The sequence below is a fragment of the Taudactylus pleione genome, unplaced genomic scaffold (genome assembly GCF_031769625.1).
Source record: "Taudactylus pleione unplaced genomic scaffold, aTauple2 ptg000266l, whole genome shotgun sequence".
NCBI lineage: Eukaryota > Metazoa > Chordata > Amphibia > Anura > Myobatrachidae > Taudactylus > Taudactylus pleione.
This window is the reverse complement of record NW_028284668.1, coordinates 2,061,184-2,133,272: the sequence shown is the minus strand read 5'-3', so window position 1 is coordinate 2,133,272 and position 72,089 is coordinate 2,061,184. Positions and strand designations below refer to the sequence as shown.

General features: G+C 45.9%; 1 protein-coding gene across 1 annotated transcript; it reads right to left on the bottom strand.

The window, feature by feature from the left end:
• Positions 1–19,569: 19,569 nt before the first annotated feature.
• Positions 19,570–66,111, bottom strand: TXN2 (thioredoxin 2). The gene is made up of 4 exons (XM_088481215.1): positions 66,008–66,111; positions 60,626–60,903; positions 48,140–48,263; positions 19,570–20,552 (listed from the first exon to the last, which is right to left on the bottom strand). Exons 2-4 carry the CDS (start codon positions 60,901–60,903, stop codon positions 20,436–20,438), a joined length of 519 nt encoding a protein of 172 aa, XP_088337341.1. The 5' UTR covers positions 66,008–66,111; the 3' UTR covers positions 19,570–20,435.
• Between the last annotated feature and the right edge of the window lie 5,978 nt (positions 66,112–72,089).

The window sequence follows — 72,089 nt, the reverse complement described above, 5'->3', positions numbered from 1 at the left end:
AATAGCTGGCCTAGTGACCCCCGCCCCACCCCCCGAGATGGAATAAATTGACTTTAGGCACACCTCCACTTTTCTGTCCGTAACATCCTTTGATGATGACATGGACGGCATAGGAAGTGTCGCACTTTTGACAAGGCACGTAATATGAGAATCCACCTGAGGAGTTTCCCATTTAGAGAAATACTTCTCCTCGAATGGATAAGTGACTTCCAACCGTTTCTGCGGTTGAAACCTCCTACCTGGAGTTTTCCAGTCTTCTTCCAGATATTCAACTAGCTGATCCGACAGGGGAAAAGCCGTCGCTGAACTATTCACTTCCTTAAAGAAAGCATGCTTGTATTTGGCTGCTGGGGTATCCTCATCCCCAATGTCCATAGGCACACGGACTGCACGAAAGAGGCAGTGTAAATACATTTTGGACTTAGGCTCCGCCTCCTTTTGAGGGAGCTCTTTATCAGATAAGTCATGAATTTCCCCATCATCAGTCGACACATCATCTTGATAATACGTGGACTGGGAAGACAGTACCTCCTTCCTAACAGAATGCTGGAAAGACTTCCCCTGTAAACCCTCCGTCAGGTTTTGCACCGTATTGGAGAGAGTATTAACCCAAAAAGGTTCAGTCTGGTAGGGAGTAGGTTGTAAGGGCATGTTATGAGCCACAACCAACTGTCGGGGAATCCCCTGTGACGTAGATGGCATAGCAACCTGCGGAGCGTACCACAATTGTGGGGCCACTAAAGGTGCAGCAAGCTGACCCATGTATTCCTGCATTTCTGGTACGCAGGGTACACAATCTTCCCACAATAATCTCTCCCTCCTTTTGTCCAGCAAAACACCTGTTGCAGGACTGTGTAAGGGGGATATCAACCTGAGCAGAATCATGGCCAGACATAATGAATGTATGTGTCAAACTCCTCTGCTCAACTTAGGCTCCGCCTTCACCACTGAACTGTGAAGTAATTTGATCCCTCAGCAGCACTGTCACCGCAAGGGCTAGTGAAAGAGAAAGTATAGGGATAGCTAAAATGGCTGACAGAGAAAAAGAGTTTTACAGTCAGACAGCGCTAGCAACAGACACATACAATGCCAGGAAAATCTGCACTGTACTGCACTATTATCAACTAACTAGACCTTGTTTCTAGTAGGAATAGTGCTACATACACTGACCTGCTTGGAGGAGGGGTATGTAGGGGGACCCAGGCTCCGCAGCTCCCTGTGAGACTAGCTTTTTATTTTCTGGGCTGTCAACGCAGCCCCTCTTGAAGTGACCCGACTCCGTGCCGAGCACCTACGAAACTGAGGTGCCTTGGCCTGGGGGTGGGGTATAGGAGAGAAGCCCGGTGCATCCTCGGAGCACAAATTTAACTATTGAGGTGCTCGACGACTGACATCATCAACCTATACCCAAAGTCACCTGTGGAGCCCTATGGACCCTGCAGTAGAAATAGGTTCTTAGAGAAAGATTACAGTCCCACCACAATTGATCAAGCCCTAAACGAGGTAGGAATGCTAAATAGAGACCAACTTCTTAATTACAAAGCTGAAACCAATAAAGACACACATACTCTTTTCATCACAGATTTCTCCAGACAATATAAGGACCTTCAAACAATCCTAAAAACACAATGGCCAGTTCTATTAGAAGATGAGGTACTAGCAGACTATGGCCCTCATTCAGAGGCACTCACAAAATGCGAGCGCTCGTTCTGAATGTGGGCGGCCGCTTGTATTGTGAAGTGCGGCCTCCTGGTCGCTAGCTAAGCTGTGGGTTACCACCCACAGCTTTAGCAACCGACCAGGTTGATGGTCGCGATGGTCAAGACCATCGCGACCATCGGGGCTTGCGACGAGACCCTAAGGTTGGGTCTCGGCAACCGCAAGCCCCAGGGAGCTTCCTGCTCTGAACGAGCAGGAAGATCCCCAGTGACATCACTGCTGATGTCAGTGTGGCCGCCCACAAAACGGCAGGCGTTCCTTAAGGAACGCCTCTGTTTGTGAAACCACCCCCCCGGCACGCCTGCAGAACGGGGTAAGCTGTCGATCAAAATCGACAGCTGCCTCTTTTGTAGTGAGCTCCGGAGCAAGAGAATTTCTCTCTCGCTCCGGGGCTTGTGCACGTGCAGTGCAGCCACTGCGCGTGCGCAGGGCCTAAACATCGACCCGCTTGCAAGCAGGTCTGAATGAGGTCCTATATACCTTTACAACCTACTGTGGTATACAGCAAAGCCTCCAATCTCAGAAAGAATCTAGTTCAAAACCATATTCCACCAAAACAATTTAAACAAATGACTATCAATGGAAAAGATCCCACCAATGTTTTTTGCCGCACTGGAAGGAAACATAGCACTAAACCAATCAAGACTTTTACGTCCAATCAACCGACAAATACATATACAATCAAAAATAGAATAAGTTGTAACAGCAAAGGATTAATATACCTCCTAGAATGTGGATGCAAAAAAAACAGTAGGTGGGTCGCACACTCAGATCCTGAAAGTGCGCATATACGAACAAATACGCAATATAAGAAGGGACAAGAGGAACACAATTTATCTAGACACTTTAAAGAACAGCACAATAGTGAACCCTCCTCACTACAATTCATAGGTATACAAGAGGTCCCTCCCAACTGGAGAGAGGGCGACTACCTCAATAAAATCAACAAACTAGAATTAAAATGGATGTATGAATTAAAAACATTTGCTCCACATAGTCTCACTAAAGACAATGAAGTCAAATCAATTATTTGTAAATAAGTGTGACTATCCTGGCCAATAATAACCAAATATATAATCACAATACAGATAAACACAGCTTTTAGAATACATAGAAGACAGTACTAATACAGATGAGCTCACAGGATGACTTGAATCCACACACCATTCATGCACGATTTCGCTATATATATCTAGAGGATAATATTCTTTAGAAACTCGAGAACGGAAAATATTATAGTAGGACATGAAGGATCCTATAAGAGACAGACCCATCACCACCACAGATCATATATACAAAAAGAATATTTGAAACCATATTATCATTATACCACACCAGTGCCCACACACATAGCGATGTGTTCCCGATCAGCCGATGTACACAATAATGTACACGATATCCCCCTGAACTCTTCCCGGGAGCTCCTCGGGAGTCCGGCACACGATTTGGTATGAAAAAGCTGTCAATGTGACACACGATCTATCGTGCCTCCTAACTACTCCAGTGCATCCTGACTTGAGATTGTCAGATCTGCCCTACAGCAAGGCAGATCTGAAGATGCGATGTGCGACCTGCGGGGATGCGCATCGCATCATGAGTGGGGACTAAGGAAGAGGTCGCCAGACGGATTATATTCTATGCCCGATATATATGCGACCTCTTCCTTATTTGGTCAGGAACGAGGGAAGAGTTTATACAACTAATAGAAGCATATAATGGTTCATCGAGTCCTGTCAAATTTACTTATTCTATTGACATGTCTAGTGTGAACTTTTTGGATGTAAAGATTTGTCAGAAGAATGGTATAATTTCTACATCGTTATACACTAAGAGGGGTATTCAATATGGAGCGAAAAGTCTTTTTTTGCGATAATTTCGCAAAAAATGACGTCATTTTCGCTGGTTTGGTTTTACACTGTATTCAATTTCAAAGACTTTTCGCAGGTTCAAAAAGTCTTTGAAAAAAAACGGGGATAACTTTTCACCACTGAATAGGTGGCGAACAAAAGTGCAGAATTGGGGTTTAGGGGTGCAGGCTTAAAAAAAATAGCCTGCACCCCTGGGAATGACATTTTAAAAATAACTGTGTCAAAAAAAAGGTAAAAAAAAAAAAATAGGGACACCCCAAAAAATTTATAAAAAAATTGGGGTGAAAAAAAAAAATGGAAAAAAGTGTTTAAAAATAGGGAAATAGGCTCAGGGCTATTCTTCAAGTATGCAGCAGGTAGAATAGGCTATTAGTGGCAGGTGCATAGTTGCAGAATTTTTTAAAACTTACTTTAGGGACATAAAAATATGCTAGTACCCATTTTCATGTACCCCAAATTTGATGGGACCACTTAAAAAAACGAAAAAAATAACCTAAGTGCTCTTCTGCATCACTTCTTCAATGTCGGGAAAAAACACCTGCTGCGGCTATTTAAATCCCCGACTTATATTTGCAGGCTAAAACAGGGGTACCCATAGTGATCCCCCATGTTTTTACAACTTTAGGGGGGTCCTACAATTTATTCAAGGAAAATTTCATTTTTTTACGCAGATCCCACTTCGCACCATCCCGTTTTCGTAGGTTTCATATTGAATACGGGGATAAAGCGGGCGCGCGCCCAATACTTTATCCCTGGAAAATCTCCGATGTGGAGCGAAAAGTCCAGCACGGACTTTTCGCTCCCATATTGAATACCCCTCTAAGAGTACTAATAGGAACTCGTTGCTCCATTCTAGCAGCTTTCACCCTAAGCCCTTAAAATATGGACTACCATATTCCCAATTTATTAGGGCAAGAAGAATATATAGTGACCATAGGGTTGCAGTATCTCAAATTGAGGCATTAATATCCAAATTTCGTCACAGGGGCTATGAGATGAAGGCCTTGTTATCTCCCAAGGTACGTGCTTTGTCTATCCCTCGTGAACAGTTGTTAAAATCTAGGGTGAAGGGTACCCAGAAGAACAGAGGCACTGATTCAGAGCCGAACGCTCTGACAGAGCGCTCGCTCTGAATCAGGGCCATCCCTCCTTCTTTTTGGAGCGGCCTGGTCACCCACAGCTATAGCGAGCGGCCAAAATGATGGTCGCGATGGTCAAGACGGAGCCGCCTCCGTCGTGCGCATGCGCACATGGGCACCATCGACCTCAGGCCCAGAGTACCTTGGGTCAATCATTTTAATGATAAAAGCAGTAATATTAGGATGATCACTAAGAGGTTATGGTCTATAGTGCAGGGTGATGATGAGCTGAATTTGGGTGATACGACGATTATGCCGTGCTATAGTCGCGGTAAAAACATCCGTGACTGGGTGGTAAAGACCGATATTTCAACCCTAAATAAAAAAGAATCTGAGCATTTTCTTCGGCAGCGCAATGGCTGCTACAAATGCCTCAATTGTTTGACCTGTAGGTATATGACCACGGGTGAGTCTTTTTGTCACCCCTGTAGTGGGAAGAGATATGATATGGCACCGATGAAGCTGTATGAGCAAATTTATCATTTATCTTATAATGTCTCCTTGTGGCAGTAGTTATGTGGGTAAGACCGATCAGACTCTTCGTGAGCGGATGGCTTTGCAACGCTTTGCGATCAGGGCAGCCATAACCACAGGCTCCAGTGACCAGCCTGTTGCGAGACATTTCACGCAGGCTGGTCACAATCTTGCAGCCTTAAGATACATTATAATCGATCATGTACCAGCTACACTGAGAGGAGGCAACAGGTCCCTTAAATTATTACAATGTGAGTCCCGTTGGATTTATCGTTTAGGTTAATCTCGGACTTCACTGTTTTCTTTAGATTTGCGTTTTTTGATTTGTTTAGTTTATGTTCTTTTTGTAAGGTTTTGATAATATGTTGGTAACAATTTATGTATCATAATTTGCATAGTATGATATCTCCTTGAGTAGGGGATTGCAATAACTGGAATAGTTGTTAGTATTCTTTGGAGAAAGCATGTGTTTATCTCTGGAGTTTGTAAGTTTTCTAAAAATATGAGGGCTTGTCACTAGGAACTTGTCAGTTTGCTATGTTTTTGTTATATGTATATTATGATGTACATTTCACTTTTATATGAATTTATTGATGTTTTTTGGTTGTCATGTTAACGGACCGAGGGGTGGGCGGGCACTTGTGGTGTGGCAGCCATGTGACCAAGCATCTTCGTTTGGTTGCGGCTGTGACGTCATCGGGTTGTGCGCCCTCCCCTGGTCCCAGCGCCCGTGCGTGCACTTGTTGGTGGGGATATAAGGTGAGTTGTTTTATTGTCATTATGTTATTGTACCCTGAAGACGATACATTAAAGGTATCGAAACGTTGGCTTTGCAAAACCTGCGCCAGTGAATTCATTCACTACCGAGTGCCGCCGTCATTGTTTCATACATTGATATATATATATATATATCAGTGTACCAGTCAGTTCGACAATGTTCATAGAGGATTGTTAGGTCACAGGATCCTTTGTTATAATTCCTGAGATGTTCTCACTTTACGACCTTCTTGATATGTGACTCAAAAAAGAGAAAAGAAAAAAACAGTGTAGCTAGTAATAGATATATGTAAGCTGTGCTCAATCACACTGGAAATGTGACTCGGAGAAGAACGGAGAAAGCAGACACGTCCTGTACGGAGGTGTTATACTTATGGATATGAAGGAAGTCCAGGATAATCAAAGAATTTGATATATGCTAAGTTACAAAGACAGAAAGTCGGTATGAGTCTTTGATATCATTAGTGCGGGAAACTGGCCTGTTTTGAGCACGTTTGAAGTGCTTTTTCACTGAGTGTATTTTCACCATTTCCAGTGTGATTGAGCACTGCTTACATATATCTATTACTAGCTACACTATGTTTTTTTTTTTTTCTTTTCTCTTTTTTGAGTCACATATCAAGAAGGTCGTAATGTGAGAACATCTCAGGAATTATCCCAAAGGATCCTGTGACCTAGCAATCGTCTATGAACATTGTCGAACTGACTGGTACACTGAAAGCGCCTGTCTTCCACAAACTTTCTCATATTTACAGTTTGATGGTTTTCTGATTTAACTATCCTAGGGAAGTTATCGGCTGCCACCTTAATTTGGGAGTGTCTAAACGCTTGGATTTTTATTGCACTGTATATATATTTTTTTGTGTTGTTTTTGAGCTTTGTGCGCCACTTATACTATTGATTTTATATATATATATATATATATATATATATATATAGTCACAGAAGGGGTCCGGCTCTCCCAATACTAGCTGTACATAGCCGAGTGCCCGCACATATAATTACCAATATACCATACGAATGGTGCAACACTCCTGGCTTACAATAAGATGCAGAAAGCATCTTATTGTAAGCCAGAAGTGCTGCATCATTCCTATGGTATATATATATACATACATACATACACACACACACACACACACACAGTATATATATATATATATGTATACATACAGTATATATATATATATATATATATATTGCTGACATCTGCACTGCCCTGAGTCAGATATAGCCATACCAGCATACACACAAAAGACAGCTACTAAGGACTAACGTGATGTACAGAATGAATGACCAGAGAGCAAAGTTTGACCTATCAGATGCAAACACTACTGATTTGCATAGACCGGAACCACCACCTAGCTATAAATACCAACTATTATACCAACCACATACACCAGCTCCCAGAGGAAGGCCTCAGTAGGCTGAAACGCGTTGGGGTACTTATCACTATTGCTCAATTACAAAGCAAAATTGGGAAGCTCAGTGCCAGCACCTGTAACCAGCTGAGCACTCGTCATCTGACGCGCTCACCCCGAAGGACAGAGGACCACGGAAAGCAGGAGCCTGAAGGAAGACATCCAGTAGCGAGGAGAGACCATCAGCAGGACACCCGGGAGGATTGAGTAAAAGGGTAGGCCTCTGTAGGTGTTGGGTCGCCCGGCGACTAGTTCCGGTGGAGCTTGAGCCGTGACTGAGCCCCCGCAGACCACATCCGGTCAGCTGCGGAGTCAAGGTCCCAGTGCTGGGTCTGTCACCAGGCTTAGCGCAGCAACCGGACCTGCAGCCAAACCAGACTTGGCCCGGAGCACCTACCACCATCCACACTCCGGGGTCCAACCACGAAGGAGTCCGGCTCCCGTCACCGAGGACAACATCAGCTGCAACAGGTATGTGCACGGACTTATACAACTACAAAACAGACTAGCGGGACGCCGCAGTCTGCTTTACTATTATACAGTAAAAACGAATATCTGAGCTTCTCCATAAAGATTAATCACCAAAAAACCTGAACTTTACATCATTGTTACATCCAATCAGTCTGTTACATGACAGATTGGGTTTAATTTTATGAGTTATTACTATTATTTGTGTTTGAAAACTATTATTTTATTTTTTTTCTTCACAAATTTTTTGGTCAATAGTAGGATATCTATTTTCCTACAACTTGTATAATACAATTGATTTATCTACTAAACCCCATACTGTCTAAAAGAAAATTGCGAACACACAACTACAACCTACAAGGTGAGCTGGCAAAGGTGGAACCAAATACAACAGATGCAACATAGTTTTCCCCTTGCCTGCTCATATTAACCCCTGCCTACCACCACACACACAGTACACACTACACACACAGTACACACCACACTTTCTAAAAGCACTGCCTAAAGATGGAAAAACTTTCAAATATCTTTGCACAAATTCTCTAACCTATCCGATGCTAAACTGAAGGAAGGAAGGCATTTTTACAGGCCCTGACATTAGAAAGTTAATAAAAGATGAACATTTTGGGCGTGTAATGAATATTGTGGAACTTTCGGCATGGACTTCTTTCAAACAAGTGATTTAAAAATTTTTAGGCAATGTCAAGGATCCAAACTACAAAGAAATTGTCAGGAAAATGCTTAAAAGTTACAGAAACCTTGGCTGCAATAGGAGTTTAAAGGTACATTTTTTTTAATTCCCATATTGAGCATTTCCCGAATAATCTCGAAGACTACAGCGAAGAACAGTGTGAACGGTTCCACCAAGACGTTAAAGATGTAGAAAGAATATAGCAGGGTCGTTGGGACGTCAGCATGATGGCTGACTACTGCTGGATGATACACAGAGACGACACAGAAAAAGCTTAAGCGACTTTCTATTGTTTGATTTTATTATTATTTTATTACGTATATAAAACAAAAACACAGTGATATCATCTACACTTCTTCGTATATCACAATATATGTCAAAAACAATTAAACTTGTGATGTTGTAATTTTTTGAAATATACTATTTCTTGATGTACACAGAAGTATAATTAAGAATATAAAAGTATTAATAAAAAACTTTCAATACCTTAAATTTCACAGACCTGTGTAATTGGTAGTTACTTATTGATGGTTTGGCTTTAAGAACAAATAATAGTTCAGATATATGTATATGCCAACCTGATTGAGCCAATATTATATGTATGTTTGCTGTATTTGTAATTTTTAAGGATATATCCTAATATATTATCTATTTTGGATAATTGATGGCCATTTTCTTTTTATATACATTTTTCAATAAAATATCTTAAGAATTATTTGCATAAATGTGTGAGTACTTTGCTTCCTGATACATTTTGAGCCCCAGTATACGCCTGCTTAATCATGGACAAAATCCATCTAGCTATCATGTGCTTAGATCCTGGCCAACCTCTTTTCTTACCATGATAAATAATGAATAGACTTTCTATCTTTCTAATACTTGCAGTCCTGTCTAAGTAAATTCTCAATACTTTGACCACATGTAACAATGCCAATTTTTTCTTGCTAATTGTCTTGTCTGCTTTAGAAAAGGAGGGAATCACTATTTTCTGGTTTAAATGGGAATCAGACACTACTTTAGGTTGAAAAGAGGGACAATTATGAAATACTGCCCTATCCTTACCTATGACTAAATATTGAGATTTACAGGATAAAGCTCCCAATTCTGACTCCCTTCTGGCTGATGAAAATGGGCAGGAGAAAAAACAATTTCTAAGTTACTCATTGGAGATCTACTGTACCTATTCTATAGGCTCAAAACTAGGAGCCTGAATAGCTGCCTATACAAGATTTAAATCCCAAGGCTCTATAGGAAGCCTATATGGTGGTTGTATGTGTAAAACACCCTGCAGAACATCTTAACTTCAGGCATGCCAACTTTCTTTGACAGTAAACATAAAAATATGAGATATGGTAAGAACTTACCCTTGTTATCTCTATTTCTACGAAGTCCATAGGGTTCCACAGGATACCTTGGGGTATAGGTGTGACGTCAGTCGCAGGGCACCAAAGAGTTAAGCTTTCAGCCTCCCAGGATGCACTAGGTCCCCCTCCTATACCCCGCCCCCGGGCCAAGGCACCTCAGTTAGTTACCAAGCCATAGGCCGGAGGAGGAGAAGGAAGAGAGAGAACAAAGATCTGGACACATACAAGAATCACATTCTCACCAGAGGGAGACGGAAAACCGGTGACCAGAGCAAAGCCCATCTGCAGCACAGGTGCGACAGGGCGGGAGTCCTGTGGAACCCTATGGACTTCGTAGAAATAGAGATAACAAGGGTAAGTTCTTACCATATCTCATATTTTCTACTTCAGGGTCCATAGGGTATCCACAGGATACCTTGGGGATGTCCCAAAGCAGTATCCTTTAAGGGTGGGGACGCTCCTGTGCAGAAAGGAGAATCCGCCGCCCGAAGGAAGCATCCTGAGAGGCGAAGGTGTCAAACCTGTAATACCTCACGAAGGTATGGACAGAAGACCACGTAGCAGCCTTGCAGATCTGAACTGCCGAGGCACCACGTCGAGCTGCCCACGAAGGACCCACAGACCTAGTGGAATGAGCCTTCAGAGAAGGAGGGACCGGTAGGCCTTCATGAAGATAAGCTTCAGAAATAGCCATACGGATCCAGGCTGCCAAAGTTTGCTTTGAAGCAGGCCAACCCTTTTTACGGAAGCCAAAGAGGACAAACAAAGCGTCCGACTTCCTAAACGAAGAAGTGCGGTCAACATAAGTCCTTAAGGCCCGCACAACATCCAAAGAGGCCTCACCCACGGAAAGACCCGGTGAGTTAAAGGCCGGAACAACTATTTCCTCGTTAATATGAAACTGGGAAATAACTTTGGGAAGAAACTCGGGCCGAGTGCGGAGCACTGCCCTGTTCCCATAAAAAACCAAGAAAGGGGGTCTACAAGAAAGAGCCCCTAACTCAGAAACACGTCTGGCCGAAGCAATGGCCAGAAGGAAAACAGTCTTAGCTGTTAGCCATTTAAGATCCACTGAGCCCAGTGGTTCAAACGGCGGTCCTTGGAGAGCCCTCAGGACCACAGCCAAATCCCAAGGCGCCACAGGTGGAACAAAGGGCGGCTGAATGCGGAGAACACCCTGCATAAAGGTGCGCACATCCGGGATTGTAGCAATCCTACGGTGAAACCAGACAGATAGGGCCGAAACCTGTACCTTCAAAGAAGCAAGGCGAAGCCCATGATCTAGTCCCGCTTGCAGGAAGGCGAGAATCCGAGACAGACGAAACTCCCGCGGTGCATAACCTCTCGGTCGACACCACTGGAAGAACGTATGCCACACGCGATGGTATATCCTCGCGGAAGACGGTTTCCGAGCTCGTAACATGGTACGCACCACAGAGCTGGAAAACCCCCGGGACCTCAGCATGGCCGTCTCAACAGCCACGCCGTCAAAGACAGCCGAGTCAGGTCCGGGTGAAGGCAAGGACCCTGAGACAGAAGGTCCGGTCGTAGCGGCAACCGCAGAGGAATGTCCACGGACAGACCCTGAAGGTCTGAGAACCAGTGCCGTCTGGGCCACGCGGGAGCTATCAACAGGAGCGTCCCTCCTTCCTGTTTGAATTTCCGGATTACCCGTGGAAGAAGGGAGACCGGAGGGAACAGGTATGCGAACCGGAACGTCCACCGGACGGACAGAGCATCCACCAGAGACGCCCCTTCGTCTCTTGTGCGAGACCCGTACACCGGCAACTTGTTGTTGTGCCGGGACGCCATGAAGTCGATTTCTGGAAGACCCCACCTGTCCACCAGTAGTTGAAAAACGTCCGGGTGCAGGGACCATTCCCCCGGATGAACGTCCTGGCGACTTAGAAAGTCCGCCTCCCAATTGAGCACTCCCGGGATGAAGACCGCTGATATGGCCGGAAGATTGCGCTCCGCCCAAACCAGGATCCGAGAGACCTCTACGAGAGCCGCCCGACTGCGAGTTCCTCCTTGCCTGTTTATGTAGGCCACGGTGGTAGCGTTGTCCGACTGGACCTGCACCGGGCGACCCTGGAGAAACCGCTGTGCCTGCTGGAGAGCATTGAAGACCGCACGGAGTTCCAAGATATTTATTGGAAGCTCCGCTTCTGTCGGCGTCCACCTGCCCTGGAACAAGTGTGGACCCGAAACTGCTCCCCAGCCCCGAAGACTGGCGTCCGTTGTCAACAGGACCCAATTTGGAACCCAGAACGGACGTCCCTTGTTGAGGTGGGTCGTCTGTAACCACCACGTAAGGGACAGGCGAACCTCCTGGGTGAGCACAATCGTCTGGGACTTCAGAGACTGAGTCAGCCCGTTCCACTTGGACAGGATCAGGTGCTGCAGAGGTCTGGAGTGAAACTGGGCGTATTCCACCATGTCGAACACCGACACCATGGAGCCCAGTAACCTCATCGCCGAGTGTAAGGACACCCGGCGGCTGTGCAGACAACTGCGCACCCTTGACTGTAAAGCAGAGATCTTGTCCTCCGTCACGAAGATCCTTTGCTGTCCCGAGTCCAATAAGGCTCCAAGATGCAGAATCCTCCGAGACGGGATTAGAGTGGACTTCTGCCAGTTGATTAGCCAGCCGTGCCGTTGCAGCAGTGCAATGGTCAGGTCCAAGTGGCGTAACAGGAGCTCTGGAGATCCTGCCACCAATAACAGGTCGTCCAAATACGGCAACATGCGGACTCCCTGCAGCCGCAGAGAAGCCGCCATGACCGCCATCACCTTGGTGAAAACACGTGGTGCTGTTGCCAGGCCAAAAGGTAACGCCCGAAACTGGAAGTGGTCGCTGCTGATTGCAAACCTGAGGAACTGTTGATGGCGCCAAAGAATAGGGACATGCAGGTAAGCGTCCTGTATGTCCAATGACACCAAGTAGTCCCCAGGTTCCAGCGCCAGAATGATGGACCGTAGGGTCTCCATCCGAAACTTCGGGACCCGCAAAGACTTGTTGAGTGCTTTGAGGTTGAGAATCGGACGATATGACCCATTGGGTTTCTGTACCAAAAATAGATTTGAATAGAAACCCTGGCCCCTCTGGGAGAATGGAACCGCCACTATAACTCCAGCCTGGAGCATAGTGTGCAATACCTTCCGCAGCTCCGTAGCCTTGTTCCGGTCTGATGGGAGACCCGTGGTGAAGAAGCGAGCCGGGGGTCTGTGCCGGAAGGAGAGGGCGTATCCGTGGGAAACCACCTCCAGAACCCAAGTGTCTGTCGTAGTGGTCGACCAACACTGGGCGAACTGTAGCAGGCGGCCTCCCACCCTGGGATCCCCCAAAGGGAGGCCCGGACCGTCAGGCCGCAGGCTTGCCATCTGGCTTGGGGGCCGGACGTCTGGTACTCCATGCCTGCTTCCGGGGCTTGACCGATTTCTTAGGGCCAGCCTGTCGAGGAAACGACTGTGGTTTGGGCCTGCCCTGGGCCCTAGATGACCGAAAGGACGATGGTCCCGAACCAGAAGGAGCAGCGGCCGACGGGAGACAGGCAGATTTGGCTGCCGCCAGCGTGGCCACAATCTTATCCAGATCCGGACCGAAGAGAACTTCTCCGGTAAACGGCAACGCTTCCAGACCTTTCTTGGAATCTGCGTCCGCCTTCCAGGATCGCAGCCACAAGGTGCGACGAGCAGCTACCGCTGCTGAAGAAATTCTAGACACCAGAGTACTAATGTCTAGAGCCGCCTCGTTGATGTAGGTGGCCGAATCACGGAGATTGCCAATCAACTCCGCCTGATCGGCCGGACAGTCGGATTCAAAAGAAGCCTCTAATGAATCCGCCCAGCGCTCCATCGCTCTGGCAACCCAGCAAATGGCCATAGCCGGCCGTGCTGCCCCCCCAGCAAGGGAATAAGCGGACTTCAGGCAGATTTCTACCTTGCGGTCCGTAGCATCCTTAAGGGAGGACATGGATGGCATCGGCAATGTGGCACTACGGACAAGACGGGTCACGTGAGAATCCACCTGTGGAGGGGATTCCCACTTCGCAAAATAATTATCCGCGAACGGATAAGCCACCGCCAGGCGTCTCTGCGGCTGGTATCTTTTGCCCGGTTGTTTCCACGCCTCCTCTAAATGGTCCACCAACTGACCCGAAAGAGGAAAGACTGTGGCATCGCCCTTCACATCTTTGAAAAAGGCATACTTAGATTTAGCCGCTGGGGGAACTTCGTCCTCAATCACCAAGGCTGTGCGGACCGCCCGAATAAGTCCAGGAATATATACTTTGGACTTAGCATCAGCGTCCTTAGTATGGAGAGGTTCCTGATCGTAAGGATCTAGAATCTCCCCATCATCAGACGTCCCTTCGTCATCCTCATAAGGAGCGGACAGAGACGCCACCGGCCTTTTATGAGACCGCATCACAGACTCCCCTTGCAACACATCCGACAAGTGCTGTACAGAACTCGTCAGGGAGTTAACCCACGCTGGCTCCTGAGAACCCGGGAGCGGGGAAATAGGGAGACTGTGGGGTACCACCAATTGTCGTGGGAACCCCTGCATGGGTGACGACACCACAGACTGCTGGGACAAACCCATCGGAGTAAACGCGGGCTGCGGAGCTAACTGGCCCACTAAAGCTGTTAACGCCTGAGCGAAACAAGCCCAGGGCGGCTCCTGTACCGGTGCTGTAACCGTAATAGGCCGCGCCATGGACAAACACTGCCGGCAAAGGCCCTCCGCGCTACCCTCCCCCTCCGCTAACGGTACTTTGCACGTGGTACACTGTAGCCGGAGGGGAAAATCACTTTCAGACATGATGGCACCACGTATGTGACCTCTCTCACCAATTAAGTATTAAATAGGCGAGAGACCACCCTGCAGCACCGCACCGCAAGGGCTTTAGCAGAAAGAACAGGGACAGTAATAAAGCTGACAGTTTAGAGAAGGAAAGATTACAGGCAGCAGCGCTAGCACAGTCACATACAATGCAGAAAAATAACAATTCCTGCACTAACAGCGCTGATCACTCAACTACACAGACACAGGGCCTGGTAGGACACAGCGCTGCATACACAGACCTGACCACAGCGGAGGAGAGGTATGCGGGGGGACCCAGACCACGATGCTTCCGTCCAGCGCTTCCAGCAGCGTTCACCATGCGTTCTGGAGAAGATGGCCGCCGAGGAGCAGAGAGGAGGCTGGCCTGGGGGAGGAGCGCTGCCACAGGACCAGTCGGCAGCATGCAGAGAGGGCTGTGTGCAGCGGGGGAGGCGCCGGCTGTGAGACAGGGAAGGCGCGCTCCCCTGGCATGCATTTAACCCCTGGGACGCCGCAGCGCTACCGCTCTGCTGCGGTCCGCTGTCCCAGGGGGTAGTGGAAGCGCAGGTTGGTCGCCTGGCTCCACGCTGCAGCCAGTCCCCAGGGAGCCCCCTGCCTGGGGACTTAGGACCATGTGATCAGCGGGGACCCACCGCGGGACCCCGCTGCTTACCTCTGTCCCCCTTGAATCCGGCCATGGTCCGGAGCATCTGGGGTCACCGCTAGCTGTGACCCCAGACGCCCACCAGCATCCCCGGATCAGTACCGGCGTTCTGGTACCGGCGGGGTGTAGGGAAGACAGCATGGACGTCAGGACTGACTGTCCATGCTGTTCATCCAGATGTGCAGCCACAGCTGCATGAAGAATAAGCTTCAGGGGCTCTTCTAGCCCCCACTCCAACAGGTGCACCCGACTCCGGCCGGGCACCAAACTAAACTGAGGTGCCTTGGCCCGGGGGCGGGGTATAGGAGGGGGACCTAGTGCATCCTGGGAGGCTGAAAGCTTAACTCTTTGGTGCCCTGCGACTGACGTCACACCTATACCCCAAGGTATCCTGTGGATACCCTATGGACCCTGAAGTAGAAAAGCTTGATACAGTACTTGCACCTTCAGGAATCCCAGCCTGAGACCTAGGGATAAACCTCCCTGGAAGAAAGAAAGGATTCTAAATAAAGAAAAAGAGAAATGTGACACTTTCGCCTTTTTGCACCTTTTCCAGACAATTATCTGCAGAAACCTTTTTATCTGGCTTAAATTATAGTTTGGATTACTGAATCTGAAAACCATTTTTCCTTTAAAATCTTGGCTTCAAGAGCCATCCCATTAAATTTAGTTTCTAGATTTCCTGACATAGAATTGGACCTTACGACAATAGATCCTGATGTAGAAGAAGCTGGACTGCCAACCCTACGGCCATTTTCAATATGTCTGTGTACCACACTCTTTTTAGCCAGTTTGGTGCTACTAGTATTATTGGAATTCCTTCCTTTTTTTTTTTCCTTAGAACCCATTGAAGCATTGGAAATTATGGAAATATGTACGCCAGTTGAAATTCCCAAGGTACTACCATTGCATCTATCAGAAACACTGAAGGATCCATGATTCTGCAACAGAACCTTACTGTCTTTTTTTGATTTGAGAGGCCATCAAATCTATATCTGGCTGTGCTTATTTTTCTACAAGATTCTGGAAAACTTCCGGGTGCAGAGACCATTCTCCTGGGAGGATTGTTTGGCAACCCAAAAAGTCTGCCTGCCAATTCTCTATCCCCGGAATAAAAAGACTGCTGATATAGCCGAGACGATGGTCTCTGCCCAGGTCAGGATCTGAAAAGTTTCCTTCATGGCTAAGGAACTCTTTATCCCTCCCTGGTGATATATATATGCTACTGTTGTAGCACTACTCAGAACTGGTTGTCACTGCCTGTTGTCACCTGCAATCAGAGATTTACCTGCAGCAGTTAAAGTAATTAATAAATAAAATAAATAATAAAAACAATATAACATACAAGTCATACAAATGCATATACAATTGTTGCATTAAGGCTCTTATAAATGCATCCTAAAGTAGAAATCTTTTAGACAATATGTAACATAAAATTGTCAACTAGAAATCAAGCTGGATTTCTTCCAATTGATAACCCAACCATGGTACTGTAACACTTCCAATGCTCCTAGGAGATCTGACTGAAGTGCCTCTTCTGACTTTGCTTTGAACAGTAAATCGTCTAAACAAGGAATCATTTTTATTCCTTTCTTTCTTAGAATATGTGACAAAACTGCCAGAACTTTTGTGAATAAACGCAGGGCTTTAGCTAGTCCAAAGGGCAGTGCCCTGAACTGGAAATGCTTTTCCCTGAATGTAAACTTTAACAGACTCTGATGACCTTCCCAAATGAGTGTATGGAGATAGGGATCCTTGATGTCTATGCATGCCAACACCTTGTTTGCTCCCATCCCATTGATTGTTGACCTTATAGACTCCATTCTTAATTTGTCTATATTTAATCTTAAATTGACCTTCTTTGAGTTTAAGATTGGTCTGTGACTGCCATCTGGTTTCTGAACCAGAAAAATATTAAGCCCATCTTTCTTTGGTAATTCGGTACAGGTATGATTATTCCTGAATCCAACAGACTCTTTATGGCCTGATTTAAGTCTATATATTTCTATCTGCCTGTCAGCCATCTTGTTGCAAAGAATCTTCTCGGAGTTGGACTCGAGATGCTGATAACATAACATCTTTCTATAATGTCTGTTACCCACTTGTCTTGTCTTGTCCTCCACTGGTCTCTGAATGACAGTAAACAGGCACCTACCCGAGAAACCTCTGGGGGTATGCCCCCTCTCCCCATCAAACAGACTTGTCCCAAGCCTTTGAAGTCTGTTTTCCCTGGTCTTTTCTGATGGACCTAGGTTTACCTTGGACACCGAACCCTCTGGCCGCGGAAAACTGTTCTTTCCTCGAAAGGATTAGCTAGTCTGAAGTTCAAAAGATGGCCGAAAAAGTCCTATTCTTTGTTTTAAAAGATTTCTGTAAAAACAAAAAGGAACTCTTTCCTCCTCCTGCCTCAGAAATTATTTTATCTAATTCAGGACCAAATAAAAATGTACAATAAATTGGTAAATTATCCAAGAAATTCTTTGTTTCTGTATCCGCCTCCCATGCCTGAAATCTTTAGATTGCATAACAGAGGTGTCTAATGCAACCTCACCTAAGTACTTTGCTCTTAAGGTGCGTACACACGTAAAGATTTTTTTAACGATTTAACTAGAACGACGTCGTTATCGTTCAAAAAATCGGTCAGTTTCGGAGTTAAAAAGATGAACGAAAATCGTGTATGTGCGCTCCCATTTGTAGTTCATTTCAGTCTGACCAACATAACGATTTTCATTTAGGGAAGTAACATTTTTCGTTCTTTGTTGAAAAAAATAATTAAAAAAATCGTTCATTACACTTCAAAAAATCGTTCACTTTTTCAAGGGACAAACTGAATGAAAATCGTTCATTATGAAAATCGTTACGTGTGTATGCAGCTTTACTCTGAGTTGTTCAGCTATGGATAACAACTGAGATTTAGATGAATCCGTCTGGATATCTACCAACATAGCAATCCATTTTTCCATAGCTTATGCTACCCAAGCAGAAGCCAAACTAGGCCTAAGTGTAAAACCTGCTACCAAATAAATGGATTTGAGAGTACTCTAACATTTACAATCTGCAAGATGCACCGTCCGGAATAGGGAGGGCTGTAGCTTTAGACAATCTAGCTATAGGAAGTTGAAACATCTACTCTAGGAGACTTGAGGTAATGTTATGCGAGTCCGCGCTAATGGTAGATTTTTTTTAGCTGCTCGATTTTTATTCTATAGTGATTATAAATCTAGGAGACTGTTCTCTATGCAAAATATCACTCTCAGGTACTGGATGCATAAGCGGAAACCTGCATGGTACCTCGAATTTCTTCTCAGGATTTTCCCACGGTTCAGCAATTATTCCACACAATTGTACTGAGGTAGGAAAACACCCATTTTTTCTTTAATACTTTTGGACCTGAATAAATCAGTAGGCACGTTGTCTTGATTTATATTATCACTTAAATCAAGGACCTGACAAACTGCTTTGACTAAATCATCTACATCCTGTACACCAACACTGTCTTCAATGAATGATACGGATTCATCTATATCAGAATTATCCAATTGACCATCTTCTTCAGAGGAGACCTCCGACTCAGAAATCCTTGTCACTTTCTCAAAACAATGTCTCTTACAAGACTTAGGCCAAGTAGTGGCCAACATTTTTTCAAGAAAAATAGACGCCCTTTCTAAGCCCTGTGCTGTCCTTCCTATGGCCAAGATAAAACCTCCCCATGTGACACCGTCCCAGGTCCCTCTGAATGGTTATCTATTAGTATAGTATCCTACTCCAAAAAAATATATATATACCAAGCTAATTCAGTGCTGACCTACTGCTTCAGCACTTAATAAAAAACTTAGGGGTTAGAGGGAGGAGCTTTTACACCGCTAAAAAGTTAGCTCATTAAGTGTGGACACCTCTATCCTACACTAACCCCATGGTCATGAAGTGTCGCCCAGGTGAAGGAAAAAAAACTATTGTTGTCTTTTCTTACGATTATTAAAATTTTTACAAATTTTATAATAAATACTATTTCCTAAGCATATTATAATTATTTTGGTCTAGCATGTAATAGGTAATTCAATCCAATGATCAAAATTAAGAACTCAAAACGGTATTTGTAGCTTTTTTTTCAAAAAGTATGCACTTACAATATTATTCAAATGCATGCACAAAGGTGTAGTAGTTATTAAACATGGTTTTCTTTATTAAGAAAATAATACCAATAATTAGAAGCACTGCAAGTACAGCTGTAGGTTACTACAGTATTCACAGTATAGACAGATATAGTAACAAAGAGTATGTTCTTTGGGCAAGTGCTTAGACTGCTGCATAGTTAACACACAAACACCATTATATTTATGCACAGTAAACTGTAAGAGTCAACACTTTGTTTTCGCTTACCCAATATAAACACTAGAGAATACAGAACAATTACTTATTTCTCCATGTCTATTTTTCCTGCAACTCAACATTAATGTTATTTAAAATAGGGGTTGCTACAGTATATGTTTATTTACTTTTAGAAATATGTTACACAAGTCTATATACTGCTGGAGTATTGGCGCCATGAGAAAATAGTGTACTTGAATACAAGTATTCTTATTATCTAGGTCAGGGGTTCCCAACCACGGTCCTCAAGGCACACTAACAGTCCAGGTTTTAAGGATAGCCATAGTTGAGCACAGGTGACTTAATTAGTACCTCAGTTATCTTGATTTAACCATCTGTGCTTAAGCATGGATATTACTAAAACCAGGACTGTTAGTGTGCCTTGAGGACTGAAGTTGGGAATCACTGATCTAGGTATTCAAAATAAAATGAAGGGTATCATGGGAAGAGATGCTCCAAAAAGGTACCGTACACACAGGTGTCCTAAATATTTTCTAATGCAGTTTTTACAATGAAAAAAGATCTGTTGAAAATAACATGAACGAGACATGTGTTAGGTGGGGTAGAGATGTGGGCCAGAAAGACCTAAGCAGACCTTAAAAAGGTGACCATGTGTTGATTTGAAGATCTGGGCTGCATACTCCTTACTAATAATTATGGTCCAATGAGTTTTTTGAGAAAAGCTTCCAGCTGGTCTTCATCTTTTACACCTACAAACTGATCTACAACATCGCCATTTTTCATAGCAATAACTGTGGGTACAGCAGATACCTGAAAAAAAAGAATCAGATAACCATAAGACATGCACATAAACTGTAACCATAGCCATTAAAGGAAAAATAAAACTGATAAATAAAAAACGGTATAGCTAATGCTATACCTGTAGTAGAAACATCACTACTCCAGAATAAAATATTCAACCAGTACAAAATTCTAAAGTCTAAATTTATTTTAAATTGCAATCATCTTAAATGATAATGAAATAAAAGCAAAAAAAAGGAAAAAAATTTGAAGAAACATCAGCAATCAGTCTAAAGATGTCAGATATAAAAGCAGAACATAAGCATGCATCTATATGCTATAGGCCAAATCAAAACGTTTCTGAGAATTACCACTGCAATCGGTTTTCTCAGTAAAATTAGACTTTATAAAGAACCGTTCAGCAACTTCTATCTCCCAAATTATAGCTGGTGAGAAAAGATGGGTTCATCACGGAGATGAAACAAAAATCCTTGCAAAGGATGTTCTCCCTCCTTCTCGCAGTATCATCAATGGAACAATAGCCCGAAACTAAAGGAATTATTATGTTGAGGTACAATAGGAATGTGTTAAATCTATTGAAGAAAGAAAGTCACCTTTCTCTATAGATTATAGAATGGACTGAACTGATTCCATGCTGAAATGTCTTGCACAATCAAATTGATTGTGTTGTCTCATATTGAGCACTAATCAGAATGCTCTTGATGCGGTTATCCTAGAAAGAGCATTGAACAAAAGTCTATTTTTTACAGGATCACACGTTCTGTAATGTGCTAAGAAAGTAGCCCAATAACCTCTCTGAAGGAGGCTTAGTGGAACTAGAAGGCAATGCCTTAAAGTAATTAAAACTTGAGTTACTCCCAATGATGCTGATGCAAAGTTAAACGCAAGCCAATTTGTGGAGTATACCGTGTTTTCACTCTGCACATGTCCTGTAACTAAACCGGGGTTGGAAATGAAACCGTTTAACCCAAAAAACAATTTTGTTTTTTTACAGTTTTTTTTTTTGTTTAAACCAATTTTATTTGCATTAATGTTTTAATGGAAAAAAATTTGAATCCTGCATACTGTGAAACATTGCTATGTATAAGAAACCTTGATTAACCATGGGTTGGAAAAAAAAAAAACAATGAGAGTTATGATAACTCTTTCTTCAAAGTCCATAGGGTCCACAGGGAGACCTTGGGGTGTAGGTTGGATCTGGATCCCGGACATCATGCAGTTAAAGCTTTTCCTCCCAGGATGCACTGGTCCATCCTTCCTATACCCTTCAGGGTTCTGAAAGGCCGGTACTATAATTTCCTGTTTATATGGAAATGAGAAACCACCTTAGCCAGAAACTCAGGGCGAGTGTGAAGCACAGCCCTGTCCTCGTAAAATATCAGAAAGGGGGGATGACAGGAGAGCGCCCCCAATTCTGACACCCTCCTGGCAGATGCAATAGCCAGAAGAAAAAGAGTCTTCGCTGTGAACCACTTGAGTACAGAATCCAGGGGTTCAAATGGAGGACCCTGGAGGGCACGAAGAACTACTGACAAATCCCACAGAGCCACTGGAGGGACAAAGGGATGTTGAATCCGAAGGACACCCTGGAGGAAGGTGTGGACATCTTGTAGTGGAGCAAGTCAACACTGGAACCAAATGGATAGAGTAGAGACATGCACTTTGAGTGAAGCAAGGCGAAGTCCAAAGTCTAATCAAGCTTGAAGGAAGGCCAGAACTCTGGAAATCCTAAACACTTGAGGATCGTAGCTTCTGGTATGACGCCGTTGGAAATATGTACGCCACACTCTGTGGTAGATCGTAGAAGAGGCTGGCCGATGCGCTCTGAGCATAGTGCTGACTATAGAGCTAGAGAATCCTTTTGACCTCAGGAGGGATGTCTGAAGAGCCACACCGTCAAATACAGATGACCCAGATCCGGGTAAAGGTAAGGAGCTTGAGACAACAGGTCCGAACATTGAGACAGCAGGAACAGAGTGTCGATGAAGAGACTCCGAAAAGCTGAGTACCAGTGACGTCCGGGCCAAGCTGGAGTCACCAGCAGGACAGTGCCTCCATCTTGTTTGAACTTCCGAAGAACTAAAGGAAGAAGGGGGACTGGAGGGAATAGGTACACAAACTGGAAGGTCCACTTCACTGGTGCATTTACCAAGGTTGCCTCGGCAACTCATGTTCTGGACCCATACACTAGCATGATTGTGTCGGAAGGCCATGAGGTGCACCTCTGAGAGGCCCCATCTGTGCACTAGGAGTTGAAACACCTCTTGGAAAAGCGACAATTCCCGTGATTGACGTGATGGCTTAGGAAGTCTGCTTCCCAATTGAGCACTCCCGGAAGGAACACTGCAGAGATGGCTGGAAGGTGACCCTCGGCCCATGTCAGAATGCGTGACACTTCTGTGATTGCTGCCCGATTTAGAGTGTCTCCTTGATGGTCGATGTAAACCACTTTTGTGGCAATGTCGGACTGAACCTGTACAGGTTTTCCATGAAGTATATACTGTGCCAGGTTGAAGGCCCTGTAGACAGCTCGAAGTTCTAATATGTTGGCAGGGTTGATTCGACCGATGTACAACGGTCCTAAAAGGAGTGCGGATCGGTCACTGCGCCCCCGCCCCGGAGAATGGCGTCCGTTGTTAGGATTATCCAGTCCGGGATCCAAAAGGGGCGACCCTTCGTTAGATGAGATGTCTGTAGCCACCAAGTTAGAGACAGACGCACCTCTGGAGAGAGCATCCTCGTCTGAGCTTTGATTCAATGGGGTAACCCGTTCTACCTGGAGAGGATCAGCCTTTGCAAAGGCCTGAAATGGAACTAAGCATATTCCACCATGTCGAAGGTGGACACAATGGGTCCCAGAACTTGCATTGCTGATTGCATCGACATTCGGCGACTGTGGAGACATCTGCGCACTTGTAGTCGAAGTGTGGAGATTTTGTCTGATGTCAGAAAGATTCTCAGATCCTAAGAATCCAGCAGGGCTCCCAGATGAATCATTCTCTGCAAGGGATTCAGGGAGGACTTGTTTCAGTTGATTAACCAACCGTGCTTTTGTTGGAAAGCAATGGTTAACTGCACATGGCGGTGAGGCACTTCTCGGGATCCTGCTAGGAGCAGGAGGTCGTCAAGCTATGGCAACAGTCGGACACCCAGACCACGTCGGTGGGCCGCCATGATAGCCAAAATTTGGGTGAACCCCCGTGGAGCTGTGGATAGTCAAAAGGGCATAGCCTGAAATTGGAAGTGTTGCTGTATAGCAAACTGGAGATATCGCTGATGTGAGGGCACTACAGGTACCTGTAGGTACGCGCCCTGATTATCCAGAGATACCATGAAGTCCCCAGGCTCCATAGCTAGGATGATGGAGAGTAGGGTTTCCATCCTGAACCTAGGTACCCTGAGGAATTTGTTCAAGGATTTGAGGTTGAGGATAGGCCGATGAGATGCATTCGGCTTCTGAACTAGAAAGAGAGTAGAATAATAACCAGTCCCTCACTGAGATAGCGGGACTGGCACAATTCCTCCTGCTTGCAGCAAGGACTGTATAGTAAGGCCTTGTTCAGGTCTGAAGGAGGGTCTGTGTAGAAAAACTGGTGGGGAGGCCGTCTGAGAAATGAGAGGGCGTACCCGTGAGAGACCACTTTTCTTACTCAAGCATCCGTGGTGGTTTGACACCAGCACTGGGCGAACTGAAGAAGTCGGCCTCCCACTCTGGGAAATCCCAGACGGAGGCCCGTCCCGTCAGGCTGAGGGTTTATCCTCGGGTCTTGAAGTAGGGCGTCTGGTGTTCCAGGTCTGCTTGGTCCTGGGTTTGGCTGCCCTAGTGGAAGCAGACTGCCTAGGAAAGGACTAACCTTTAGGCTATCCCTTAAAAAATGTAGTCCGAGGCTTAATAGAAGTAATTGCTGAAGGCAGAAATGTAGTTTCTGATGCTGCCAACGTGATTACAAACTTGTCAGGGTCTGAGCCAAACAAGATCTCCCCATCGTAGGCCTTCTAGGCCTTTCTTGGAATCCGCATCTACCTTCCATGAGTATAGCTACAGGGTACGGCGGGCAGACACAGCCGCAGCCGAGACTCTGGAGGTTAGGAGACTGGCATCCACTGTCGATTCTTCAATATAGGAAGCTGCATCTCGAATGTGAGCAACAAAAGGCATCTGATCCCTAGAAGCATCTGAGGGAAAAATAGCTATGGTTGAAAGGGCAACATCACCTGAAAGAGAGTATATTGATATCAGGCAAGCTTTCACCTTCCTATCCATAGGATCCTTCAAGAAAGTAACCGTAGGAATAGGTAACTTAGCGCTTTTAAATAAACATGTAACACGTGAATCCACCGCAGGGGGTGTTCCCACTTTGCACAATGAACCACAGGAAAAGAGTAACATGATGTTAGTATGAAACCTCTTACCAGGCAATTGCCAGGCTGCAGCCATGAGTTCAGCTAGATGATCCGATAGAGGGAATTCTGCTGAAGCTACTTTCTGTCATTTAAACAGAGGTTGCTTGGAGTTAGGGGCTGCCTCGTCATCTTCTATTAATAAGATGGATCTGACAGCTTGCACCAAGGCAGGAATAACAATTTCTGACCGACTCTCATCCTCCTTCGGAGGGGAGCCAGGGTTAAAGAGATCAGCATCTGTGACGATAACACAGGACGTGTACAGGATTAACTGGGTAGAGGTTTCCCACCTTGCAACATGGTTTCAAAGGCATGAGATGTAGCCATCAGACTCTGTACCGAGTTAGAGAGTACGTCTACCCATGGAGGGGGTACAGGAGGTACCTGTATCTCCTGAACCTGATGTGACCACCCCAAAGGGGGCATTACGTCCTGCTGTGATTACCCCTCGGGGAAATTACAGACGGATCCGCTAGGCAGTTCGAAATAGTGGGCAGTACCTGAACAAAGGAGCCCAGGTTATTATATATTTATATATATTATAAGGGCACAGTCGTGCCCTTATATTAAGGCTCCATCTATAAAAACGGATTTCTCCATAGAGAATTCCGAAGGGGGGGCAGGGTGTTTAAGGGGCTACACCTCAAAAGCTATAGGAGGTACCGAGTTGAAATTTGGAACAGCCGGGTAGAACTGTCGCACGGTGCTGCATGACGAATTTCAGGGCAAAAACATAAAAAAATGAGGATTTGGGAGAAATCTAAAGCTCCAACTGTCACATTTTTCTGACACTCAATTAGGAAGCATTTTCTGCTGTTCTCTATGGGGGATTTTTGGGAAGGCAAAACTCAGGGTAGGGGTGGAATTTAGACTTGGGGTTTGTTTTATTAGGTAGCTATTATGCCAGGGTACGTGCTTTTGGGGTTCAGGTAAATTAGAAAGTTACAGTTTTTAAACTATTACCTCAAGAATGCGCCATTGTAGAGATAGAACTTTTCAACTTGTTGCGCAGCCGCAGTAGGAGCTTCCAGCAGGGGGTGTATGTACTGTGGCTTCAAATGGGCATACAAACATGGCTGCCTTTAGTTATTAGGCAGCCACACACAGGCACGGTCAAGCAGGGCCGTCACCCGGAGCGCCATTGCCTGGAGGGCGCACCCCAGTCCCCACCTGAACATTTTTTATTTTAGAAGCGCTCACCAGACTGCCTGACTGACGACTACTAAGCTAGCAGTTTAGCACTAGGACCCAGCACGGCTCTCCATCCCGAGTGCACATTCAATGACAGTGCTACGGGCAATGAGGTACTCAGGGAGGACTGTGCATAAGGAGCCGACCCAGAGGGGCTGGAGAAGGCTTGAACTGGGCTGCCGGGGGGAGTCGGGTAAATCCCCAGTTGGCCCTCCTGTTTTGAAGATACGCTCACCAGCAGCGCCCCAAAACCCCCACCCTGACCACCAGCAGCAGAACCCCAAACCCCCCACCCCCATCCTGAGCACCACCAGCAGCGGACCCCCGCCCCGGCCTAAGAACCACCCCCCCCACCAGTAGCGGCCCTCCCCCACAGCCTGAGCACCACCAGAAGCATCACCACCCCCGCCCAGAGCGTCGGCAGCAGCGCCTCCTGTCCTGAGCGCCGGCAGCAACCAGCACCCAACAGACGGCAACGGCTGGACTCTTCAAAGTGCTGTCATAGTGCAGCACTTCTCTCTCTTCTCTGCTGTAGGATGACTCCAATGTGCTGGTTCCTGATAACCTTCTTATACTGAGTGATGGGACAGCAAATGGGACTGGTACTGTAAGTGAATATTAGTACCTGCAGACTGACTAATGTAGCTTTAATTGTGGCTATGTAATGTATTTAATAGCTGCTAATCACCCCCCTGATGTACTTATGCTTTCCCACCACCCAACAAGAGAGCTTATACTGTGCACATAATGAACCTGGGTTTTTCATTCCATGTGGTCATCATCCAGTTGTCGAAGCTGGATAATTGGCTGATACAGAATCTGTTAAAATGAAAATCTGCACGACGCCATTTTGCGAATGGCAACAAGACGCCATTTTGCGAATGGATGCCCAGCGCCATTTTAACGAATCTCACACATAAGTATATACAGCGATGCTATTATTCAGCGGCGTGCGATTCCCATGCAATAGAACAATATTAAAAGTCCTCATTATATAAATACAGACATTTACTAAAACATATAATATGACCAACCCTGCAAAACACGTACCATGGTGTACTTCACAAACACGTAGATGCACAACGCTAATTAGTGTCTTCTCTTAAAATCCTTACACTTTGCACACTTACATGAAAAGGTTCCCTAGCATTAAGATTTATATTGAAGGTTTAATTCATTATTAAGTAAGTAATAAAGCGACTGTATTTGAGATATCAGGTTTAGTACATGATAAGCAGACCGTGTTTGGTGTCATTCTAAAGTACTGTGTATTTGCAGATTTCCGGATCCATCGGTGAGGAAATCACAACATGTGTCTGCAAATTATGGATCAGAGAGAGTTAGGCATTAAAATGCACTCTGTAATGCAGCCAGTTTAGACTTGTTATTCAGCGGGAAAATGAACACAAAGAGCTGTTGGAGGCTGGCCTGTGATCATACGAACTGACCTATGAAGTGTACTGTAACAGAAGAACCGGGAAGAAGAACCAATGGAATCATGCCAACCTGTTCTATTGTATTGCCTATCTCTGTAAGGGTATATATGCAATCTCTCTGAAACTAGATGCCAGTCATCCTTTGTTTGCTGTTGACAGAGGTTTCATCTTTGATGCCGGGATCTGGATCCAGAGCGCATGCGTATGTAACGACTGTACCTTGTGATTGCGCTAATTGTATTTAGATCACAGTGTGTAACTATCTGCTTCTTAGTGAATAATATATATTTGTGCTTTGGAAACACAATCAAAGTCTGAAGAATAATTATTTCTTGTGCGACTTACAACGCTAAATAGCGACATTTTAGAGTGTATAGATAGGTAGGAATCGATAGTTAGGGGCTCGTAGAGTGAAATCACGCTTCCGGTCACACGGTAACACACGGTCATCGATCTCTCAGCAAAAGGGTGGAGGCGCCATACGCAGGAGAGAACGCATTGTGCCTTCGAATACCTGCTACCACTTTGTTGCTGAGAGACCGCTACCCGTTACTGTGTGAGTTCAAGGAGCGCCGATTAGAATCCAGGGACAAGGAAGGAAAAAGTTTGTTTTCCTTCGTTGACAGAATTTCATGTTAAAAGGGGAAGTCGCACAATAGCGTAAGGGTAATAATACGTTTTGTGTAGCGGTCGCATTATTGTGTATGCGACTAGTCGCACAATAGCGTATACGTATTTCTTGTATTGATGCCACATGCTTAAACAAAGCCGTTGAGATTACATTGTGATATCGATAGCGTGATAGCATTGTTGTAAATATTTTAGTCGGTGTTGCCATAATCTGGGAAAACTTTTATTTTTCTGCGCAGGAAAAGGGTGTGTAACAGTGAACGTGTGTTGGCATGGGTAACATGTTCCCTAGCTAAGGGTATCGTAGGACCCTTAGGTGCTAGGCGCCTGGTGTCGGCCTAGTGGCTCGGTAGTAGATACCGAAGTCTATACACATTGCAGGTGTAGTTGTTGTCTTGTTGTAGGTATCGGCTCTAAGTGTGATTGCAGCATCCAGTGATCAGTTAGGGTTATTGGGCATTGTGATTGAACTGCACAGTTGTGGCATATTGTGATTGTGAACTGAGCAGTGGTGGAAGAAATCACTGAAAAGGTTAGGTTTTATTGGAATGCTTACATGCTAGCAGTGCAAAGTACTCAAAAAGGGCATAGGTGCGTGGAAGCAGCCTGGTTATTCTTCCATAGGTGTGTGGGCGCATCCTGTTAATATCGTCCACAGGTAAGTGAAAGTAGCCTTGACATTCTGTCACCGATTTAAATCTCTATTGAAAAGTTTAGTGTTATTTTCCCAAGATGGGAGCCAAGCAAACGGTAGAGATGTTAGATGATGTGCTGCTTTTGGAAGCGCCGCCTAGGTCGGCACGGCATATTATGCATACTAGGTACGGTGCTTATGCAACTAGGTACTGTGATGTATGGTTTAAAATGACGAGAAAGAGTGTGAAACCATTTCCCAGAATTGGCAGCTTTGATAAGGAGGTATTGAACAATGTCCGAGATAGCATCTGTATGGTGCACTCTCGAATGAAAAAGATAAAGTATAACGATAGTTTAAAGTTATGGCAGCACGAGGGGGATACGTGGCTTAAGGGGGTGCACGCGATGCAAACCAGCGTCGCGCGCACGATGCAGGGGAGCACGCACACAGCGCTAAACAGTGTTGCATATGCACCACAAAATAGCGCGCACGCACAGCAAGGCAGCGTTGCGGAAGGTAACGTCAGTAGGTCACGCGCACCACCACCACCCTCTGCGGATGAGGGTGGTGGTACAGTCGATGTAAAAACTCATAAAAATTCAATATGTAACCTGTACCCTCTCTTGAGTAATCACAAAGAAAATGTTTATGATGCAGATGATGAACCTGGTGTTATGTCTGCCATTTCCCATGTCGTACAAATGCTAGATGTTCAATTACAACGAGCACAGGAGGTGGCGTCATCCTCATCAGTGGTAGTACAAGAAGTGTTAACATCCGCTGTACCTGTAACGGAAGTTGTTAACCCTGTACGTAGCAGTAATAGACTAAATCCCCAGCCAGGTAACAAAGTCAAAAAGGTAACAGTGTGACTGGTCTCCACCCCATCCGGACAATAACTGTTCCCAATGGGAATCCGGATGCAAATGGTGTGGTGCCCACAAGGGATGTAGTGATGCATTGTCCTTGGACAAGAGCTGAGCTAAATTCCATAATGACCGACTTCCCTGACCCTAAGAAGGAATTAGCAAAATGCCAAAAATTTGTTAAAATTTGGGTAATGCTCACGAGCCAACCAATAAAGATTGGCGAGTGGTGTTAAAGGCGTATCTTCCACACAATACCGACGTGAAAAAGTTTATCATGGATTGCATATTGGAGGGAGATGCTCCCTTAACAGACGAGGATAACCAAGGTAACATTACCCGCATAATAACTCAATTGGGTGTATATTTTCCGGTAGTAGTTAACTGGAGTTACATTTTCACCATAAAACAAAAAGAGAGTGAATCTGCCGAAGATTACTGTACCCGAGCTCTGCAGACTATCACCCAGTACACTGAAGATATTAAAGATAGCACTCACCATAGAGAAATGGTCATCACGGTACTTATGGATGGTCTTAAAGACAATCTAAAGACCTGAGTCCAGACCTCTCTACCTGGCTGGAGGGGAGTTACTGTAAACACACTCAGGGAGTCTACTATTGCGCACGATAAAAACATCCTCAAGAAGCGAGACCCAGAGTGAGAAGCTGATGGCTGTTAGCATTCAAGCTCTAGAAGGAATGAATATACCATCACAGCCACCAGACACACATGCACCTGCACAGCTACATGCCCTCACCAATACTGCACCACCACAAGCACAGCCTTACCCCACTTATCACACACAGCCACAAAACCCATACTACCCTCAGCCACCATATTACCCTCAAAATTCATACCCACACTCACAATCTTTCTCTACCGCCCAATCCACACAACAACCTTTTCACCCACCCCACTCACGAAGATGTTTTAACTGCAACCAAGTAGGACATGTAAGTAGGAACTGCAAGGTGAAGAGGGTAGGACCCCCTAACCAGGGAGTGCCTAGATATCCACATAAGGGATATACGCAGAATGCAGAAAATTTCCCACAGTCACCTGCTCCAGTTGTGGCCTTAAATGCTGTATTGGAGAGTGAGAGTCAACGATAGGGGTCAGGTCATACCTGTAGTCTACAGCTAGTCAGGTTAACTGGAAGTACTAGAGAAGAACTGGTGATGATGGTTGATGTAGCTGGTACTAAACATCCTTTTCTTGTAGACACAGGGGTGACCATATCAGTGATAAAATCTCCAGCTAATTTACAGGTGACCAGAGAAACAATACCAGCAATGGGTGTAACGGGTAAAGTGCAACATTATCATTTAACCAAATGCACAGAGGTTATTATCGGGCCATTGCATACCAGGCATTCTTTTCTCCTGGCAGCAGCGGCCCCTACTAACCTACTGGGAAGGGATTTCTTATGTAAGATGGGATGTGTCATATATTGTATCCCTGATGGTATATTCTCAGATATCCTAGAGAGAGTGGCACACGAGGTGAGGGATATATTGGACACTCCCCAACGGTTAATGTACCACTCTACTGGTTCAGGTAAAAATCCATCTCAGGTATATCAAATGTTATCCCAAATACCAGATTCACTTTGGACCAAAGACGGACAGGACACTGGATTGATGGCAAATGTAGCTCCCGTAATGATAAATCTAAAAAGCGGTAGGTAAGCTCCAAAAATTCCCCAGTACCCATTAAAACAGGAGGTAGACATAGGGATTTATCCCATAATTGAGCGGTTATTACAACAGAGAATTTTAGTCCGTACAGCAAGTGTAGCCAAAAGTCCCATCTTTCCTGTGAATAAAAGTGGTGGGAGGGGTTATAGGCTGGTACAAGACCTTAGAGGGGTTAATAAGGTAGTAGAGAGCCAATTTCCCTTAGTGCCGAATACAACTGTCATTCTTATGCAGATCCCACCAAATGCAACCCATTTTACTGTCATTGACCTCTGTTCTGCTTTCTTCTCTGTACCTCTTCATACTGACTGGCAGTACCTATTCGCTTTTACATACAGGGGTGTACAATACACATGGACACGTTTGCCCCTGGGCTTCATAGACAGCCCCAGTATCTTCTCACAGGCCTTACACGACTGTTTATAATCTTTTCAACCTGCCAATGGATCTGTTCTAATACAATATGTGGACGATTTATAGTTATGTTCTGATTCATTTATGTCATGTTTAAATGATACTAAAAACTTTTATTGCTTCATCTCTCGCAGACAGGACACAAGGTTGCTAAGGACAAACTACAGCCATGCCAGTCCAGGGTTAAATACTTGGGACATTGCCTAACCCAGGGTTTACGACATCTGACCACTGACAGAATCCAAGCCATACAGACCATGACACTGCCGCAGAACTAACAGCAAATCCGTACCTTCTTGGGAATGTGTGGATACTGCAGAATGTGGATCCCAGGTTTTTCTATTTTGGCTTTACCATTACAGGACTTAGGGCCTGATTCAGAGACGGACGCTCTGAACGAGCGCTCGCTCTGAATCGGGGCGTTTTTTTTTGTTCGGCCTCCTGGCCGCTCGCATAGCTTTGGGTGACAACCCACAGCTATTACGAACGGCCAGGTTGATGGTCGCGATGGTCAAGACCATCATTACCATCAGGCTTGCGACGAGACCCTTGTGGTAGGGTCTCGTGGCTGCAAGCCCCAGAAAGCTTATGGCTCTAATAGAGCCAGAAGCTCTCCCACTGACATCATTGGTGATGTCAGTGGGGCCGCCCCCAAACGGCAAGAGTTCCTTTGGGAACGCCTCCGTTTGGCCAGCCACCCGCCCCTGCCTGCCTACCAAACGAGGCGAGCTGTCAATCACCATCGACAGCTCGCCCCCTTTGGTGTGGACCCGGAGCGACGGAGCAACCGACGCTAGCCGGGTCTCGCCCATGCACACGACTGAGCCAGCTCCGTCATGCTCATGCCGAATGGTCAAACATCGACCCGGTTGCGAGCGCTCAGCGCTTGCGACCGGGTCTGAATCGGGCCCTTAGTCTCTTCCTCAAAGCCCGATCGTGTCATACACACAGACGAAACAGAGCAGGCTTTCCTTAACCTTAAGGATAGGTTGACAAGAGCACCTGCATTGGGAATACCTGATAACGAAAAACCTTTTGATTTGTACTTTACGGAAGCTAATGGTTGTGCAGAAGGTGACCTCACACAAAAACATGGTGATGCCAGTAGGCCCGTTGCATACTACAGTGCACAATTGGACACTGTAGCAAGATCACTCCCAACGTGTTTAAGAAGTGTAGCAGCAACTGCTCTATTGGTCAGTAAGAGTGAGGATATAGTATTAGGCCATGATATGATTGTCTATACTCCCCATTCTGTATCTGCTTTGCTGAATTCTGCCCAAACCAGACATATCTCCTCAGCTAGGTTCACAAAATGGGAACTAGCCCTAATAGCACCTGCAAACATCACCATCAAAAGGTGCATTACGTTAAATCCAGCAACGTATTTACCATATGTGCAACAGGATGCACAAAGGGTGGAGAGAGGTGAGTCGTTGGCGGAAGGTGAGTTCTGCAGGTATATTGATGCACATGATTGTATGGAATATCTCAATCAAACCTTTACTGCAAAACCTGACATACGGGATACACCTTTAGAAAATGTAGATGTGACATTTTACACGGATGGGAGTAGTCACAGACAAACTGACACTGGAGAGTTATGTACAGGTTATGCTGTGGTAAATGACAAAGACATCATAGAGGCGAACCTCTAGGTCCACCTCACTTGGCCCAAGTGGCGGAGCTGGTGGCGCTAAAAAGAGCTTGTGAATTAGCAGAAGGTAAATCTGCTAATACCTACACTGACTTTAGGTACGCCTTCGGGGTGGTACATGATTTTGGTGCTCTACGGAGTCTGAGAAATTTTATGACAGCAGCAGGCACACCAGTCGCACATTCCAGACTATAAAAGGACTACTGACAGCGATCCAATTGCCTAAGGCAGTGGCGGTAATTAAGTGTAAAGCCCATACATGTGAGGATGATCCGGTGTTACTGGGCAATAACAGGGCAGACAAAGCTGCCAAATGGGCAGCAGGGTTAAAAGTAAACGTGCCAATTAACCAAATGACGTTTCAAACGATTGACATGCAGAAATTAATTGAGATGCTAAATTTATGTTCCATTCAGGAAAAGGAAGTCTGGAGGTCCAAGGGAAGTGGGCAAGAGTCCTCTGGACTCTGGAAAGATGGACAAGGTAAGCCAGTGGCTCCCAAGGCGTACTACCCAAGCCTGGCTGAGGCAGCGCACGGTCTGACCAACTTGGGAAAGCAAGGTATGTGCAAATTGGTGAGAGAATACTGGTGTGCACCAGGGTTTTCCTCCCAAGCAGAAAAGAGAGCAATGTCCTGTCTGACCTGCTTGAGAAAAAACATTGGGAAAACAATTTCTTGCATTCAGGTTGTTTGACAGATCGGTGGGAAGGTCCGTATCAGGTGTTGCTGACGAGTACAACTTAATTGAAAGTGGCGGAGAGAGATACCTGGGTCCATTCCACTCACTGTAAGAAGGTCAACCAACCAGAGGAGAGACAAGGCGGAATCGAGGCAGATAACATAGACCTGCCAATTGCGAATCTGTTTTGGGAAGGTTAAAGGTTACAGTGAGACACATGAGCTAAAGAAATTTGTATAATCATTGTTCTCATTATCTTGGGTTGTTTCGGGACCTCTGGTTTCTGTGACAGAGGACGGAGAGGGGAGCTGATGGTGATATCAATGGAGTGGAGTTGGGAGAAAGAGTGCTAAACTAACTGGGGGAGTATCTGACCAAACCCAGTACAGTAATTGTTAAGAGATCTGCTATATTGGAAACTCGGAGACAGTGTGAAGTTCTATCGCCTGAGGATTATTGTATATGCGAGTTTTGTGTGTCCGTACTTGATGAGAATTGCATCCAGCAGAGCCAACCTAAGTATAACCAGTATTGGGGTGGGTATCCTTTAGAGGATTATCATACTATGGTGGGAAAAGTTTTAAACCAGACTGACTGTTGGGTGTTTTCTCATGTACCTCAGGGACAACATAATGTAGGGTTAGTGCCATTTCCATTAAATGTCTTTGAGGTTTTAGAATTGCAAAAAGGGAGGACGTTGGATGGAAAAATTTCTAAACAGCAAACCACACAGTACCAAGTGGATAAATCACTTTTAAGTTTGAACATCACCCACTCCAATGACCCAGGAAGTTGGGAGGTGACGGGGAATAACCAGACGATGACCTTCTCATTAAGAGCTGATAATGAACCTATAAATTTTGAACTGCTACGCACAATTAGGTTGGGTGGAAGACACTTCCGGTATAAATATACACTAAGTAACATCAAAGAAATGATTGGTAGAGTACCAGAAGGATATTGTGGCAAGATATTACAACGAGAAATTTGTATGAGTCAAATGGGAGAACCTGAATTAGGATCATTTGTTAGGGAAATGTGTTGGATGATCATGATGCATTCTATTCCTTATGTTCTCCCGGATGATGTATATTTTATATGTGGAAGGAAAGCGTATAAGTGGCTCTCTCCGAGTTCCGCAGGTTTGTGTTACCTAGGAAGAGTACTCTCAGAAGTTATGACCCTTACACATGGTGAAATGCTTGGTATCCATAAAAACACACCATCATATCTTCACACACAGTATGAACATAGAGACAAAAGAAATATGATACCTGGTGATGTACATAAAGCCACACAGTTAATTAGTGAAACAACTGGCAGTCAAGTTTTAGTCGCATTGGATCCCACCAGGATCGCTCGGGGTACACTAAATTTTAGATATATCCAAGATCTTGCTAAATTAATAGATAATATCACCGAGATGTATGATGACACGTTTAGGTACACGGGTAAGGAGTTACAGGCCTACAAGAAAGAACTGGTGCAACACAAACTAGTGTTAAACTATTTAAAAGCTGTCACTGGAGGGTATTGTGTAACTTTGGCCACCCAATTTGGTGTAAAGTGTTGCACATATATTACAAATAACAGTAGTGACCGCAAGGAGGTGATAGACCGGAAGATGGACGAAATTCTGCAGCTGAAATGGTAATTTCGGAAGAACCATAATGCTTCAATGGCTGAAGTAGAGGAGAAGGTAGAAGAATGGGTTTCATGGTTGAACCCAGTGAAATGGTTCTCCGGTCTAGGAGAGTGGGTCCAGGAAATGGTTGCCAGTATAGGTAAACTCCTGAACCTCATATTGGTTGTCATCATACTAATTGGCTTATGTGTCAGGTGTGTTCCTACTATGTTGAAATATGGAAAATGTAAAGATAAGGTAAACCAAAAGAATTACATTTTTATGGTGGTTAGAAGTAACAATATGAATACTTAGTTAAATGTAGGAGTGCATTACAACCCTGAACTAGAATGTACCATCAGATGATGTATAGATTTAAGGGGCACATCCACTAGACTATTTTATCCCTGTCCAACCTCTTAACGATTTTCCCTTGAAGTTTCCCTTGAAATATGATCTTCCACTCTGAACAATTTGCAAAAGATTTGCAAACGATTTGCAAACAATTTGCAAAAGATCTAACGATAAACTATGTTGTTTCAATCTGTGATTGAGAGCTTTCAGCTATAGCGGGCAGATAGTGGTTCATCGTTTGATCGTTCAGCGTGAACGATGTGTAAACGATGTGTAAACGATTTGTAAGCAATCAAGTGAAATTGACCTGCATGTTCAGTCGATGGAGGAGACAATCAAACGACCAGCGGGAGCGCGCATCATACATCGTTAGAAACAATTACTGCACGATTTGCAAACGATTTTTAAACGATTGAACGATATCGTTATCGTTCAATCGCCTGTTAAAATCGTCTAGTGGACATGCATGAAATGTATTATTAAAATGTTATTTTTAAACATCTCAAATAATGTAAGTCCCTATTCTCCTTCAAGACTTCCTTTATAGGATTGGTGCATCCCCACATCTTTCCCATGATCTCCAAAGATCCGCGGTGTGCGTATAAGGGTAGTTTCATGTCCCTCCCAGAGACACATTATTGATGGTTTAAGAACCACCTTTCCATAATATAACATTAAATAATATGTCACAGTGTAAACCTAAATTAATTTTAAAATCAGAGTGTGCTAGCATGTTGTTTGCTATCAAAGGGTGGACTGTCGAAAACTGGATAATTGGCTGAGAATCTGTTAAAATGAAAATCTGCACAACGCCATTTTGCGAATGTCAGCAAGACGCCATTTTGCGAATGGACGCATAGCGCCATTTTAATGAATCTCACACATAAGTACATACGGCGATGCTATTATTCAGCGTTGTGCGAATCCCATGCAATAGAACAATATTAAAAGTCCTCATTATATAAATACAGGCATTTACTAAAACATATAATATGACTAACCCTGCAAAACACGTACCATGGTGTACTTCACAAACACGTAGACGCACAACGCTAATTAGTGTCTTTTCTTAAAATCCTTACACTTACACTTTGCACACTTAAATGAAAAGGTTCCCTAGCATTAAGGTTTATATTCAAGGTTTTATTCATTATTAAGTAATAAAGCGACTGTATTTGAGATCTCAGGTTTAGTACATGATAAGCAGACCGTGTTTGGTGTCATTCTAAACTACTGTGTATTTGCAGATTTCCGGTTCCATTGGGTGAGGAAATCGCAACATGTGTCTGCAAATTATGGATCATACAGAGTTAGGCATTAAAATGCACTCTGTAATGCAACCAGTTTAGACTTGTTATTCAGCGGGAAAATGGACACAAAGAGCTGCTGGAGGCTGGACTGTGATCATACGAACTGACGTATGAACTGTACTTTAACAGAAGAACCAGGAAGAAGAACCAATGGAATATGCCAACCTGTTCTATTGTATTGCCTATCTCTGTAAGGGTATATATGCAAGCTCTCTGAAACTAGATGCCAGTCATCCTTTCTTTGCTGTTGACGGAGGTTTCATCTTTGATGCCGAGATCTGGATCCAGAGCGCATGCGCATGTAATGACTGTACCTTGTTATTGTATAATTTGGTGCGCTAATTGTATCTAGATCACAGCGTGTAACTATCTGCTTTTTAGTGAATAATATCTTTTTGTGCTTTGGAAACACAATCAAAGTCTGAAGAGTAATTATTTCTTGTGCGACTTACAACGCTAAATAGCGACATTTTAGAGTGTATAGATAGGTAGGAATCGATACAGTGTACACCTATCAGCACACAGCCTGGCCGATATTGTACCACCCAGCTGGCTGTTGCAGTCAGACTGTGGACAGAGGGGGTCATTCAGACCCACTCGCGAGCGGCAGTACGCTCGCAAGTGGGTCGATGTTCCCCACTGCGCATGCGCACGACGGAGGGAGCTCCGTCGTGCGCATGCGCGAGACCCGGACTGCGACAGCCATGCTGTCACTCTGGGTCTCGCACCAAAGGGGGCGTGCTGTCGATGTTGATTGACAGCACGCCCCCTTTGGTGGGCGTGCCGGGGGCGTGCCTGCAAGACGGAGGCATTCCCATGGGAACGCCTACCGTCTGAAGCCGGCCTGACTGACATCACTAGTGATGTCAGTGGGAGTGATATTGGCTCTGATAGAGCCAAAATCACTCCAGGGCTTGTGGCAGGGAGACCCTACCGCAGGGTCTCCGTCGCAAGAACGATGGTCGAGATGGTCAAGACCATCGCGACCATCTTTTTGGCCGCTCGCATATGCTGTGGGTGGTCACCCACAGCTATGCGAGCGGCCAGGAGGCCGCTCCATTTTCATGGAGGAGGGCCCTGATTCAGAGCGAGCGCTCTGGTCAGAGCGTCCGGCTCTGAATCAGGCCCAGAATATCCATGTACCAACTGAGGCTCCGATCCCTACCCCCCACTGATAACTGCACATCTTCCCCAGCTGTCCTTTTGCCCTCTTTCTTAGCTGTCCCTCTGCTACCTACCACAGCTGTCCCACTGCCACCTTCCTTGGCTGCCCCTTGGTCACCTTCCCCACCTATTCCTATGCCACTTTCCATGGTATTATCATTTAACTAAAGGTGGCACAAATTATTATTCTTATAATGCTGCAACTGATTATTATTATTATTAGACCAAAGGGGGCACAGATAAAATGTATTAGTCTAAACTGAGATAGTTGTGTATAGATCTCCTTCAGTAGATGTACGAGGCATGACGTGAAGTGAGGGTGGAAGTGCGGTTCCATGCCCTTTAATCACTGTCATTTTTTACATTTGTACCGTTGCAGGTTTGCTTCACTTGCCAAGCTTCAGGCATGGTGGCTCCCTCCGCTTGCTAGGTTGATATTCTACAATTGGTGTCCTCGCGGTTAGGAACTAATGATGTCAGATAGTAACTGGTGACGTCAGGGTACATTTACTGAAGGGGGTCTATCCACAACCAAATTGAGAATGCATAATATTATGCTGTTTCTTTTGTGGGACGGTCATGATCCTCCTGTTAATGACCACACTTATCCAATGGTTGGTCACACTCCTTCAGCGGGCCCCTGCCTCAGCATTTCCCTGGTGGCCCTTTAATGCCCCAGTCCGACACTGGGCTGGAGCATGTGCTCCCCGGCACCACACCTCCGATCTCCTCCCCAGTACAGGGGCTATAGGTGCTGCTGTGTGCTGTTATTATACTGTCACTGTACTATGTACACTGGAGGCAGTGGCTATAGGGGCTGCTGTGTGCAGTTATTTGAATGTCACTGTACGATGTACACTGCAGGCTCCCTCCCCCGTGTGTGGCAGACCAACTCCCTCCCCCCGTGTGTGGCAGACCAACTCCCTCCCCCTTGTGCGTGGCAGACCACCCCCCTCCCCCCCTGTATGTGGCAGACCGCCTCCCTCCCCCCCTGTGTGTGGCAGACCGCCTCCTCCCCCCCCCCCGTGTGGCAGACCGTCTCCCTCACCCCCTGTGTGTGGCAGCCCGCCTCCCTCCCTTACCCCCTGTGTGTGGCAGACCACCTCCCTCCCCCCCTATGTGTGGCAGACCACCTCCCTTCCCCCCTGTGTGTGGCAGACCGCCTCCTCCCCCCCGTGTGGCAGACCGTCTCCCTCGCCCCCTGAGTGTGGCAGCCCGCCTCCCTCCCCCCTGTGGGTGGCAGCCCACCTCCCCCCCCTATGTGTGTGGCAGCCCATCTCCCTCCCTCCTGTGTGTGTGTGGCAGCCTGTCTCCCTCCCTCCTGTGTGTGTGGCAGCCCGTCTCCCTCCCTCCTGTGTGTGTGCGTGGCAGCCTGTCTCCCTCCCTCCTGTGTGTGTGTGGCAGCCCGTCTCCCTCCCTCCTCTGTGTGGCAGCCCGTCTCCCTCACTCCTGTGTGTGGCAGCCCGTCTCTCTCTCCCCCCGTGTGTGGCAGCCCGTCTCTCTCCCCCCCGTGTGTGGCAGCCCGTCTCTCTCCCCCCAGGTGTGTGGCAGCCCGTCTCTCTCCCCCCAGGTGTGTGGCAGCCCGTCTCTCTCCCCCCCTGTGCGTGGCAGCCCGTCTCTCTCCCCCCCTGTGTGTGGCAGCCCGTCTCTCTCTCTCTCCCTCCTGTGTCCATTGACGTTACTTTAGTGGTTCCCACTATTGACTTCAATGGTGAGAACCATACATTGGCTGAGAGGCGGAAGGCTCGCCTCTCTCTGCCACTGAGCGCTCAGCACCAGGATTTCTAAAGTATAATACTGCCGCTGAGCCATCATTCAAGTAATACTGTCCATAGAGGACAGTACTAATGTCTGTGGCTCTGCGTAACAGTTTTTTTTATATTTTGGCTGACCTCGGGGATGCCTACATGGAACAAAGAGGACGTGATCCATGCTTAGGAGAAGGTGAGTATGGATTTTTTTATTACAGGTGCAGTACCCTATGTATTACTACTGGAGAAGAGCACGCAATGTGATTCAGGGATACATAGGTGAGTATGAGTGACAGGGAGCGTGAGTGTACATGTGTGTGGTGTATGCATGTATGTTCTAATAAACTTTTACTTTGCCCGTCTCCCTCCCCCGTGTGCGGCAGCCCATCTCCCTCCCCCCTGTGTGTGTTTGTGGCAGCCCGTCTCCCTCCCCCGTGTGTGTGGCAGCCCGTCTCCCTCCCCCGTGTGTGTGTGGCAGCCCGTCTCCCTCCCTCCTGTGTGTGTGTGGCAGCCCGTCTCTATCCTTCCCTCCTGTGTGTGTGTGGCAGCCCGTCTCCCTCCCTCCTGTGTGTGTGTGGCAGTCCGTCTCCCTCCCTCCTGTGTGTGTGGCAGCCCGTCTCTCTCCCCCCTGTGTGTGGCAGCCCGTCTCTCTCCCCCCTGTGTGTGGCAGCCCGTCTTTCTCCCCCCGTGTGTGGCAGCCCGTCTCTGTCCGTCTCCCTCCTTCCTGTGTGTGTGGCAGCCCGTCTCCCTCCCTCCTGTGTGTGTGCGTGGCAGCCTGTCTCCCTCCCTCCTGTGTGTGTGTGTGGCAGCCCGTCTCCCTCCCTCCTCTGTGTGGCAGCCCGTCTCCCTCACTCCTGTGTGTGGCAGCCCGTCTCTCTCTCCCCCCGTGTGTGGCAGGCCGTCTCTCTCCCCCCCTGTGTGTGGCAGCCCGTCTCTCTCCCCCCAGGTGTGTGGCAGCCCGTCTCTCTCCCCCCCTGTGTGTGGCAGCCCGTCTCTCTCCCCCCTGTGTGTGGCAGCCCATCTCTCTCTCCCCCCGTGTGTTGCAGCCCGTCTCTCTCCCCCGTGTGTGGCAGCCTCTCTCTCTCTCCCCGTGTGTGGCAGCCCGTTTCTCTCCCCCCCTGTGTGTGGCAGCACGTCTCTCCCCCCCCGTGTGTGGCAGCCAGCCTCTCTCCCCCCCTGTGTGTGGCAGCCCGTCTCTCTCCCCCCTGTGTGTGGCAGCCCATCTCTCTCTCCCCCCGTGTGTTGCAGCCCGTCTCTCTCCACCGTGTGTGGCAGCCTCTCTCTCTCCCCCCGTGTGTGGCAGCCCGTTTCTCTCCCCCCCTGTGTGTGGCAGCACGTCTCCCTCCCTCCTGTGTCCGTTGACGTTACTTTAGTGGTTCCCACCATTGACTTCAATGAGATTGTTTTGATGATCAAATGGGAAGATTGTGGGCACTGAGTGGGATGTGGGAGCCACATAACTGCTCAAACCTCAGTTGCATAGACTGCTTGTGTGTATTCCAATGAGCACACAATTCTGTGAATTAGCAGCTCCACCATTTTGTGAGTGACAGCAATCTCATTCTGTGACAGTGCTGAATCTGCCGTTAACCACAGGGTGTGATGGCATTACCATATCTGTATTGCGAAAGGAACACGTCCATTAAGTTTGAGTGGCAGAAAATCAATAGGTTTTGTGAAATTTCATCATGTCTAAGCAGCCTTAATGAGACATGTGAAACCGTAAGGTTTTTTGTCTATGGAATATATATTTTATATATATATATATATATATATAAATATATACACACAAACATACATACATATATATATATATATATATATATAGCCCCTATCAAATCCTCCTCACTTAAGCATGCAGCCCATAACTTGCCTGACAGCTGTATGGGGGCAGATGCCTGTTGATACTCCTGCTTTTGCTAGACATAGCTGCAGAGTAAATGGCACGCAATATGGCACTGGGTATAATGCAACCACCGTGTATGTAGGATACTAGTAGGAAGCAATATACTGGGCCTGTCTAATGCCTGGGTAAGCTGCAGGAGCACACAGCCCAAATATGGCACAGTGCAACGAATGTATGTGACAAAACCTCACAAATACTTAGTTCTATAAATGTCAGGCACAGGAAATCCCCTGAATACACCTGTATGTTAAGGTAATAGTCCGAGAAAAAAAACACTGGTCCTGACTGATGCTTGGATAAGCTGTAGTAGCCCACTGTCTAAGTATGCAACACACTGGTCCTGTCTGACACTTTGGTAAGCTGCAGGAGCCCCTTTGCCTAAATATGGCACAGAGAAGCACACAACAGTATGTGTCAGACCTCACAAATATTATATTTTATATATGTGAGATAAAAGAACCACCTTAACTACACCTGTATTAGGGCAGAATTAGAGGAAATGTATAGATATATGCTGACAGCTAGGAAACAAAGACACAGACAGGCAGTGCTAGCATAAGTCACATACAGTACAATGCATAAAGTATACTGCAAAGTGGCACTACAATCAACTGGCCAGATTCATTGTCTGGGGAGGTTATAGTGCTGCATACATCAACCCAAGGGAGAGGTATGCAGGGGGACTGGTCTGCACGCCTGTCCAGAGAGATCTGCGATGCAAGAGAGAAAATGGCTGCCGGGGACCTCAGAGGGGGAGTGGCCGTAGAAGAAGAAGAACAGCTCGGCAATGTCAGACCTTAGCGGAAAGGGCGCTGAGCTGTGGGGAGGAGCCGCTAAACAGGGATGGCTGCCTCCCCTGGCCGGCAATTAACCCCCGGTATGCTGGTTCCCGCTACCAGCTGCAAGTCCCTGTTGGTCTAGTGGACGCGCAAGGTATGGGGAGCCTGCCGCCACTGCCAGCACCTCTGGTCTGTCCCCAGAGACCGAAGGTAAAGACTGCTTAACACGCGGATCACCACAAGCAGTGATCCGCTCTTACCTGTCCCTGTACATCCGGCAGCAGTCCAGGGAGTCCCGTGGAGTTCGGTTAGCACAGACTCCGGATTCCCGCCAAGATCCCCAGATCTGTACTGGCGTCGCAGCGCCGGCGGGGTGACGGACCGGCAGCCCAGACGTCCTATGGATAGTCTGCTGTTGCCCGCTCTGAAGAGTAAAAGTAAATAAAACTATCAACTCATAAAATAAAACAGCTTTGGGGCTGCTAATCAGCCCCCCTGCACAAACAGTGACCCGACTCCGGCAAGGCACCAACTAGAACTGAGGTGCCTCTGGCTCGGGGGGCGGGGTAACGTTCGGACCTGTTGTCTCAAGGTCCTTACCTTTACCCGAGCTGGGTTGTCTGTATTTGACGGTGTGGCTCTTGAGACATCCCTCCTGAGGTCAAAATGATTCTCTAGCTCGGTAGTCAGCACTATGCTCAGAGCGCGTAGGCCAGTCTCTGCTACGATCTACCACAGAGTGTGGCGTACATATTTCCAATGGCGTCGTACCAGAAGCTACGATCCTCAAGTGTTTAGGATTTCCAGAGTTCTGGCCTTCCTTCAAGCTGGATTAGACCTTGGACTTCGCCTTGCTTCACTCAAAGTGAATGTCTCTGCTATATCCATTTGGTTCCAGCGTACACTTGCTCCACTACCAGATGTCCACACCGTCCTCCAGGGTGTCCTCCGGATTTAACCTCCCTTTGTCCCTCCAGTGGCTCCGTGGGATTTGTCAGTATTTCTTTGTGCCCTCCAGGGTCCTCCATTTGAACCCCTGGATTCTGTAGAACTCAAGTGGTTCACAGCAAAGACTCTTTTTCTTCTGGCTATTGCATCTGCCAGGAGGGTATCAGAATTGGAGGCGCAGTCCTGTCGTCCCCCCTTTCTGATATTTCACCAGGACAGGGCTGTGCTTTGCACTCGTCCTGAGTTTCTGCCTAAGGTGCTTTCTCATTTCCATATAAACAGGAAATTATAATACCGGTCTTTCAGAACCCTGAAGGGTATAGGAAGGATGGACCAGTGCATCCTGAGAGCAAAAGCTTTAACTGTGTGGTGCCCGGGATCCAGATCCAACCTACACCCCAAGGTCTCCCTGTGGAGTCTATGGACCCTGAAGAAGAAATTCTGTTTTGTTTTGTTTTGTTTTTTATCCAATCCTGAACTAAACACAAGCAATAGGGGTAATGCAGTACACCAAATACATCTTTACTTGTTACTGAAAGGGCAGAACTGGCTTTTAAAAAGGGCGATCTTACATATTGTAATTATTAATATCCTTTATTTATATGATGCCACAAGTGTTTCGCAGCGCCTTACAGAGTACATAAAATAATAAGTGAACAATAAACGAGAAACTTACAGTACACTACAGTGCAGGACAAGGACATGATTTATGTACATTGCTGCAAAAGCGATTAAACACTCACAATAAGCAGCAGGGAGTTAGCAGTTAAGTGTTAGGTGCCCTTGTGGGGAGTAAGGAGTAGAAGAAAGTTTAAGGAGAAGCACATGAGGGAAGCGGTCCCTGTTCATGAGAGCTTACATTCTAAAGGGGAGGGGCGGACAGACAGGCATGACACAGATGGGGTAGATAGGGAGGAAAGAGCATGAAGTGGGTTAGAATGAGAGCTGGAAGGCCTTGATGAAGTAGTGGGTTTTGAGAGCCCATTTGAAGATTTGTAGAGAAGTGAAGAGCCTGATAGGGAGAGGGAGAGAGTTCCAAAGGTAGGGAGCAGTGCGGGAAAAATCTCGGAGGCGGGAGTGGGAGGAAGTAATCAGTTGGCAAATGAGGCGGCATTCATTTGTTGAGCGAAGTGGACGGGCAGGAGTGTGAAGGGAGAGGTGGTCAGAAATGTAAGTGGGAGGGGATTTGGTGAGAGCTTTGTAGGAGAGTGTAAGAACCTTGAATTATATTCTGAAGGGGAAGGGGAGCCAGTATAGGGCTTGAAGGAGAGGGGAAGCTGATGTAGAACATCTGGAGAGGAAGATGAGCCGAGCAGCAGCATGGAGGACAGATTGGAGTGGAGAGAGGTGGGAGACTGGGAGGCCAGTTATGAGAAGGTTACAGTAGTCTAATCTGGAGATGACCAGCAAGTGGATAAGGGTTTTAGTAGCATCCTGGGTGAGGAAGGGTCTAATCCTGGAAATATTTTTTAGGTGAAAACAGCAGGACTGATGTGCTGAATGTGTGGTTTAAAGGAGAGGGAGGAGTCTAGGATCAAAATTTAGTGAGGGCGTGTCGAAGATACTGCAGCCTATGCAGAGAAGTGTGGCCATTTTCAGACAGATATTTTACACCTACAAATGTGTCCTCTTGCATCTTTGCCACTTTTGCGGGAAATCGCGCCACGTGTCGCGCACCCACAAGCGGGTACGCGCACTGCATTCGCACCCGCGACTCCATAAAATTGTATGGTGCGAACGCAGCGTGCAGCATGGCGTAGCACAGCACAAGTGCTAATCGCATGGCGTAGCACAGCACAAGCGGCTAATCGCATGGCGTGATGCATGCGCACGTTTGTAGCGCAATCGACGAAGATGCAAGAGGACACATCTGTACAGTAGTTTATGATTAATGCTATGAAGCCAAGTTTACAAAAAGAGGCAGTCTGGAGATGCATATAGTAGAGTGTATGTATTTAGTACCATGGTAATTACATAGTGGCCTAGTGTTCCTGCTAGGCTGATTTAGCGAGGCACCACGCCCTGCCCGAAATTACAAAGGTAAATGCACCCTGCTCTTTTAGCAGAACCCTGCTAATACAGCCTGCCCTGAGCCTTCCCCACCCACGTGCAGCAGTGTCCTGCAGGTGGGAAAAGTTGTGTGCATGTGCACACCATCTATTCACCGTGAGTGGAGAGCTTGGGGGAAGCCCAGCACCTCCGTAAGTGCTGGGCACGCCCTCAAGTGTGACAAATTGGAGACATGTCACAAGAACACACCCCCTCCCCAGCTGGCCAAGCCCCCTTTCAACTGGCCACGTCTTTTGCGCACATAGAGACTACCTGCCGGCACCCCCAGCGCCCTGTCTGCAGTCTAGCGGGAACACTAGTGGCATTCTCACCACCTATTTCAAAATTACAATGTGAGTACAATATTTTCCCTATAATATCCCACCTGCTATTCCTTAGGTCAGCAATTGTCAAGTGCTTGCGACTAGTGCATACATGTTGCATTACACAGCCAGCCAGGCCCCGTACATACACTGGCCAGCCCCCAACAGTCATACTCTGGCTGGCTCTGTCCTGAACATGCACTGGAGCCCATGCGCACAATGCTCCTAGAGCAGACCACTCAGTACTGAAGAACAGAACACAGGGGCACATCACATCACTGGGATGGCAACGCTGCGTCAATAGGAGAGGAGCACAACAAGGCTGGCAGCGACACATTTTCTCACTGAGGAGAGCAGACTAGCAGACAGCCCAGATATGATTGTCAGAACGGTGTGGCATACATAATATAACTTGAGGGCACTGTGCGTTATACTGTAAACTGGGGAGGCACTGTGTGGCATATATATAAGAACTAAGGGCACTACAGTGGCATAATGAGAACTGGGGGGACTACAGTGTGGCATAATGTGAACTGGGGGGACTACAGTGTGGCATAATGCGAACTGGTGGGCTACCATGTTACATAATGCAAACTGGGGACACTACAAGTGTGGCATGATGCAAACTGGGTGCATTACAAGTGTGGCATAATACAAGTTGAAGGCACTACAGTGCGGCATAATGTAAATTGGGGGCACTACAGTGTGGAATAATGCAAACTGGGGGCACTACAGTGCGGCATGATTTAAACTGCGGATAATACTAAAAAAAAACAACTAATGGTATGCCATGCAAATCTGTGTCCTAGGTTTTTTAGGTGTTGTTTTAGATCGCCTGCAAAAAGACTTAAAATAAATGAGGAACCTTTTTCTGTTTCCACAACAGATAATTCCTGTGTTATGTTTTTAATATTTACTTGAGTTGTCAAAATGTCTTTAAGCAGATAGAGCAGCATGTTATTCCTCCAAGAACAATCATCACAGAAGGCACTAAAAAAAAGGTAGCATGAATAATATGGCAACATTACAAGATGCACAATTTGAATTATAGCCAGTTGTATTGGACATGTCCACGTAGTGGGTAGTTTTCTTTACACGAACCATCTCTAAAAGACCATGGAGTTCTAACTGAACTTGAACTTTTGTTTTATACGTCATTATTGAAGTCAAGCTGTGTAAAACCGGTGTGGATTGATAGATATTCAATACATTCACACCAGAAGGTAGACAGGCAATAGGTTGATGGTTAGAAAAGGTTGACAGGGTTAAAAGGTCAACATGTAAATGGTCGACATGGTCAAAAGGTTGACATGGAAATGATCGGCACAGAAAAGGCCATTTTTTTTGTTATTTAACTGTAATTCTAATCTCCCCCTAATTCCTGGCCTTTCCCCAAGTGCCTAAGCCTAAAAAAAAAATGTGTTGACCTTTTTATTGTCAACCATTTGCATGTTGACCTTTTGACCATGTCGAATTTTTAACCCTGTCGACCTATTCACTGTCTACCTTCTGGTGTCCACTTAATGACTTTCTATCTAGTTACTGTCTATTTACCATCCAAATACCTGTAAAACATAGTAATTATTAACAGTGCAGTACGAGCAAGAAAATGTAGAGAATTTCTAAAACAGTGATTATAAATACGAAAAAAATTTAATTTGGGTGCTCTGGCTGCTTATGTGAAGCAGCCATTTATAAAAACATATAGTGCCTGCACTATCCCTAGCAGCCCACACAATGATCTCTTTATATTTAATAAAATACAATAAATACCTCATATTCAAGGGCAAGGTCAGTATGGTCATCTATGTCAACCTTGGCCATTAACACCTTTCCTTCATGTTTAGCAACTGCCTTCTCCAATCTGGGAGCCAAAAGCTTGCATGGACCGCACCATCTGAGGAATAATAGAATATACTATCATGTATCTTAAATTCTGTTCATTTATAATATGTATTCTATCTATATACAAGCTAATTGCTACACAAAAAGACCTGTATGTTTGTTGGAATAGATTCAGTGTACTTTTTGTACAATTTCTCTATGCACCAATATTTTCTAATAATTATACAGATGGGTGCTCGCTCGTCTTTGCTGCAGTTGCTCCTCATGGCGTCCCTGATCCTGTGAAAGTTTGCTAGCGCAAGATGTCTTTTTTTGCTGAAAATACGTCTAAGTCGCAATGTGATGCTAGGCTGCTCGTGGCAAGGCGACGTGAATTAGAGTTCGAATGGGGCACAATAGTGGGTGCTCAACGGATGGGACATTCCATTTCCAAAGTTGTGCGGACATTCAACATTCCTCGATCTACAGTGTCACGTGTGTACCGCGAATACTTCATTGAAGGCATTATGACCCATTGTGGAAAGCTCAGTGGCCGACTACGGGTGCTTAATGATCTCAACCAGCAATGTTTGGTTGGAATGGTCTATGGTAAAAGACAAGCGACACTGGCTCAAATCACATCCACATTCAATTCATGAGGTATCAGACGCATATCCTACAGATCAGTGTGTTCCATGGGATATGAAAGCAGTAGACCCACCAGAGTGCCTCTGTTAATACTACAACACTGGACACAGCATCTCACTTGGGTTCATGATGTCGCTAATTTGACCCTGGAGGACTGGCAACATGTGGCGTGGTCTGATGAGTCACGGTTATAGTTGTTTCGGGCTGATGGTAGGGTTCGGGTGTGGCGCAGACCCAATCAGACCATGGCCACCAGAAGTCAACAATGCACCATGCAGGCTGGTGGTGGTTACATAATAGTGTAGGGGATGTTTACGTGGTATTGGTTGGGGCTGTTGGTCCGTCTGAAAATGTAATTGACCTGTAACCTCTACGTTGCATTGCTTGAAGACCATTTGCAGCCCTTCACGAACTTCATGTAACCCCCACAACGATGGAATATTCCAGAAGGATAATGCAATGTGTCATCGGTCCCAAGTTGTCCAGAATTGGTTCAAGGAGCATTCAGGAGAGTACTGACGAATGGTGTGGCCACCACGTTCGCCCGACATGAACCCAATTGAGCATTTATGGGACATGGTGGATAGGTCTATTCGCACCCAAGATTCTGCACCTACAAATCTCAGGAAGCTATTCAGATGGCATGGGTCAACATCTTTCCAGAGGTCTTCCATTCACTTGTGGAATTGATGACACATCGAGTTGCTGCACTTCACCGGGCTAGAGTACACGATACTAGGCATCTATCCCATGACTTTTGGCACTTCAGTGTACTGCACAATGTTTTGGAACTTACTGTACAAACTGCACTACAAACCGGAGGCCAGAAAAAACTCACACCTTCACAGGCAGAAACACATATAATAAAATAAAAAAGGAATTAAAACATTATAAACAATGCATTTTGTCTCTTTCTTTTCTAATTTAGACAAACATGTACTATCAGTGTCTTTCTTTAGCTTGTTATACATTCCACTATATCTTTATTAAAGAAAGAGAATCTTCCAGCTAAAACTTTAGCAAACTAATAATTAATGATAATTGTTTATAAGTATAGCACCACAGATTCCATAGTGCCTGACAAAAATGAAAGCAGTATGCATAATAACAAGTACGAGGATATAAATGAATGCATGGATGCTATTAACAGAAATAAATTGCAAGGTATACAGGAAAATTAATCAAATAAAAAAGGTTGCTGCCATAAAGTGATGAATTTGTGGTAAGAAAATATGTTCCCTTGAGCAGCATCGAAGGGGTGGAAGGATCACTTCAGTTCCCAAACACAGATATTCTCTCGGTAAAAATTGATAAAGAATAACATAAATAGTCCAATTGCACTAAACCAATGGATTGTCTGCTCACATTAATAGGGGTAATAAAAGGATTATAGTGGTCATCTTCAGTTTCACATTTGATTGGTTTTCGGTCTCCTGTGGAACGGTTACTTATACTAGAGGCCAAATAAGCAAATTTGATTTCCAAGAGAAGAGGTGTACACAGGAGAAAATCAGATTGCTAAGAACAGGACCCAACTCTACAGATAGTGGAGGCAGAGGGGAAGGTGTGACAGAGGTAGAGACACTAAAGGGGCCGTTCAAGAGGTTGGTGAGAGGAGTGCAAATTTGAAGGATGGTAATGTGCATTGTAAAAAGACAGGTTGAAGAGGTGAGCTTGCAGTGATTGCAGAGACTTCATCTTCGGTGACTGGAGAGAATAAACTGAGGGTGGAATAGAGTGTAGGAGATGGTGTTCAGAGTTTGGTATGAGGAAATATCTTGCTGAATGGTATCTATTTTGTCTGTGAAGTAGGTGGAAGACCATGGGCTGTGACGGAGGGGAGGGTCAAAGGGCAGAGAATCAAAAGAGTTGGCCGCATCTATGTGGCTACACCACTCCTAAAGTAGCTGTCATCACTATCAGCACCATTTTGCATTGGCCCTATTCATGGTGCAAGAGATCCATCTGAAATCAGACAAACCCCGGCTTATGCCCACTGCTGAATCGCCTGTAATTCCACCTACACGCCAATGACATGTCCTCAGAAGATGTATGTTACATATGAACGCCCAGTTACCCCACTCAACTGCAAGCTGAGATGCAGCTAATATGTGCATGATTCACCCTTAGTAGCTCAAAGTGTTCGGCTAGGATGCATACGCAGTGCGAAAAATTGCACGACCCATCCACAAAATGGACTTGCGTACAACTCTGAGTTAACCTCTATATGTGGTGGCTGGAGCTGCACTATCTAGTGCTGAAGTGAGTGTTTTGTCGTATATAAAGACAGCTTAATCAGAAAAGTCATTGGAGAAGGTAGTTGTTTGAGTGAAATGGGAAGGGAATTGTGTCAAGAGTATTCAGGTGTTGTGTGCGTGACGTTTTGGGTACAAGATGAAAGCATGAGGTAAGACGAGGCTAGGAGGTTGTAGGAGGAGCATAAACAAGCCAAGTTTGAGTATCTAGAGATGGAGCAGGAGTGAGAGAAAACAATGTCAAGGTAGTGTCCATCATAGTGAGTGGGAATTTAAGTCCACTGGAGAGACCAATGGCAAAAGTACTTAGAAGTTTAATGGCAGCAGACACAATGGGATTGTCATTAGGTATGTTGAAGTCACCTAGTATGGGAACAGGCAGGTCAAAGGATAGATTAGTGAGTTAGGCAGCAATGTTGCAAATAATCAGCAAACTGGTTCTGAGGGGAGGAAAATGACAATTACACATAGCTGGAACAGAAAAAATAGATGGATAGTGTGAACTTCAAGAGGAAAACAAAGACAGGTAGGGTTCTAGGGATATGACGCGGAAAGTGAAGCTTGTAGAAAGTAGATGTTTACTACACTGCCTTGTCTATAATATACCCCTTTCACACATAGTGCAAAAATCCAGGTTTTTGCATGTGAACGCGCATTGACCCGGATTTTTGCTATGTGTAAATACAAACGACCTGGGTCGAAGTCCTGGGTCCTCGACCCTGAAGTAATGCCTACTTTAGCACGCACATTTTCTTTGCACTCTTCAGAGGAAGTAAAAATTTAGTACTAAACCAGTAGTTCTCAACCAGGGGTACTCACTGTGACATTTAGGGGTAGACAAATTTAATTCTGATATGGCGGTGCAGGGGAACATCAATGTGGTAATAGACACATAAGGAAAGCAGCTACTTAGGGATCTCTACCACCATGCATGAATGTACTATGATAGAATGCTCGAAAATACAGGGGCATAAGAGATTATTTGGATTTAGTGAAATCCAGTTAATTTGTGACAAAGCCCGCGATGTAAATAGCGCCGGGAGATAGACTAAACACCCTGTTTAAGATGCGAGAACGGGCATTCCCCGACCTAACTTCCCAGCGCGATGCTGTTTTCCAGGCGCGATGGGCAGAAAACAGCCTCGCACCGGGACTTTTGTCAGATTTATCCTTATTCGGGGTTAGCTGCGCGGTGTATTGAATAGCTCTGGGAGCTGCTTCCCGGAGCTATTCACTTCTTGCAGAATAGAATCTATGAGAGGGGAATTCAGGGTGTGATTCAGGACTTAATAACAGTGTTGCAAACATATTGTAATACAGCAGGAAGTGTCTGAGGACAAACATTGCCTCCTGCCAGTATCGCAAATCTGAAGACGCAGCATTGGATCACCAACGTGACCGGGTCACAGCCTTCGGCTATCTGAGTAAGCTTAAGCTTTCTCCAACGCCCTAGTTTTTACAAAAATGGACCCGGTGGATGCCCCCAAATGGCAGCAGTCTTTCAATCAGGCTGAGGCTTAGGGAGCGCTGCGAACAATCTCGCAGGACCCGTGCTTCACATGTGCAGCCATTGGAAATGTACGCAAACCAACGGGTTTGCATACATCTCTGAATCAGGCCCTTAACTTTGTGCAATGTATCTGGAATTGGATTGCGCAAATTGAAATCATGGGTAACAAATAAGAGATATGGTAAGAACTTACCCTTGTTATCTCTATCTCTACAAAGTCCATAGGGTTCCACAGGATACCTTGGGGTATAGGTTACGATGTCAGGCATCGGGCACCACATAGTTAAGTTTTCAGCCTCCCAGGATGCACTGGGGTTCCCCTCCTATACCCCGCCCCAAGGCAAATCAGTTATGTAACAAGCCCCAGGCCGGAGGCGGAGAGGAAAGAGAAAGAAGAAAGATCTGGAACATACAAGAATCACATTCTCACCAGAAGGAGATGGAAAAACCGGTGACCAGATGAAAGCCCATCTGCAGTACAGGTGCGACAGGGCGGGAGTCCTGTAGAACCCTATGGACTTCGTAGAAATAGAGGTAACAAGGGTTCTTACCATATCTCATATTGTCTACATCGGGGTCCATAGGGTATCCACAGGATACCTTGGAGATGTCCCAAAGCAGTATCCTTTAAGGGTGGGGATGCTCCTGTGCTGAAAGGAGAATCCGCAGCTCGAAGGAAGCATCCTGAGATGCAAAGGTGTCAAATGCATAATACCTCACAAAAGTATGGACAGAAGACCATGTGGCTGCCTTGCAAAGCTGAACCACTGAGGCACCACGTCGAGCTGCCCATGAAGGACCTACAGACCTAGTGGAATGAGCCCTAACAGAGGATGGAACAGGAAGGCCTACATGAATATAAGCCTCAGAAATTGAGATGCGAATCCATCCTTCCAAAGTTTGCTTAGTGGCAGGCCAACCCTTCTTTCGGAAGCCATAGAGGACAAATAAGGAGTCCGACTTCTTAAAAGAATTGTTGCGGTCAACATAAATCTTCAGAGCACGCACCACATCCAAAGGTGGCCTCACCAACCGAAAGGTCTGGTGAATTAAAGGCCGGCACAATGATTTCCTCGTTGATGTGGAAACTACATACAACTTTTGGGAGTACGAAGGACCACCCTGTCCCTATGAAAGATGAGAAAAGGAGGCCGACATGAGAGAGCCCCCAATTCTGAGACCCGTCTGGCGGAAGCAATGGCCAGAAGGAATACATGTCCTCAGAAGCTGTAAGCCATTTTAAATCCACTGAGCCCAGTGGTTCAAATGGCGGTCCTTGGAGAGCCCTCAGGACCACAGCCAGATCCCAAGGAGCGACTGGTGGAACAAAGGGAGGCTGAATACGAAGTACACATCTTGCATAAAGGTGCGGACATCAGGAAGAGTAGCAATCCTACGCTGAAAACACACCGACAGGGCAGAAACCTGCACCTTCAGAGAAGCAAGGCAAAGAACGTGATCTAAGCCCGCCTGTAGGAAAGCCAACACTCTGGATATCCGGAACACCTAAGGATCATAGCCTCTAGGGCGACACCACTCAAAGAAAGTATGCCATACTCGATGGTAAATCCTTGCAGACGTAGGCTTTCGAGCTCTTAGCATGGTGTTAACTACAGAGCTGGAAAAACCCCTGGACCTTAAGAGGGCTGTCTCAACAGCCACGCCGTCAAAGATAGACGACTCAGGTCCGAGTAAAGACAAGGACCCTGTGACAACAGGTCCGGACGTAGAGGCAACCGCATTGGAGTGTCTAGGGAGAGACTCCGAAGGACTGAGAACCAGTGACGTCTGGGCCACTCTGGAGCTATCAACAGGAGCGTGCCGCCTTCTTGTTTGAATTTTCGGATCACCCGAGGAAGAAGAACGAACGGAGGGAAGAGATACGCAAACTGGAAGGTCCACTGGACCGACAGAGCGTCTACCAGAAGTGCCTCCTTGTCTCTTGTTCTTGACCCGTACACAGGCAGTTTGTTGTTATGTTGGGAGGCTATGAGGTTTATCTCTGGAACCCCACTTGTCCACCAGGAGTTGAAAACACCTCCTGGTGAAGAGAACATTCTCCCGGATGTACGTCCTGCTGGCTGAGAAAGTCCACTTCCCAGTTGAGGACTCCCGGGATGAACACCGCTGAGATGGCAGGGAGATTGCCCTCCACCCAAGTCAGGATGTGGGACACCTCCGCCAGCGCTGCCCGACTTCGGGTTCCCCCTTGGCGGTTTATGTAAGCCACCGTGGTGGCGTTGTCCAATTGGACCTGCACGGGTTTTCCTTGTAGAACCTGTTTTGCTTGTTGTAGAGCATCGAATTCCGTGCAAAGTTCCAAGATGTTTATTGGAAGCGCCGCTTCTGCCGGGATCCACCTGCCCTAGAACAAGTGTGGACCCGTGACTGCTCCCCAGCCTCTGAGACTGGCGTCCGTCGTCAAAAGGACCCAGTTCGCCACCCAAAAGTGAAGTCCCCTGTTCAGGTGAGTCGTTTGCAACCACCCGGCCAGAGACAGACAAACCTCCAGAGAAAGCACCATGGGTTGTGTCTTTATCCGCTGAGGCAACCCATTCCATCTGGATAAGATCACCTGCTGCAGAGGTCTGGAGTGAAACTGGGCATATTCCACCATGTCGAAGAGTGACACCATGGTGCCCAGTAACTGCATCGCCGAGTGAATAGACAGTCGGCGGCTCTGAAGGCAACTGCGTACCTTTGTCTGTAATGCAGAGATCTTTTCCTCCGTCACAAAGATCCTCTGTAGTTGAGAGTCCAACAAGGCCCCGAGATGGAGAATCCTGTGTGAGGGAACCAGGGTGGATTTCTTCCAGTTTATTAACCAGCCGTGATTCTGAAATACTGAGATTGTCATTTGCAGATGAAGCTGGAGGACCTCTGGAGACCCTGCTAACAACTGAAGGTCATCCAGATAAGGCAACAAGCGGACTCCCTGCATCCACAGGTGGGCTGCCATGACTTTGGTAAAGACACGAGGCGCTGTTGCCAGACCAAATGGCAGTGCCTGGAATTGGAAATGTTTGTCGAGCACTGCAAACCTGAGGAATTGCTGATGCGCTGGGACAATGGGGACATGCAGGTAAGCGTCCTGGATGTCCAATGACATCACGAAATCCCCAGGCTCCATCGCCAGTATAATGGAACGCCTCCTGAACCGAGGCACCCTCAAGGACTTGTTGAGGGATTTGAGGTTGTGGACTGGATGGTAAGACCCATTGGGTTTCTGCACCAGAAAGAGATTGGAATAGAAACCCATGCCCCTCTGGGAGAATGGAACAGACACTATAACTCCAGCCTGGAGCATAGAGTGCAACACCTTCTGTAGTTCCAGGGCTTTGTTCTGATCTGACGGAAGGCCTGTGGTGAAAAACCTGCTGGGGGGCCTGCGCCGAAAGGAGAGGGCATACCCCCGAGAGACCACCTCGTGTACCCAAGTGTCCTTGGTAGTCAGACACCAACGCTGGGCGAACCGAAGCAGGCGGCCTCCCACTCTGGGATCCCCCAAAGTTAGGCTCGGTCCGTCAGGCCGAAGGCTTGTCATCCGACTTGGGGGCAGGGCGTCTTGTACTCCAAGCTTGTTTCTTGGGCTTGGTAGCCTTTTTGGGCACGACCTGTCTTGGAAAAGACTGCACTTTGGACCTACCCTGTGCCCTGTAGGGCCGAAAGGATGAAGTACCAGACCCTGACGGGACTGTAGCCGATGGGAGACACGCAGACTTGGCTGCTGCCAGCATGGCAACTATCTTGTCTAGATCAGGGCCAAATAAGACCTGTCCATTAAAAGGCAAGCATTTTAAGCCCTTCTTGGAACCTGCGTCCGCTTTCCAAGAGCGCAACCATAAGGTGCAACGAGCGGCTACAGCTGCAGAGGAGATTCTGGAGGTGAGAACGATATCCAAGGCTGCCTCATTAATGTAAGTGGCTGAGTCTCTTAGATTGCCAACTATGGCTGCTCCGCAGAAGAGTCAGAGTCCAGAGACGCCTCCAAACTACCAGCCCAGCGCTCCATGGCTCTGGCCACCCAACACACAGCCATAGCCGGTCTGGACGCCCCTCCAGCAAGGGAATAAATGGACTTAAGACATATTTCAACCTTGCGATCCATAGCATCCTTTAAGGAGGACATGGAGGGCATGGGCAATGTAGCACTTCTCACTAGGCGTGTCACATGAGAATCCACTTGTGGAGGAGATTCCCACTTAGAGAAATAATTATCCGCAAAGGGGTATGCAAAAGCCTAACGTTTTTGAGGCTGGTACTGTTTACCCGGATTTTTCCACGCCTCCTCTAAATGACCCACTAGCTGACCAGAAAGAGGAAATACAGTGGCATCACCTTAATATTCTTAAAGAAGGCGTATTTGGATTTGGCCGCGGGGGGATCGTCATCCTCAATAACCAAGGTCGTACGGACTGCACGTATAAGGCCAGGTATATAGACCATAGACTTAGACTCCATCTCTTTAGTACGGAGGGGCTCCTGGTCAGAAAGGTCAAAAATGTCACCATCATCAGACACCACATCATTCTCATCAAACTGAGCCGTCTGAAACGCCAAAGGACGCTTATGCGGCCGCAATGATAACTGTCCCTGTGAAACGTCTGACCAGTGTTTGCTCCGTAGTGGACAAGGAATTAACCCACGCAGGCTCTTGTGAGACCTGGGGGGGCGAAAGTGGGAGACCCTGGGGTACCATCAACTGTCTGGGGAACCCCTGCATGGGCAACGACACCACTGACTGCTGTGATAACCCCATTTGGGGGAACGCAGGGGGCGTCGCTAGCTGGCCCACAAGGGTTGTAAGTGCCTTAGCAAAACAAGCTCAGGGTGGTTCCTGCAGAGGCACAGTGACAGAAATCGGGCATGATATTAGATAACACGCCCTACATAACCCGTCCGCGTTTCCATCACCCTCCGCTAATGGTACATTACATTTGGTACACTTTAGCTGAAGAGGAGAATCACGTTCACTTTCAGACATGATGATTGTAACGGAGCTATATGTGACACACCTCACAGACAAATGCTTGTATAGTGAGGCAATGAACACCCTGCAATACAGCACCGCAAGGGCTTTAGCAGAGAAGAATAGTAGCGTTCCCGCTAGGCTGTTTTAGCGGGGCGCGGCGCCCTGCCCTCCTTCTGGAGGGCGAAAAGCACCCTGCCCTCCAGGAGGAGGGCAAAAAGCGCCCTGCCCTCACAGACTGCGGGTGCTGTTCTCACCCGCGGGACGCAGTGTCCCGCGGGTGGACAAACATGCGGTGACCCGGTCACCGCCGGAGAATAGACGCCGGGCGCATGCGCCCGGCATCTATTCTCCCTTTCTGCAGCGCTTGGGGGCTGCCCGGCATGTCCGTGAGCGCCGGGCACGCCCCCAAGTATGACGAAAAGGGGACGCGTCTTATAGACACGCTCCCTTTTCATGACCACGCCCCCTTTTCGGACGCGCGCGCGCGCACAAGGTTGCCCTCTCTAGCTCCGGCGCCCTGCCTGCCGCCGGAGCTAGAGTGAACACTAGAATAGGGATAGTAAAATGGCTGACAGTCAGAAGTGAAAGTACAGGCAGCAGCGGTAGCATTAAGTCACATACAATGCAGAATAAACCCTGCACTATCAGCGCTGTGAACAACTACACAGACACAGAGCCTGGTAGGAAACAGCGCTGCATACACTGACCTTACACCGGAGGAGATGTATGCAGGGGGACCCGGACCGCGATGCCACCGATGATCAGTGTCCAGCAGCGCTTGCCAAGTTACTCAGGAAGATGGCCGCCGAGGAGTAGAGAGGAGGCGGGCCCAGGAGAGGAGCACTCACACAGGGAGCAGACCGCAATGGAGAGGCCGTGTGCAGCAGGGGAGGCGCCGGCTGTATACAGGGAAGGCATGCTCCCCTGGCATGCATTTAACCCCCAGGACGCCGGACGTTTACCGCACAGCCACGGCCCGCTGTCCCAGGAGCGTACTGGAAGCGCAGGTTAATACCTGGCTCCACGCTGCAGCCAGTCCCCAGGGAGCCCCCTGCCTGGGGACTTAGGACTGTGTTGTCCGGCGGGGACCCTCTGCGGGACCCAGCTGCTTACCTGTCCTCCTTGGATCCGGCAACAGTCCAGGCATCCGGGGTCACCGCTAGCTGTGACCCCAGATACCTACCAGCTTTCCCGGATCAGTACCGGCGTTCTGGTACTGGCGGGGTGTAGGAGTGACAGCATGGACGTCAGTACTGACCGTCCATGCTGTACAACTCAAATGTGCAGCCACAGCTGCATGGAAGAAAACTTCAGGGGCCATAACAGCCCCCCTCTATTACAGGTGCTCCGACTCCGAGCACCAACGAAACTGGTTTGCCTTGGCTCGGGGGTGGGGTATAGGAGGGGGACCCCAGTGCATCCTGGGAGGCTGAAAACTTAACTCTGTGGTGCCCGATGTCTGACGTCATCACCTATACCCAAAAGTATCCTATGGATACCCTATAGACCCTGATGTAGAAATAATCTATGCGATTTTTTGCAATTCAATTCCAAAATCTCAGACACTTATCACAGCAAAAACATGTTTTTGTTTTTTTTGGGGGGGGGTTTTATCTCATACCCACCTGAGCAGGGGAAAAGGATTAATTAATTACTCTAAAAAGCTAAAAAATGGGTTCAATGATGTAGAGATGTTGTCTTGATGGGAAATTATTTTTTGAGCTTGCAGATGGGAGCTAAAAGTGTTTTCACGACGATTTACAAACTTGTTTAAAAACACTGAAAAACTATAAAGACTTTAATTTGATGAAAAACACTTATTGGCTATTAATTTTCTACAATTAAAAAAAAACCATAAAGGTCAACATCCAATACATTCCTTATGGCAACTAACAGCCTTCCAATGTTCTGCTATATAATTGCCGGTTTATGGGGGTTCAGGGCAGTGCTTGAAGTGTGCCAAAATGAAACAGTATATCATACTGGCACTTCACTATGGCACCTGGCCGGCGCTGGGACTGTCACTGTCCCAGTGCCAGTCAACAAGCGGCTGCTCCCTGTTTAAATTTGGCGGCGGCCAATCACGGCTAGCGGAACCGGCAGCCAATCAGCGGCGGCCGCGTGGCCACCTCTAATTGGCTGCCGCTACGCGAGCTGTCATTGGCTCATGGCCGGCACTAAGTACAAAATGCCGTCGAGGAGTGAGGGGAAGGGAGCGCCACCTTCACCAGAGAGCAGGACAGCGAGGTTAAGGTGCCCATACACGGTGCGATAAAGCAGTCGATATGTCGAATTGGTACAATATCGCTGCTATATCGTACCGTGTATGGGCATGATATCGGACAGAGCGAGATCCCATGGGGTCGTACATCACACCTCCAGATCTTACTGCAGGTTCATTTGATCTGGGGATGCGATGTACGATCCCATGCAGTGCTATGCGGGTCGGGGAGGGGCAGCCTACATTGCTGCGATCCTTGTAAATAGCCTTTACAATAAAATTACGAGAATCGCAGGAACGCTTCATGAAAATTATCCGTGGTGTGTGTGTGTGATTTTCATGGCTTGAATTTTATTTCCAAACTTCCATACAATTGAATCGACCTCTATAACATCAGGCTATGATATTGCTTGTTAAAATATTTTTTATCCGTTTATATTTGACTTAAAATAATAAAGTTAAAAAAGTGAATAATTCCAGTCTTGCTTATGCACCACTTATTACTTTTGAATATAGAGGCAATTTTATCTAATAGCAATTATATTTAGTACAAATGTTTTTCTTTCCAAATGTTGTGGGTAAAAATAAAGCAAATGAGCTGCCAGGAAATACCAAGGTGGACCACTGCTTTAGGCCATAATGGAGAAAACCAATAGGTGCACCAAGATTTTCAAAAGCACCAAGGAATGTTTGCATATTTGTCCTGCCTACATTATTCATGGATTATGGGAAATTTTACAGGATGGGTATGAAACCTTTCTGCACTTTATGGAGTAGCGCTGTATTTTTGTATATTAGAGAACTATGTATAGATTCAAGTAAAACTTACTGTGCATGGAAATCCACCACCACTGGGGTCTCACTTCCAACAACACGATCCTGAAAGTCATCTTTATTCTGGACATTAAATGTTACTCTACAAGAATTTGACATGGAAATATTATGAACAATGGTAAGAATAGGCAAATTAGAGGTTTGTGCAGTTGTAGACAGCAGACCAAACGTTCGTGTGCACTTTGAAAGCAAACTGAAGGAAGTCTGAGCTGGTACAATAAGACTCTTTCCAGATGTCAAGAGAAAATGTTTGAAGATTAACCTCTGGGCCATCTGTAAAAGCCAAATAAGAGTTTATGTAAAAAACAATGCTACGTATGATAAGAGATAAATCCACTACAGACTATAAATGAACAAGGAACATAGGGACAGATGTATGAAGCTCTGGGAAGTGATAAAGTGGAGAGTGATAAACTACCAACCAATCAGCTCCCAACTATCATTTTTCAAACACAGCCTGTAAAATGACAGTTGGGAGCTGAGTGGCTGGTCGTTTATCACTCTCCACTTTATCACTTCCCAGAGCTTCATACATCTGCCCCATAGTTTTACAGATGAAGCTCTGTTTAGTAAAGGCCTACACTGCACCGAGTGGTACACAAAGCTGAGTGTTTCCAGGATCCTCTCTTTGCATGCAGAATGCAAATGTGGGGATTCAGAAGCGCAAATAGTTTTGCGCCTCAAACTGTAGCAGGAAGAGATATACTCAAGAAGAAACACACTAATGTGACTATCTCATAATGCATATATTTCTACAACATTAGCCTATGGATCAGGTGCAAGGAGAGACATGTAGCCTTGGTCGAAATGCAGTCGGAGAAAATGCTGACATGGACATGATGTCGACGCTGCGAATGTTGACAGTACATGTTAGGTTTAGGTCCAGATACTGTTATAATGCTATGTCGACTTGCACAAAGTCGACATGTTGTCCATTTCGACATTCAACCCATGTCGACATTTTGTACCACATCTGTCAGGAGCAACAAGTGTTATGTAGAGCAGAGATGTGGCTTGATATACTAAATACAAATTAAATTAATTTAACCTAAATACAAACAAACATTATTTCCCTCTTTGAAAATCTTTTCCAGCCCTAGTGGCAGTGACGTCAGATAATAATCCAGCCACATTAAATACTATCCAGTGGAGAGGTCAATATGCAAATATGCACCCAGAATCGTCATAATAATCACTTTATCTCGTAGCAGAAGCTCACAAGCAAACAAAACAGATATCGCACCTGATAGGTATACTGTATGTGCATCTGAGTTCATTCTACAGGTGCAAATATGCGAACACACCCTTACTACACACAGCCTATGATCACCCTCCACTTCAGTGTAAGGTTTGATTAAGCCTGTATAAAAATGTAAGTGTATACATTGTTTGGTGTGCATACACTGTATATATATGCACATATAACAAATGTACATCCAGCTCCACATGAGCCCCTAGACATGTCTGCATTACCCTCACTCTAGCGCTACTGCCTGTTACATCACTGTTCACAATGCAGGGAAGGTGACTGAAGGCAAGCATAATGCTGGGTACACACCTATACACTCGACGGGCTGTTCTTTTCGATATCGAGAGAATGTCTATTGGATTGCATAGGTGTGTACGCTGTCCCGATGCAGAAGCGTTAGCCAAAATACGGCTTTTAACGCTCCTGCAGTGGTCGGGATTGGGAGGTCGAATGTTCTGTTTAATATTTGTCGGCTCAACCTCCCGATCCCATACAAGCCCGTACACGCTGTGCTATGTCTGCACAGTGTATACGGTGCTCTGCGGCAACTGACAAGGGGTCACTCTGGGGACACACTGCACGGCTGATCAGGAGAGTTTTACCCGATCAGGCTGTGATCGAAAAGGTGTGTACCTAGCTTAAGAGTAGATTATAGGCTGACTTTCACATTGAGGGTCTGATTCAGACCCGGTCGCACGGCTGCGTTTGCATGCAGCCTGTCGATGTTTGCAATCTGCGCATGAGTACAAGACGCAGTCCGCGTGCGCGAACCAGTCACTGCGATCGGGAAGAGATCGCAGGCAGAATAAAGACGCTCCGCAAGCATGAGTGACAGGACGTGCCGTTTGTGGGTGGTGATGGGGTGGTCGATGGTAACGGGGATGTGGTGGTGCGAACGCAGGCGTGTCTGTGCATTGGAACACCATTTCAGGGACGTGCATAATTAAGACGCATCATCAGCATACACGTCACATGGCTGAATTAAACACAGCAGCACTCGCAGTGCTTGCGGTAGGGCATGGTCAACCACAAGTGGTGTGTATGGGTCCGATGTCAGTTGATGTTACCGATTGTTTAATACACTTCCTGGAGATGACGTATGTTGCCAAGGGAAAGTGGGAGTCTTGTGTCAGGCTGGTGGGTGTCTAATTTCATACCACGATCACACGGCAAAACATAGTGGGCGTGCTAATGTCTTGCTATCGATTGCGGATTTGCATACTTTGACTGCGGACAGCTGTGTGCGAACGCAGCCTTGCGACCAGGTCTGAATCAGGCCCCGAGTTCCCTGCATTTGCAAACAGAACACTTTGTTGTTCCATACTCTCCAGAGGCAATGGAAGATAGACGTACACTAATAAACAAAAATATGACCTATTCTCTTTAACACCATACAAGAAAATAGAAAGCGAGAAGGAAATATGTGTGACAAAAAGTAAAGAGATCTGTGCCAACAATAGCAAATCTTTTGAGAATTAAGAGCCTATTTAATAATCATTTCTGCCCTTAAAATAATCAGAAACTGCTGTATTTAAAGGCAGAATTAATCGCCCCCACAGACTTCGGTATGGGTATGGGATGCCGGCGGTCAGAATCCTGATAGGGTTAGAATACCAACTCTTTGTTGGCTGGTATCCTAACCCTCCCTGGTGCCCGAACCTAATCTCCCCCTTAGTGCCTAACCCTAACCTCACCACTTACTTTTGAGATTCCGCTGGTCGGGATGCCGGAATTCTGACAGGTGTTGGGATTCTGGTGCCAGCATTCTGACCGCCGGAATCCCCTCCGTCTGTATTTTAACCGTATCCCCCACATTTCAATGGGGACTGTATTTAACAAGATTTTGCACAGGAGGGCTAACGTCATCTTCAGATGGTATTAGCCCATTACACTCAATGTAACTGCCCTAGTGATCCCTCTCCGGTGAGTTGTAGGAGATCCCAATGCTTTTCGAGGCCTTTGCTACACTGTGCATGGGCAGCTGGAAGCCACAGTAGAATGCCAGTGTCCAAACGCAGAAGTAAAGTGATCACATATGCGATCACTTAACTTGTTACTGATCACAGGAATGGCCTCTCATCAAAGCCAGTGTTCCGGCTGATTAAATTGGTACATTTAAAACGAAAAAAAAAAAATCTTTATTGCCACAATATTCGGCAATAAGAATTCTTAGTTTTCGGGGGCACACCACATATAATAAATATGTCCCTCTAGTGAGAGCACCTGGCACTTGCACTGACGCAATATGCAGGCACAGGGAGAAGGAACGAAATATCTGTGGCTCATGATATATGCCTGCAGTGTCTAAATAGGTTATTTACAATAGTACTGCATTATATATTTTGGTTTCTACACAAAACTGCACTAGCTGGTAGTTTAAGTTACTGCAAATCCAAATTCTCCATCTTTAATTACTTCACTTTTCCCCGAAAAGCTATTGAATAGCTTTTCCCAGTGCCACAGGGATTTTAGCCGGCAATTAGTCACGGGGTAAAGCCCACGACTAATTGAATACCTATTAAACCTTGGAGAGAGATACTTGAGAGATAAAGTACCAACCAATCAGCTCCTAACTGCCATCTTACTGGCTATGGGCGGTATTCAATTCGTTTCTCACCCGCGATAAAGTTCCGCCTGCCGGACTTTCGTCTACATCGCGTCTTTTGCCCGCAGAAACTTATCGTGCACGTCCCCGCTATTCGCCCTATTCAATTCCAAAAGACGTGAAAGCGGTGACACATGAAGTCAGAACAGGTGGAAAGTGGTGTCAGAATAGGGGAAATCAGCCTGAACCCCCAAAAAAGATGCAGAAACATTGGGGATCAATGCAGTAGTGTCCGATTAGTCCTAATAAAACTGTCTGGGGTACTTAAGTTGGTACAATAGCCTTTAATTAGTGTCTTTGTACAAGTGGTGAAGAATGGCATAAAGCAGGGGTTTTTTTGAGAAAATAAGTAGTCCTGGCAAATTTGGGGTACCTGAAAATGGGTGCAAGCATATTTTAATGTCTCTGAAGTGAAGTTTTAATAGAAGTGAAATTCCTCCCTCATAAAAGCACCTGCAATCCCAAAAACACTTGACCCCTTCTTAGAGCACAGCCAGATCCTTATTTCGCTAGTTTTTGAAGTTGTCCCCCCACTTTGTTTTTTTGCCCCCAAAATGAAAGTAATTTTGGGGGGATTTCTCAAGTTTTTTTCTGGAATTTTTTGACGCAGTTGTCCTTTGTGGGGCTGTCCCAGGATTCTGAGTGGTTTCCCCAGTTTTGCACCCCAAAATAAAAATGTAGCACTTTTTTCTCCTGCTATTCAGAGGCAAATCTTTTTCGCCTATTACAGTGCATTGACTTTCTGCGTACGCGAAAAGCTGGTGGAATTGAATACGGAGATAAGTTTCTGACAGGCGAAAATACGCAATTGGCAACTTTTTTGCGGAACTCGGCTTTTCGCTTCTAATTGAATACGGGCTATGTTTGAAAAATAGCAGTTTAGAAAAATAACAATTAGAAGCTGATTGGTTGGTCACTCTTTCTCTCTCCAAGGTTTGATATATCTCCCTCTATGTGGAGCAGAATACATTTAGTATTAACTCAGGACGTGGTTTTGGGTGTGTGTCGCTGACGTTCCCAGCAAATCCTTTTCTTATGGTGCGTACACACTGGGCGATAAAGTGGATGATTGAACGATAACGATATCGTTCAGCCGTCCACTTTATCGTCCATTTTTAACACCAAAAAGATGAACGATGACGACGACGCGCATTCCCGCGGGTCATTCGTCATCATCGTTCATCGCGCTGACATGCAGGCCAACCTGACGATCTCGTCAGCTTGCTGCATGTCACGGAATGGGGGAGAGAGCCTGGCGCTGAACGATATCGTTAATGATATCGTTCAGCAGCTGTGCTCAATGTCATGAACGACATTGAGCACAGCCTGCCAGTGTTGATTTCTTTATTAATGTACGATGTTAGATTAGTAGCTCAATATCACGCGTGTAAGCGTATCGTCTAGCCATCCTAAGGTGCCCCACGTATGGGTCACGGGTGAGGTGGGTGTGATCGTTGTATGAGTGAGGGGAGCCTGCGAATAATCCATAATCCCACCGGTGTGCTAGCGCTGCTTTCTCTCACCTTCGTGGCTGGCTGCTGCGACTCGGACTTTTACTATATCCAGGAGAAGGACCTTGATGACATCACAGTCACGTGACCGGGCACGTGTCGTATGTGTCTACCGGGCACGCCTGTTAAAGTAAAGTGCAGGTCAGGCAGCCGCCAGCAGGGCGCGGGAGTTGTTGGGAGTAAATAGAGTGTGGCGTAACTGCACTTGATAAACAGGGATGTTATGAGAAGACAGCCAAATGCACGGCCGCTGCTGTGTTTGTGGCACCTTCCGGGCGGCGGGCGCACTGGGTGGTGTATGTGCATTAGGCAGAGAGTTTGTGCAATCTGTATGTTATTCATAGGATTTGCAGAGTAGGCTGCTACATAGAGGTGCTGAGTGATTTATACTATTCTCGTGCTTTTATGTACAAATCATGTAGCAGAGCACTGTCATATAAAATGTAATCATTCACATCTACTTTGGACCTTTTGGGCTTTGAATTTACAGGAGATATTGGTAGGGGTTTAGAGGGGATTGACATTTTCCCAGCCCAATCTTGTGCTGCAAACTACAGTGTTACACAGGTGGTGGTGGTGAGGCCACCATTATTGTTTTCCCTTTCCATAAATTTGTGTCTCCTTTAAAGGAGGACCTCCACTAGCAGATGAGGTAACGACAGTACGATTACGACAACGTAATTGTACCGTCGTTCAAAATCCCCTGCAGTGCCTACACTGAACGATTAGTCGTTCAGTGTAGGCCATACATGCCTACCCTCCCGGTTTTCGCGGGGGGCTCCCGATTTTTCGGGTAACCCCCCGGAAGGGTAGGCATTTCTCTCGCATTCTGCCCACTTCCTAGTGAAGTGGGCAGAAAGAGGAGAATGATCGCGGGTCTCTGTGAAGGGGCGGAGCTTAAGATGTGATTCTGCATGAATCACAGCATTTGGCCCCGCCCCCTATGTAAATTTTACCCAATCGTGGCAGTTTTGCCGTGAGGGGCGGGGCTTAATGACGCAAATCGTTAGGCCCCCACCCCCATCGGCCCCCTGCTGCTTCTCTTACCCGGGCTTCTCCCAGGAAGAGATTATAAAAGGTAGGCAAGTATGGTGTAGGCACCCTCCATCATCCCTGAACATGGGCAATCTGTCCTTATTGGAAGATTGACCGGCATGTTCAGCTGATGTCGGAAACGGGCAGCGGGAGCGCACATCGCAGGTTGTTTCCAAAATTATAGCGCACGATTAATGTGCAATTGCTCAATAATATCTGCTAATGGATACGCGACTTTAGGAATAGATTCTCACCATCAGGGTTCATCATTTTCTTGATTGGATTACTACAAGATGGAAGAAAGGATGATACACAATGAAATTAGGAGTAAAATTGTAAACAAGGGATTAAGGGGTCTATACTAATAATCGTGGTACTGCCGCAATTATGTATCTATCTCGCAGGGGATATTTTAATGAAAATATCCCCGCTATGGACCAAGGGGAACTTGCAGGGACAGCAGTTGCCAGGGATGCGAGTTATATCCCTGGCAAATTGTAGAAGTCTTTCATAGAAATGAAAGACTTCTCCGGGCGAAGCCGACACTGCGCATTTGCACAGTGTCAGCTTCCTAATACATAGGGGTCAGATTCAATTAGGGGCGAGAATAGCAAACATCCCGCACCTGCAGGGGTTTTCCTGCAGGTTCAGGATTTTTTCTATTCAGTTAGGTGCGGGTTTTCATATTTTTTTTTTTTTAGCATCGGGAGGATTTTTCCTCGCACCGCCAGTGCAAGTCTGATTTTTCCTAAAATCGATAATTTTAGGAAAAATAAGCAGGACTTGCTCTGTGACCCTGGCAGCACCCCCCCCTAAGGACTAATTAAGCAATTGGAAGTTTAAAATTAGCTTAATTAGTTCTTAATTACTCACTTTCCGAAGCTGTGTCTTATGCATCCAGCGTCGGGAGCTGGGTCTTCTGCAGCAGAGTATGTCAGTGTGTGTGAGTGACCCCCGATGTGTGTGATTACCCCCCTGTAGCTGGCACTGGGAGTATTACATCTCCTAGTAGCAGGCTCAGCATGCGGCAGCATTGAATAGAAGCAAAAGAAGGTGGGATGTTGGTGATCCATATAATGAGCTCAATGCAGATGAATAGTAATTGTGTTATGGTTTGGGGAGGTGGTTTAGGAACTTGGGTGGCCATACACAGAAAGGAAGGGAGAAGGAAAATACAAAGTGGTGTATTTTAAAAGTATTGAACAGAACATGATCTCTCATTATGTGAAACTTGCCCCCTGTTATGTGTACAATACAATGTCTACTGTATAGCAGAAATGTCAAGTGATAGGATGTTGAGAGAAATGTTTTGAGTCTAATGTCATAGGAGTGCTGTGTGACTTGGTAGCATCGTCCATCTTTTAATGCGTCTTTTTACCCTAAAATGCATCTTATTAGAACAATCTTCTACTGCTGATTAAAATGATATGCAGCATGCCTATGTTCTGTGATCCAGTACAGGTGTATCTTCAAGAAAATCACTACGTTAAAGTGTTATAGTCACTATTAGTGTAACGTAACATAAAACATGCAGAAACACCTGAACTGGCTCACAGATTATAGGCATGCTGCATATTGTTTTCATCAGCAAAAGCTGCTTGTGCTATCAATTTGATTCGCTGTATGATTCATATGTAATTTAACGTAAAAAGTTGCATTAAAGACGCTTGCACTACCGAGTCACACCATGCCATAACAGAATTCGCACACACCACCAAGTGATTTATTATTAATCTAATAATAAAGATTCAAAAGAAAAGAAAAAAAGTCCCCATCAATGATTCGAACTCCAGACCTCAAGGTGCAAAGCGCAGACCGTACCCACTAGCCTAAACAGTCTATCCATGTTGAAAGCATCACCTGTTGTGTATGTGATGTGAAGTGTGCAATTAAAGCAGACAATGTTTACATTGTCAATAGCAGGCTCAGCATGCGGTAGCATTGAATAGAAGCAAAAGAAGGTGGGGTGTTGGTGAGCCATATAATGAGCTCAATGCAGATGAATAGTAATTGTGTGATGGTGGGGGTAGGAGGTTTAGGAACTTGGGTGGCAATACACAGAGAAAAAGGGAGAAGGAAAGTACAAAGTAGTTTATTTTAAAAGTATTGAACCTAACATGATCTCTCATTATGTGAAACTTGCCCCCTGTTATGTGTACAATACAATGTCTACTGTATAGCAGAAATGTCAAGTGATAGGATGTTGAGAGAAATGTTTTGAGTCTAAGGTCATAGGAGTGCTGTGTGACTTGGTAGCATCGTGCATCTTTTAATGCATCTTTTCACGATAAATGCATTTTATTAGAACAATCTGCTTCTGCTGATTAAAAGGATATGCAGCATGCCTATGTTCTGTGATCCAGTAGAGGTGTATCTTCAAGAAAATCACTACGTTAAAGTGTTATAGTCGCTATTAGTGTAACGTAACATAAAACATGCAGAAACACCTGAACTAGCTCACAGATTATAGGCATGCTGCATATTGTTTTCATCAGCAAAAGCTGCTTGTGCTATCAATTTGATTCGCTGTATGATTCAGATGTAATTGAAGGTGAAAAGATGCATTAAAGACGCTCGTGCTACCGAGTCACACCATGCCATAACAATTCACACACACCACCAAGTGATTTATTATTAATCTAATAATAAAGCTTCAAAAGAAAAGGAAAAAAAAACTCCCCTTCCATGATTCAAACTCCAGACCTTAAGGTGCAAAGCGCAGACCGTACCCACTAGCCTAAACAGTCTATCCATGTTGAAAGCATCACCTATTGTGTATGTGATGTGAAGTGTGCAATTAAAGCAAACAATGTGTACATTGTCAATAGCAGGCTCAGCATGCGGCTGCATTGAATAGAAGCAAAAGAAGATGGGGTGTTGGTGAGCCATATAATGAGCTCAATGCAGATGAATAGTTATTGTCTGATGGTGGGGGTAGGTGGTTTAGGAACTTGGGTGGCCATACACAGAGAGGAAGGGAGAAGGAAAGTACAAATTAGTGTATTTTAAAAGTATTGAACCTAACATGATCTCTCATTATGTGAAACTTGCCCCCTGTTATGTGTACAATACAATGTCTACTGTATAGCAGAAATGTCAAGTGATAGGATGTTGAGAGAAATGTATTGAGTCTAATGTCATAGGAGTGCTGTGTGACTTGGTAGCATCGTCCATCTTTTAATGCATCTTTTTACCCTAAAATGCATCTTATTAGAACAATCTGCTTCTGCTGATTAAAATGATATGCAGCATACCTGTTCTGTGATCCAGTACAGGTGTATCTTCAAGAAAATCACTACGTTAAAGTGTTATAGTCGCTATGAGTGTAACGTAACATAAAACATGCAGAAACACCTGAACTGGCTCACAGATTATAGGCATGCTGCATATTGTTTTCATCAGCAAAAGCTGCTTGTGCTATCAATTTGATTGACTGTATGATTCAGATGTATTTGAAGGTAAAAAGTTGCAATAAAGACGCTCGTGCTACCGAGTCACACCATACCATAACAGAATTCACACACACCACCAAGTGATTTATTATTAATTTAATAATAAAGATTCAAAAGAAAAGGAAAAAAACCCTCCCCTTTCATAATTCGAACCCAAGACCTCAAGGTGCAAAGCGCAGACCATACCCACTAGCCTAAACTGGCTATCCATGTTGAGAGCTTCACCTGTTGTGTATGTGATGTGAAGTATGCAATTAAAGTAGACAATGTTTACATTGTCAATAGCAGGATCAGCATGCGGCAGCATTGAATAGAAGCAAAAGAAGGTGGGGTGTTGGTGAGCCATATAATGAGCTCAATGCAGATGAATAGTAATTGTGTGATGGTGGGGGTAGGTGGTTTAGGAACTTGGGTGGCCATACACAGAGAGGAAGGGAGAAGGAAAGTACAAAGTAGTGTATTTTAAAAGTATTCAACCTAACATGATGTTTCATTATGTGAAACTTGCCCCCTGTTATGTGTACAATACAATGTCTACTGTATAGCAGAAATGTCAAGTGATAGGATGTTGAGAGAAATGTATTGAGTCTAATGTCATAGGAGTGCTGTGTGACTTGGTAGCATCGTCCATCTTTTAATGCATCTTTTTACCCTAAAATGCATCTTATTAGAACAATCTGCTTCTGCTGATTAAAATGATATGCAGCATACCTGTTCTGTGATCCAGTACAGGTGTATCTTCAAGAAAATCACTACGTTAAAGTGTTATAGTCGCTATGAGTGTAACGTAACATAAAACATGCAGAAACACCTGAACTGGCTCACAGATTATAGGCATGCTGCATATTGTTTTCATCAGCAAAAGCTGCTTGTGCTATCAATTTGATTGACTGTATGATTCAGATGTATTTGAAGGTAAAAAGTTGCAATAAAGACGCTCGTGCTACCGAGTCACACCATACCATAACAGAATTCACACACACCACCAAGTGATTTATTATTAATTTAATAATAAAGATTCAAAAGAAAAGGAAAAAAACCCTCCCCTTTCATAATTCGAACCCAAGACCTCAAGGTGCAAAGCGCAGACCATACCCACTAGCCTAAACTGGCTATCCATGTTGAGAGCTTCACCTGTTGTGTATGTGATGTGAAGTATGCAATTAAAGTAGACAATGTTTACATTGTCAATAGCAGGATCAGCATGCGGCAGCATTGAATAGAAGCAAAAGAAGGTGGGGTGTTGGTGAGCCATATAATGAGCTCAATGCAGATGAATAGTAATTGTGTGATGGTGGGGGTAGGTGGTTTAGGAACTTGGGTGGCCATACACAGAGAGGAAGGGAGAAGGAAAGTACAAAGTAGTGTATTTTAAAAGTATTCAACCTAACATGATGTTTCATTATGTGAAACTTGCCCCCTGTTATGTGTACAATACAATGTCTACTGTATAGCAGAAATGTCAAGTGATAAGATGATGAGAGAAATGTTTTGAGTCTAATGTCATAGGAGTGCTGTGTGACTTTGTAGCATCGTCCATCTTTTAATGCATCTTTTTACTCTAAAATGCATCTTATTAGAACAACCTGCTTCTGCTAATTAAAATG

Excerpts from the sequence above, each read along its gene's own strand:
- TXN2 (XM_088481215.1), bottom strand. The coding sequence starts at position 60,903 with ATGGCCCAGAGGTTAATCTTCAAACATTTTCTCTTGACATCTGGAAAG. Across the intron at positions 48,264-60,625 it reads GTGGTGGATTTCCATGCACA|ATGGTGCGGTCCATGCAAGC; the intron begins GTAAGTTTTACT and ends ATTATTCCTCAG. Across the intron at positions 20,553-48,139 it reads ACCTTGCCCTTGAATATGAG|GTATCTGCTGTACCCACAGT; the intron begins GTATTTATTGTA and ends CTTTTTTTTCAG.